Source organism: Selaginella moellendorffii, unplaced genomic scaffold (assembly GCF_000143415.4).
Source record: "Selaginella moellendorffii unplaced genomic scaffold, v1.0 SELMOscaffold_45, whole genome shotgun sequence".
Classification (NCBI taxonomy): domain Eukaryota; kingdom Viridiplantae; phylum Streptophyta; class Lycopodiopsida; order Selaginellales; family Selaginellaceae; genus Selaginella; species Selaginella moellendorffii.
This window is the reverse complement of record NW_003314306.1, coordinates 905,752-971,223: the sequence shown is the minus strand read 5'-3', so window position 1 is coordinate 971,223 and position 65,472 is coordinate 905,752. Positions and strand designations below refer to the sequence as shown.

At 46.6% G+C, this 65,472-nt stretch overlaps 12 protein-coding genes, 1 long non-coding RNA gene and 1 other non-coding gene across 18 annotated transcripts in view; 8 read left to right on the top strand and 6 right to left on the bottom strand.

Annotated features, from left to right (window-relative positions):
* The window catches only part of LOC9655903 (GDSL esterase/lipase At4g10955), a 27,864-nt gene extending 22,668 nt beyond the window's left edge, over positions 1-5,196 (bottom strand). The window contains exons 1-3 of one of the 2 annotated variants that reach the window (XM_024685623.1): positions 5,033-5,196; positions 4,223-4,610; positions 3,419-4,162 (exon numbers count right to left, since the gene is read on the bottom strand). In XM_024685623.1, coding sequence (XP_024541391.1) covers positions 3,596-4,162; positions 4,223-4,610; positions 5,033-5,094 — 1,017 coding nt within the window. In that variant the 5' untranslated portion in view covers positions 5,095-5,196 and the 3' untranslated portion in view covers positions 3,419-3,595. Of the gene's footprint in view, positions 1-3,418; positions 4,611-5,032 lie in introns of those variants that run through there. The other variant, XM_024685622.1, reaches the window with a different exon arrangement.
* Positions 5,197-15,530: 10,334 nt separating this feature from the next.
* LOC9656574 (ethylene-responsive transcription factor-like protein At4g13040) lies at positions 15,531-17,567 on the top strand. 2 transcript variants are annotated; one of them, XM_002980682.2, is made up of 7 exons: positions 15,531-15,851; positions 16,220-16,535; positions 16,599-16,687; positions 16,760-16,808; positions 16,869-17,049; positions 17,112-17,233; positions 17,308-17,567. In XM_002980682.2, exons 2-7 carry the CDS (start codon positions 16,502-16,504, stop codon positions 17,379-17,381), a joined length of 549 nt encoding a protein of 182 aa, XP_002980728.1. In that variant the 5' UTR covers positions 15,531-15,851; positions 16,220-16,501; the 3' UTR covers positions 17,382-17,567. The 2 variants fall into 2 exon arrangements, with proteins under 2 accessions (XP_002980728.1, XP_024541504.1); XM_024685736.1 differs by having other exon boundaries at positions 16,754-16,808.
* Positions 17,568-17,600: 33 nt separating this feature from the next.
* Positions 17,601-18,156, top strand: LOC112350095. The gene is made up of 2 exons (XM_024685737.1): positions 17,601-17,745; positions 17,805-18,156. Exons 1-2 carry the CDS (start codon positions 17,613-17,615, stop codon positions 18,041-18,043), a joined length of 372 nt encoding a protein of 123 aa, XP_024541505.1. The 5' UTR covers positions 17,601-17,612; the 3' UTR covers positions 18,044-18,156.
* A 60-nt stretch (positions 18,157-18,216) lies between these two features.
* On the top strand, positions 18,217-19,731 carry LOC112350054 (pentatricopeptide repeat-containing protein At2g03380, mitochondrial-like). Its single transcript, XM_024685523.1, has 2 exons — positions 18,217-18,769; positions 18,968-19,731. Exons 1-2 carry the CDS (start codon positions 18,217-18,219, stop codon positions 19,729-19,731), a joined length of 1,317 nt encoding a protein of 438 aa, XP_024541291.1.
* A 2,786-nt stretch (positions 19,732-22,517) lies between these two features.
* On the top strand, positions 22,518-23,673 carry LOC112350064 (tropinone reductase homolog At5g06060-like). 2 transcript variants are annotated; one of them, XM_024685566.1, is made up of 5 exons: positions 22,518-22,638; positions 22,717-22,924; positions 23,021-23,240; positions 23,291-23,397; positions 23,451-23,673. In XM_024685566.1, the coding sequence occupies exons 1-5, from the start codon at positions 22,565-22,567 to the stop codon at positions 23,634-23,636; spliced, it is 795 nt and encodes a 264-aa protein (XP_024541334.1). In that variant the 5' UTR covers positions 22,518-22,564; the 3' UTR covers positions 23,637-23,673. The 2 variants fall into 2 exon arrangements, with proteins under 2 accessions (XP_024541334.1, XP_024541335.1); XM_024685567.1 differs by having other exon boundaries at positions 22,717-22,964; positions 23,451-23,567.
* On the top strand, positions 23,669-23,742 carry TRNAV-AAC. The gene has a single exon. It is a non-coding gene; the product is annotated as a tRNA-Val (tRNA).
* Positions 23,743-24,760: 1,018 nt separating this feature from the next.
* LOC9655902 (tropinone reductase homolog At5g06060) lies at positions 24,761-26,096 on the top strand. Of its 2 annotated transcripts, none has more exons than XM_024685568.1 (5): positions 24,761-24,967; positions 25,028-25,235; positions 25,317-25,533; positions 25,584-25,690; positions 25,770-26,096. In XM_024685568.1, exons 1-5 carry the CDS (start codon positions 24,894-24,896, stop codon positions 25,956-25,958), a joined length of 795 nt encoding a protein of 264 aa, XP_024541336.1. In that variant the 5' UTR covers positions 24,761-24,893; the 3' UTR covers positions 25,959-26,096. The 2 variants fall into 2 exon arrangements, with proteins under 2 accessions (XP_024541336.1, XP_024541337.1); XM_024685569.1 differs by having other exon boundaries at positions 24,834-24,967; positions 25,781-26,096.
* Positions 26,097-26,249: 153 nt separating this feature from the next.
* Positions 26,250-27,404, bottom strand: LOC9655901 (NDR1/HIN1-like protein 6). Its single transcript, XM_002980545.2, has one exon. It carries the CDS (start codon positions 27,194-27,196, stop codon positions 26,501-26,503), a length of 696 nt encoding a protein of 231 aa, XP_002980591.2. The 5' UTR covers positions 27,197-27,404; the 3' UTR covers positions 26,250-26,500.
* Positions 27,405-31,359, bottom strand: LOC9655900 (kinesin-like protein KIF3A). Its single transcript, XM_024685564.1, has 13 exons — positions 31,000-31,359; positions 30,729-30,931; positions 30,571-30,621; positions 30,337-30,498; positions 30,141-30,287; positions 29,930-30,079; positions 29,657-29,881; positions 29,557-29,606; positions 29,320-29,500; positions 29,078-29,263; positions 28,118-28,561; positions 27,828-27,988; positions 27,405-27,766 (listed from the first exon to the last, which is right to left on the bottom strand). The coding sequence occupies exons 1-11, from the start codon at positions 31,058-31,060 to the stop codon at positions 28,235-28,237; spliced, it is 1,743 nt and encodes a 580-aa protein (XP_024541332.1). The 5' UTR covers positions 31,061-31,359; the 3' UTR covers positions 27,405-27,766; positions 27,828-27,988; positions 28,118-28,234.
* A 59-nt stretch (positions 31,360-31,418) lies between these two features.
* LOC9655899 (signal peptide peptidase 2) lies at positions 31,419-33,223 on the bottom strand. The gene is made up of 11 exons (XM_002980543.2): positions 33,052-33,223; positions 32,880-32,995; positions 32,672-32,823; positions 32,540-32,625; positions 32,358-32,485; positions 32,257-32,307; positions 32,109-32,195; positions 31,992-32,061; positions 31,806-31,942; positions 31,666-31,743; positions 31,419-31,588 (listed from the first exon to the last, which is right to left on the bottom strand). The coding sequence occupies exons 1-11, from the start codon at positions 33,092-33,094 to the stop codon at positions 31,496-31,498; spliced, it is 1,041 nt and encodes a 346-aa protein (XP_002980589.1). The 5' UTR covers positions 33,095-33,223; the 3' UTR covers positions 31,419-31,495.
* Positions 33,224-33,294: 71 nt separating this feature from the next.
* LOC112350063 (U-box domain-containing protein 63-like) lies at positions 33,295-35,006 on the bottom strand. The gene is made up of 8 exons (XM_024685565.1): positions 34,248-35,006; positions 34,117-34,198; positions 33,999-34,056; positions 33,860-33,948; positions 33,736-33,801; positions 33,606-33,676; positions 33,479-33,549; positions 33,295-33,408 (listed from the first exon to the last, which is right to left on the bottom strand). The coding sequence occupies exons 1-8, from the start codon at positions 34,784-34,786 to the stop codon at positions 33,404-33,406; spliced, it is 981 nt and encodes a 326-aa protein (XP_024541333.1). The 5' UTR covers positions 34,787-35,006; the 3' UTR covers positions 33,295-33,403.
* Positions 35,007-36,755: 1,749 nt separating this feature from the next.
* On the top strand, positions 36,756-39,602 carry LOC9655898. The gene has a single exon (XM_024685732.1). The coding sequence runs from the start codon at positions 36,786-36,788 to the stop codon at positions 39,462-39,464; it is 2,679 nt and encodes an 892-aa protein (XP_024541500.1). The 5' UTR covers positions 36,756-36,785; the 3' UTR covers positions 39,465-39,602.
* Positions 39,603-42,658: 3,056 nt separating this feature from the next.
* Positions 42,659-42,938, top strand: LOC112350092. The gene is made up of 2 exons (XR_002993644.1): positions 42,659-42,717; positions 42,791-42,938. It is a non-coding gene; the product is annotated as an uncharacterized LOC112350092 (long non-coding RNA).
* A 502-nt stretch (positions 42,939-43,440) lies between these two features.
* On the bottom strand, positions 43,441-45,214 carry LOC9656570 (protein SSUH2 homolog). Its single transcript, XM_002980541.2, has 7 exons — positions 45,098-45,214; positions 44,858-45,037; positions 44,772-44,808; positions 44,391-44,719; positions 44,180-44,321; positions 43,997-44,122; positions 43,441-43,919 (listed from the first exon to the last, which is right to left on the bottom strand). Exons 1-7 carry the CDS (start codon positions 45,195-45,197, stop codon positions 43,541-43,543), a joined length of 1,293 nt encoding a protein of 430 aa, XP_002980587.2. The 5' UTR covers positions 45,198-45,214; the 3' UTR covers positions 43,441-43,540.
* Positions 45,215-65,472: the final 20,258 nt, after the last annotated feature.

The window sequence follows — 65,472 nt, the reverse complement described above, 5'->3', positions numbered from 1 at the left end:
CCCTTGCGTTTAACTTTGATTCTCTCAGGATCACCCAGGTGCCAGGAGCTAATGAAGGCCCACACCTACATATCTTTGTACATGAAGGAGTGGTTTTCCTCGTAGTTAATGGCGTTCTCTTCGCAAGGGCAAACACAAACTTTCGTAATTTCTGCTTTGAGCTTTTGAAGTTCTTCTTGTGGTATGTAAGATTTTAGCATGAAAGAAGAGAGAAACAGAAGAGAAGAAGGCTTTGGTTTTAGTTGTCGTCGTCATAATGAATTTCGACAGGCAGATCCACCAGCAGCAAGACGCTCTTGCTTCGCTGCTTTGTGGAGTTCCCCTCGCTCTTGCCTTGTCCTCGGATCTCCAAGAAGAACGCCATTGTAGCGTGACGGCTCCCCTGGCGTCTCCACACAACTTGACGACGCCCAAGTTTCCGGATGGAGTCCTGATGAAAGTATGTATTTGATCTCCAACACGAGTGTCCAGTTTTAAGTTAGAAGAGGAAATGTATGATTCACAAGGAGTTATTTTACCGGTTTGAGAAACTCGTTGAGTCGAACGTTCTTAGATGCTTGTCCGTGACCAACTTCTTGAGGAAACACTCCTGTTCATGAGCTGGAGAAGCTCCTCCTGTTCCTCCTGCTCGGATCCTAAAGAACATCCACACTCTACAAGTTACCTTGCTCCATGATCTATTTTGTAGTCATGTCCACGGGGATAGAGTAGAGATCTATCAAATGAATGGAATAGCAAATTTATGCTAAGGACTTTAGGCTTTGGAATTCGCGTGTTATGATCGTAGCGCGCCCATCCGAGGCGCCGACTCGGAACTTTCAGTGGAGAGTTCAAGGCTTGGTAAGTTAACTTCTAGTCGTCGTTCTTAATTTTTGACAAACTAAAACCTCGTGAGGTATCTCGGTTTCTCAACAACAGCCAAGAGAGTCACCTCTCCATTGGTCTCTTTTTCTCTTTTACAGCTCGATGGTGAATTCTGGTGAACTTTCGATCTGGAAAGTCAAAAGAACGACGCTAGAGTCCGAAATTTCTCAAGTAAGGTCGCTGGCCAATCAAAAGGAACAGGAGTATAGCTTGGACGAAGCTCCTTTCATCAAGTAATGTGAAAGATTCTCTATGAAACATTGTTCTTCCTCCTGGCTACTGCAGCAGCTACTTGCTATGCTTTGGGTTGGAGAAGTTCAATCCACCGGCAACATTTCTCTTCCGCTGCATGTACAAACGCAAACCATATTAGTTATTTTTTCCAGAGTCAACCATTTTGATCCAGAAGTACGTCCTGCATTTCTTATCTAGTGTTATATAGTTGATCTAGGATTCGAGAGTGTTCTCTCAAAGATACTTCGAGCTCCTGGATTACTTTCGGCCCGATATTTCTCGCCCTCTGTAGCCATTTTTAAACTTATGTCGCATCTCTCATTATAGCATTTAGCATCCTTTTTAATCGATTGTTATGCAAACAGTGGCAATCGTTTGGGCATCGTTGAGAAAGCTATCCCTTTCAAAACTTCACTTGCGAGAACCTCAAGTATCTCACAACATAGCATGATTATGCTCTCTTTATTAAGTAGGTAATTATCTAGAGCGTGTTTTCCCGTGATTTTAGCACAGAACTTGACGATAAAGCAAGGAAGCAGACTTTCATCCCCATCATGAATATTTATCTGCTGTCTACCGTACTGTTGAGTAGCAATCCTCTGGGAGGCAAAATCTTCTATGTACATAGAATCTCAAAATCTTATATGTACATAATGTGTATAATTCTTGAATAATAGACAGACTTCGCTAATGCTCCAAACAGGTGTTCCTGCCAGCCCAGAAAGTCTCGTTAACTTACAGACTAGCTCAGGATTAACAATACCTGTTTGTGTGGCGTTCATCCTCCTTTCTGGATCATCTAGGTGCCCTGAGGGACGGGCGAAAAATCACTGCTTTTGAATATTCATCTACGTGCCCCCCTACTCCGCCCCAATCCCCTGTGCTCAAGTCGTAAACAAACATGATCCCTATCTCTGAAAAGATCACCAGATTGGCCTCTGCATGAACAGAACAACGGAAAACCGCTCCGAAAAAGCGCTGCCCAGCGTACACTTGACGAAGGATCGATTTATGGGTCTTTGCAGAGACGGCAACCAAGCCACCCTTGTCGTCAACCTTCCACACGCCATAGCCATCAACTCCGGACTCCCCTGCCTCGCGGTAGCCTCCCGCATACACCCAGCCACTTGCCAAGTATCGCTGGCCATTGTACTCCCACAGCCTCGCGGTGCACAGTCCCGGGAACGGCAAAACGCAGCGCAGGATCTCTCCATCCGGGTCAACCTTGTCTTCCAGGCCTGTTGTAATCCTCAGGCTGCGCACGACTTCCCCGGTGCTCCACCTGGCGCGGCCAAAGTCGTAAAATCCCAGGATGGTGAGATCGTAGAAGTAATCGTCCAAGCCTGGGAATACAGCAGGGGGTGCCACGTCTACGCTGTAATCTGAAAGCCGCTGCGCCTTCATTTTGACGTAGGCTGGCGAGAACGGGAGCTTGGGGAGAGAAGACCAGGAGCGCGTTGCCGAGTCGTAGATGCAGCACCAGTGGCCTGAGAAGTCGACAGCGGTGTAGTGCAGACCGACTTTGAAGCCATTCTTGTCGACGAACATGGCAAAGTCGATCACTCCCGCTAAAGTGCATCTTTCTCTGTCCTCCCAATGGAGCGGTGGTAGTTCGCTCCACTCTTGGGTCACTGGATTCCCCACCACCAGGTGAAACACATCATCAGCAGGATCAACCATGCCCCTGTGCGTCCTGAAGACGCATACCAGGCCACCCGCGGAAGCAACCACTTGAGCGTTAGGAAATTCTTCCGTTTTGTGGGGCAACGGAAACTCCACGCTGCGTTGGGGCCGTGATGGATCCCAGGCGTGGCAACGCTCGCCGTAGCCGAAGGAGCTAGTCATAAGCCGCAACACTGTTTTGGCACCAGCGGCGGCGAAAGGATGGATCGCCGATGATGGCGTTCCATGACTTGCAAACGGCGGAGCATGAGGTCGCTAGTGTGGCCAGGTCCACATAGCTGAGAACCGTCTCCAAAGTGTCGTCTTGCAGCAACACAGGCGCTTCTTTTCTCCGTTTCTTCATCACAAGGGCAATGCCTAGAAGAGTGGCGAGAAGCACCTTATAGTACTGCAAAAAGGATGCCCCAAAAGGAACTGATAATGGAACAAGATTACCTTCCATGTCCTCGAGCAAACCCAGCATGGAAGCAGAGTGACGCTTCATCGATTAAAAAATCTCATTTTCGGGAAGCTCAGCTTCTTCTCACTGGCTTGTGCTTCTCTAGTTGAAATCGCCAACCCTCATTATCCGGCCTCGTTCTCTCTTTAACCATCTGACAAAAACAAACGCGAGCAAACTTACTTTGAAGGCTTTGGCTCGAGCAAGACAATGAAAGTGTTCATTGTAAAGTCATGACGTGGTAAACATCCACCTGTGACGTTCTTCCAGTCAGATTGAACGTCGAAAACACGCCGCGTTCTCTTCTAGCACAGGAAAAAATAAAAAACTTTTTTCTCGGGTTCTTTGAGCACAGAGAAAATATGTAGCCGCGTGCTACACCATAGCTTCGTAGCTTATCCCCCCAAACGGGATTTGCAGCGGATGATCCAAGTGTTCTTGACCTGTCAAGTTGACAAATTGCACCTGAACGACTGCTCCATCCGACCACCACTGTGTAAGAGAATGAGCGTCTCGAGCACTCGCAGCTTTGCCTTCATCCGCTGGGACGTGAAGCCTTGCCGAGGGGATGAGGTGATGCGGCTTCGCTTTGGAGGAGCAGAGCACGCCCCGGATGGATTCGTGAGGCATCGCCAATCTCGCGTACTTCCCCTGTAGCATATACTGATAGTTCTTGAAGTGCTCGAGAAAGCCCGAGCATACCGGATCACTGGGATGAACATACATGTCCGGGTACCAGCTTCCAAGTGCCGCAAACTCTGCCTCGGACTCCCTTCTCTTTGCGGCATCCACCAGTAAGTTGACGAACCCGGCCTTTGCAACGGTGTAAACCTCTTGGAGATTGCTGTAAGTCTCAGCACCGAAGAGTGACTTGTATGGAGCGGTCGAGGACGAGAATGGCGGATTGAAGAGATGAGCCTCGACGAACTGGCCATGCGATGCCATCATCCGAGCGGCGGAGAGCGCCACCGCTGCTCCGAGCGAGTGCCCCGTGATGCAAACGTTGTCCTTGCCATGCCATGCGACGGCGTTTCGGAGAGCGTTGTACGCGGCTGTGAACCTGCCTGTCTTGTAAAGCTCCTGGTTGGCGATCTTGAAGTCGACGATGTAGTCGCTGGTTAGGCTGTCCGTGCCTCTGAGCGCCAGGACCACCATCGGAGCTCTGGCAGGCTTCCAGTGGTTTTTGTAGTTCCACACGAACACTGCGCCGTTGATCCGGAGCTTGTCATTGCCGAGGATCACGTCGAGGAGCTCGTAGTTGAAGGACGTCCACCAGGGAGGAGCGAGAGCTTGCGGAGTTCCTGTGTAGTTTTTCGATCTGTCGTGCTGGAGTGAGTACACGCTTGACACAAGGCATGCCAAGATTGCTCTTTTGACGTCCGGAACATCCCTGGAAAGAATGTATGGTAAGAACTCCCGAAGACTCGAGATAAAAAGCTTTTAAAGGACGAGAACTCTAGCCGGACCAAGTCTTTAGCAGCAATGAAACAAAAAAGTAGACAATGAACTCAAGCCCAAGCAAGCTTTGCGAAACAACAAAAAAAAGAAAAGAATGGAGAAGTGAGGGCCAATCCACTAAAGACTAGCCATCGAAAGAACTCTAGCTACTTATCAATCAGCCCTTAGCACGCAAGTGAACGAAAGAGACACCAAAATGGGACAAATGAAAGGCTAGACAAGCCTAGGGTAGCTGAGAATTCTGTCGGGGGCGATTGGAATCAATCGAAACGGGATTCTACTGCCAAAATCACACACCCAGCCCGCCAAGAATCGCTTCAAACAGAGCAATGCTAGGGCGGCGAGATTCTTTACCAGTTGAAATGCTTGCGCTTTGGCCCCGTAACCTCGAATCGATATGCATCGTCCTCTGGCATTGGCGATCGGCCCCCGCATGGAACACTGGCTAGGGCTTGAACGCGTTCTCTCGCATCGTGGACACCGCCGACACTTCAGCCAAACTTTCAAACCAAAATCCAACAGGAGGTTGGTTCTTATTCCTATTTATTTGGATTTTTTCTTTACCGAGAGTGCAAAATAAGTTTATGTTTGTACATATGTTTTGTTATATTTATCGCTATTTATAAGCTGTTAAACCACTTTTTTTGAAATAGTGCGTAATTAGAAACATACTGATAAATAAAGGTTTACGTTATTTAATGTGGTCTCAAGATCCAGGCGAAAACTTCAAAAGAAAGTAGTAAACATAATTTATTAACACAGTAAAGAGCAAATTGCTTTTTGAACTAGAGTTAAACTGGATACTAATGTCTATGAAAACTTTGTCTCTTGTTAGACTAAAAAAGATAAGTAACCAAATTTATCAAGGAAACATGCAACAACATTGCCATTGGCTCCAAGATACACACAATCCTAGCTCCCGCATACCCAACCCATTATGAACCACTTTACTTTCTTTCTTGGATGCAGTAGCAGTGAAATTTGATATGAGCACCATGCCTTCACTCAGAACTCAATTCTTCTCCTGGAACTTCACCATCGGCAGAGAAATAAGTGTAAATACTCCAAATACTCACAATTCCCAGCACCCAATCCTCCTCAATTGCTTCCAAACAGCTTGTCATTTCTCTCATAAAGTCATAAAGCATTAAGTTTAGCACGGTGTTCTTCCTCTCCTGCATCAGATTCTTATGGCTAGAGTGTGCTCTCTTGAGATCCTGAATGTGGAATGAAGAAATTATGAGAGTTGAGACTTACTATTTGGCTTGGGCATTTGATGGGTTCAAACCTTGCACCATTTTGCATTGCTGAGGAAGTCCCTTTGCTCAGCAATGCCTACTTAGTTAACATATACATCTAGTCTCTCAAACATTGTTTTGTGCTCCTTGAATGCCTTAGTAACTTGCTCTGGGATAGATATGAGAAAAAAGAAATGCCTTAGTCTCTCTTTCTCACCTGGATCACACATATTACATTCAATGAACATGGCAGAAAAAAGATTTGTAAACACCAATTTGTGACATGAGAATTCACTATAAACCCTGAGGCTGATGAAAGCAGTGCCAACACTCTCCCTACAATAGCCACAAACACAAAGTAAACTCTTAACTTAAGTGAGAATTCTTATTCTTTCTTGCCAAGAAGAGGACATACCAATGCCATATCTAGCACAGAGGAGCCATCTCTAACCTTCTCCACTCTTCATAATAAGCTATAGGTGTTGGGTGTTGGGCAAACCCTAGCAAGAAAAAAATGCAAGGAGACTTTGCTCACTAGAAAGCCTTTAACATCTAAAATTTTTCTATCCAAGAGAGGGAGACATAAAAAATATATCTAGATATTCTGGGATATTCTACTATTTAAAAATTGTTATTCATTTATTATATTTATATTTATAAACATGTTTATAAATTTTAAACTTTTCTAAACTTTTTCGAGTATATTCTAGTTTATTCTACCAAATAATGGTGTGCAATAAAAATTAATCTTGTATTTATAAATTATAAAATTTTGATTGATCAATTATATTAATAAATAATACTAAACAAGAAAAACACTATTATTAAGTAAATCAAGTGATGTTGCATACAATATGCAATAAATTCACTTTTTTTATTATTTCCTTTTTCTTCTCTTTTTGTTTTCAAAACTTCTAATTTTTCCTTCTTTATTTCTTCATCTTTTTCGATTACTACTTCTTGTCAAGACCCCCAACAAAATCAAGACTGGAAAATGCTAAAGACAAAGAGAAAAAGCTAGTGAAAACAAAGAAGAGGCCTTAGACTGGTGTTGATTCAGATTGTGGAGAAATGGAACAAGGCTAACCTATATATACTATAGGTTGATGAAGCTCCACCACTCTTGGATCGAGGACAGCCTAAATACAGCTGAGGTCGAGGAGGCGCCACATCATCATCAGGAATGTGGCTCGAGACTCAGAAATCGGGAAGTGTCTCGAGAGTCAGGAATAGGGAAGTGTCTCGAGAGTCAGGAATAGAGAAGTGTCTCGAGAGTCAGGAATGTGGTCTGCAGGTCAGGAATCCGGCGAGAGTCAGGAATGTGGCAAGAATTGGGGGATTCCTGACAGCACCCCCTCCTCAAGAACGAGTGGAACGAGGATGTGAACGAGAACGAAGAGGAGGATGAGATGAGCGGCGAGGGATGGGAGATGGAGAAAAAGAATGAGGACTGGGACGAGAAGGATAGCGGCGGTAGAAGTCCTGAACAAGGTCAGGAGAATGAATCAGGTTGTCCGCAGGTTCCCAAGTGCGTTCCTCAGGTCCGTAACCCTTCCAGTCCACCAGATAGTAGAGTTTAGATCGTGAAATCTTGGAATCAAGGATGTCCTGAACCTCGTACTCAGACCCATCCTCGAGCTGCACTGGTGGAGGCGGAGGAATGACCCGATTTGGAATAGGACTGGGAATATAAGGCTCAAGGAGAGAGCAGTGAAAAACGGGGTGAATTTGATATGAGGAGGGAAGTGCAAGGCGATAAGTGACAGGATTAATGATGGCAGTGATAGGGAAAGGACCAAGGCGTTTGAAATCGAGTTTTGGACAGGGCCTGGTGGTGGAGATATTTTGCCTGAGGAGCCAGACTTTATCCCCGATATTGTAAGGGGGACAATCCTGACGATGGACATTGGCAAATGTTTTATGAGATTCCTGAGCACGATGGAGGTGGAAGGAGATGGAGTTGTGGATTTCCTGAATGTTGGAGAGAAATGATTCAGAGCGGGGATTTAAACGAGAGGATTCAGATGGAGAAGGAAGTGAGAGATTGAATCGGGGATTTCGGCCAGAGTTCGCAAAGAAGGGGGAAACTCGAAGAGAGGAGTGAACAGAGTTGTTATAGGAGAACTCAGCAAAGGGAAGGATATCGAACCAGTTATCCTGATGATAGTTGATGAAGCACCTCAAGAATTGTTCCAATGTCTGAATCGTTCGCTCGGACTGCCCATCAGTTTGAGGATGATATGCCGAAGAGAGGTTGGCCTTCACTCCAAGCAACTGCAAAAACCGTTGCCAGAAATGAGAGATGAACTGAGGCCCCCGATCCGAAACCACATCTGTAGGAATCCCATGAAGTCGGAAAATTTCCCTGAATACCAGTTTTGCCATGTCCTCGCCCGAAAACTCCTTGGTACATGGCAAGAAGTGCGCCATCTTTGTGAAGCGATCCACCACGACTAAAATGCTGTTGAAGCCTCCAGAACTCGGAAGATCACTCAAGAAATCCATGGAGATGGATTCCCAAGGACCTGAAGGGACCGGAAGGGAACGAAGCAAACCTGAAGGAAGGTGGCGAGGTACCTTATTCCGGGCACAAGTGTCACAGGAGGTAACAAAAGCTTTGATGTAGTCGTCCATGTGAGGCCACCAAAAGTCCCGTGCAACTAGCTCATAGGTTTTCGCAATGCCGAAGTGACCAGCAGTCGGGCTATCGTGGCACGCCATCAGGATCAACCTTCGAGCATCACCTTCAGGAACGTAAAGCTGCTCCCCACGGTACAATAAGCCATCTAAGAACTCGAACTCGTCAAATCGCCGGCAGTCGGGAGTCACTGGGTGTCCAGCCTGAAGATGGGGAAAAATGTCGCTAGCGAGATCATCGGATTGAAGATCGTTTCTGATTGCATCCATCAAGGAGGAGTCCTGAGGGGCCAGGGAAATTGCCATAACTTGAAGCCGATCAGGACCGAGGATAACTTGATGTTGATCGAAGGCAGGATTACCAGGCCTGAGACTGAGATAGGAGCGCCTTGAAAGAGCATCAGGAAGGCCTTGAAACTTTCTAGGTCTGTACTTGATAACAAAGTCAAACCGACTCAGGAATTGTGCCCACCTTGCTTGACGACGGCTTAAAACTCGGGAAGTGGTAAAGTACTCGAGATTTTTGTGATCCGTCCAGACTGTTGTTTGATTGCTCGCCCCCTCCAAGAAACGGCGCCACTCTCCAAAGGAATCCACGATGGCAAGAAGCTCCTTGTTGTGGATTTCGTAATTGATCTCCGCAGGCTGGAATTTCCGAGAATGGAAAGCGACCGGATGAAGTTCGTGATCCGCTCCGAGTTGAGATAGCACAGCACCAATGGCAAAGTCGGAGGCGTTAGCCTCGATGAAGAAAGGTTGTGAGGAATCAGCATGGATCAAGACAGGAGCAGAACTGAAGGCCGCCTTGAGTGTGTCGAAAGCCTGCTGGGCAGCAGCAGACCAAGAGAAGGGAACATCCTTGCGAGTGAGATGTGTGAGAGGAAGGACAATGTCAGAGTAGTGATCAATGAATTTGCAGTAGAAGTTGGCGAAGCCAAGGAAAACCTGAACGTCTGACATTGATTGTGGAGGCTCCCATTCGAGAATAGTCTTGACTTTTGCAGGATCCATCGTGATACCCTCAGGAGTGACAATGTACCCAAGGAACTCCACAGACTGCTGATCAAAGGAACATTTCTCAAGCTTCGCGTATAGGTCGTGTTCTCGCAGCTTCGCTAGCACCTTGCGAACATGTTCGTCATGCTCCTCCTGAGTTTTTGAGTAGATGAGGATGTCATCGAGGTAGACGATCACCATCTGATCAAGAAACTCCCGAAAAACGTCGTTCGCCATGTGTTGGAAAACCGCTGGAGCATTTGTCAAGCCAAATGGCATGACAGTGTACTCGAAGTGGCCATAGCGGGTTCGGAACGCAGTCTTCCATTCATCACCAGGCCGGATCCGGATCAGGTTGTATGCTCCACGGAGGTCGATCTTGGTGAAGAAGCGGGCACCGCCGAGGCGTTCCAACAGGTCCGAGATCAGGGGCAGCGGATAACGGTTCCGAACAGTCACCTTGTTCAAACCTCGGTAGTCGATGACTAGCCGCAAGCTCCCATCCTTCTTCTTGACAAAGAAGACAGGCGCTCCAGCCGGGGACTGCGAATGCTGAATGTAGCCCGAGGCAAGGTTCTCATCCACGTACTCTTTGAGGGCCTTAAGCTCGGACGGGGATAACCCATAGATAGGCCCCCACGGAGGTGACGCTCCTTTCTGTAAATCAATGGGACAATCATAAGGCCGATGAACAGGCAGTACACTAGCTTTTTTCTTGTCAAACACATCCCCAAAATCATGATACTTCTCAGGAAGACTGACAGGAGAAACATGCAAAGCAAAAAGAAAAAGAGGTTCTTCATGAAGGAGTTCTTTCATAGTGATTGTGGAGATAGGAGGAGGAGTACGACTAAATGGAATGATGAGACGAGGATACTGTCCAGTGTAAGATGGAAGAGAGAAAAAAGAAGAGGATGAAAACTGCGTAGAGTCAGGAACAGAACCCCGACTTGAGTTTAGGGAACTTTTCCTGATTCGGACTCGATGAACACCAGGGGAAGCCGTGGGAGATGGTGATGTGGGAGAGATGAGCTGTAAGTCCTTCCAACAAATCTGAGGCTGATGTAGTTGGAACCAAGGAAGACCGAGCACCACAGAGGAAGACTTGCTGTTGATGATGTTGAAGGCGATATCGGTGACGGTGGACCCGATGTGTACTCGAACGGGCAACGTTTCCCTAAGTCCAGAAGATGGAGACACAAAATGCCCGCTGATGCCTTCAACCCTCAGATCCCGTATGGTAGGAGAAAGAGGAACGTGATGTCGGGCAGCAAAGTCCGTGTCCATGAAGCAGGAAGTTGCACCCGAGTCCAGTAGCGCCAAAGCCTTGAGTCCTGATTGTCCGGTGAAAGAAAGGAGACATGGGACGCGGAAGTTGCGGGAATTGGTGGTGGCTTTGATGAAAGGTGGTGAGGAGCTTGATAAGGAAGAAAAGTGATTTTTATTTGGGGAGTCCAAACAGACAGCTCCTACTCTGTTTGGACAGGGTCGTTTCCCGACTGCAACAGTGGTGGACTTTGAGGCAGAGTGAACTCGAGCAATCGGGGAGGCTTCCTGGGACACACAGCTGCTTTGTGATTAGGATCAGCACAGTAGAGGCAAAGATTATGAGATATTCGACGTTGCCTCTCAGCAGGACTCAACTTCCCTCTAATGAGTCGGGGAGTACCAGAAATATCCATCGGGACCGGAGCAGTAGGTTCAGGACTATGCCCCGAAGACTCAAGCTGGGATTCCTGAGTCTGGGACGGAAAAACAGCGGCGCGGCGACTTTTCTGACGACGTTCAAAGAGACGATTGTCACATCGAACAGCTTTGTTGATGGCGTCCGACAGGTCCTTGGGATCCTCCATGGTGAGCAACAAATCCTTGACACCGTTGTTGAGGCCGAAACAAAATTGGTCAATCAGGGCCTGCTCATCCCACTGAGTGTCCAAGGCAAGGAGTTGGAACTCTGCAGCGTAGATCGAGGCAGGACGAGACCCCTGAGAGAGACGTCTCATCTTTGTGGTAGCAGCCCGAACCCGATCCGTCTCGCCAAAACATGCTTCGAGCTTCTCTTTGAACAATTGAAGATCCATCAGCTCCGGAACCACGACCCCTTTCATGCTCTTCTCCAGAAGAGGAGAAAACCATGACAAAGCTGCACCCTCGAGCAACGTCCCAATCGCGCTGATTTGAGACTCGGGAGTGGGGTACCGCTGATGTTGAAGTGCAAAGATCAGCTCCATTTGATTCAAAAATCCACGAAGCTCCGAACGCTTGCCTGAAAATTTCGCCGGGAAACTCACCTTCGGTTCAGGAACTTTGCTGGATCCTTGAGCCGAAAGTGAAGCAAGCTCCTGCTGCATGCGAAGAAGGGTCGCCTTCAGCTCGGTATTCTCAGACTGGATTTTTGCAAGGACTTCGGCAAAGAAATCAGGATGGCTTGGAGACTCCATTGGCAAGAAGAAAGAAAAGAAAGGGGGGAAAAGACAAAGGCAATCAAATAATCAAAACAAGCTAAAAGAAAAGCAAAAAACACAATTTGAATCAAACTGTCAAGACCCCCAACAAGATCAAGACTGGAAAATGCTAAAGACAAAGAGAAAAAGCTAGTGAAAACAAAGAAGAGGCCTTAGACTGGTGTTGATTCAGATTGTGGAGAAATGGAACAAGGCTAACCTATATATACTATAGGTTGATGAAGCTCCACCACTCTTGGATCGAGGACAGCCTAAATACAGCTGAGGTCGAGGAGGCGCCACATCATCATCAGGAATGTGGCTCGAGACTCAGGAATCGGGAAGTGTCTCGAGAGTCAGGAATAGGGAAGTGTCTCGAGAGTCAGGAATAGAGAAGTGTCTCGAGAGTCAGGAATGTGGTCTGCAGGTCAGGAATCCGGCGAGAGTCAGGAATGTGGCAAGAATTGGGGGATTCCTGACACTTCTTCCCTCTCTTTTTTCTTGGCAGTTATTGCTTCTTTATTTTTTATTTATTGTTAATTTTTTATCCTTTTTCCTTGTAGCCCTTTTTGTTACTTTTAATTTTTTTGTTTCTCATATGTTTCTTTTGCAACAACAATCACTTCAAATTTTTTTATGATTTTGGACTTGTTAAAAAAAATTTAATACTAATTTACAACATTGGTCCAAGTCAAACAATTTGGTACTCCCACAAATAATTTTAACGGTTTTATAATTATTTTTTTTACCATACAAAAAAGTGGCATGCAATGTACTTTATATATGTATATTGTGTTAGTTGAGCTTTGTAATTGATTGAATGATAAATCTTGTGATAAAATCTAAGAAATATAAGGAAAAAAATGTTTAAATATATATATATTTCTAACTTCTTTACTTTTCTTAGCCACTTTTGAGATATTTTGACCCTATAATGAAATGTAACTTAATAGATAGTTGAACTAAACAAATCATTTACTTATATAGTTTTATTAAGCTCTTTTCTAAACTCAGGAATATAGATAAAATAGAGTAATGGGATGAGTTCCTTTTCCTCCAAAGGACTAGATTTACGATTGAAAATAGTGGTGAACCCTTAAATGATACTTAAATCTAAAATGTCATAAAATCTACCCAAAAAATTATCTCATAATTTTGCATTTATCATATGGATATAATTTGGGGGCTGAATTAAAGACTTGGGGACTTGGGTGAGAAATGCTTTTGTTTAAAATTTCATAAGTTTTATGTTTCATTCTTATGTGGTAAACACCTCAACCTTATGGCACTAGTTTCTCTCTATCTCTATTTGAAAATGCAAAATTAGATAGAGTGAGAATTTTAGTTTTAATATTATGCTTACATGTTTTTAGCTCTAAAATATTTTTTGATATATGACTCATGTATGGCATGGCTATAAAGAAGAGGGTAACAATCATGATATAGTACTAGAGGCTTAGGAAGGGGAAAAACTACTTGGATATCAAGCTAGATTAGTCATGAAACACTTATAAAACACAAATCCCTAAATCCTAAAGTAGAGTCAAAGGTGAGCAATATGGCAATGGCTAAGGCAAAAGGTCAATAATCATAATATATTTAGACTAAAAGCTCTAACCTGAAAAGTTGAGAGTGGGAGTGGAACTTCGAAATAAGTGCACAAAACAATTGATAAGTGAGTTTTTAAAAAGGGACAAAAGAATAACTAATATGTGGCAAGTGTCGTAATACATGGAAGTGTTGAAATAAAGTTTAAGATCAAATTTGAGACTAAGTCTAAAGCAACTCTAAGATCGAGTTCAAAATTAAGTTTGGGATTGAGTCCAAAATTAAATCTAGAATCAAGTCTATGACCAAATCCAAGATTGGATTTAAAACCAAGTCTGAGACCATATATAAGACCAAGTCCAAGGTTTGATATATTTAGAGATAAACATATCATAAAGTGGGTTGAAAGCCCAAAACAATCTTCTCCCAAACTTTAAGGGGTTTAGTAAATCCCTATAGGATAATAGGGGGAGCATTCCAAAGAATTAATATAACTAGAAAATGTTATTTCTATATAGTGGCTAATGATGTAAACATTAAGGAATCCAAGGTTAGAGTGAACATTAATGAACAAGTTAAATGATTTTGTGAAATGTTTAATAGTTAGCTTTAACTCCTCTAAAATATTGAATAGTCAATGCTCTTAATCTAAATGTGGGTGGCATTATTGGATACTTTGCATGGCTTATTAGAACTTTGCTTTAGCTACCGTTTGAAAAATTAATGGGATTTATTAGATAGGTTTTTGAGCCCTATATCAATAGATTTGACAAACATTGTTGTGAATAGAAAGGGACTTAATGGGGATCAAAGAAGGAATACTAAAGAGTGTTCCCTCATATCTTGAGGTATTATAAAGATGCTAAAGAGTGATTATAAAATAAAAATGTAAATTTGAATCAAATTAAATCTTTAGACCATTTTATATTATACCTTTTCTTTGGAACTTCCTAAGGTGTTGATATACTAACTATTAGCTTCTTTTTCTTAGACTTATATATTTTTCTTACAGCAAAAGAGTTTTAATTTTCTCTAAGTTATTATATTAATTTAAGTTATTGTTTTTAAGAGTTCTTAGTTTGTGAAATCGAATTCTGCTTAAGTTATCACATATATGTGATGAGATAAAATTAACTTGGAAAACCATTTGTCTAATTCTTCATATTTAATTTTTGGCATATTTGTTTTGGCTGTAGAATTTACTTTTAAATCTACTTGATGATTAGTGTCATTTGAAATTTCTTCAGAAACAATTTAGTACATAAATATGGTTAAATATCTTAAAGTACTTAATCATTGACCAAAATCAAAATCCAGCATACGGGACAGGTAAGCGCTAAAAGTAACGGTGGCGATTGCACCACCTTTCTCCACTTTATTGCTAGACGAGGCAGCGGCGGCAGGCCGACCCACAAACTCCACGTCCTTGTCAAAATTTTCCCTCATTACAAACCCAAAGGTGGTGGCCCCTAAAAAAACACAACGAGGCTTGAAACATATAAAAGAGAGGCAAGCATTATTTTTTGCTTTTTGCTTCCTGGTCCATGCAGCGTACACGTATACCTGTAAAGCGCCGGCGCCCTCCAATCCTCACCGTTGCTGCCGAGAAATCTGACGCCTGCGGCGCTAATCACCCGCTAATGCTAATAAACCCCACCTCGGTTAGCACAAATCCTATTTGTTTTCCCGAAGGGTGGCGGTGGCACACAGCAGTCGTTGGCCCGCGGCTAATTGTGATTAGCCTTTAATCTCACCTTAAGCCACCATGGATTGGACCGCTGGGGGGAAATAATTTCCACCACCCAAGTCGGTTTTGTACATTTTAACCCTCATTGTTCTTCTTTTTGCCGTTTTTTTTCTCAATCTTTTTTTTTTTGCTTACCTTTTGGGCTCTCTCTCTCCCATTGTTTGCCCTTTTTTTTTTCGTGTTAGAGTTGAAAGTCGTGCATCTCACTCTTACTTAGAGAGTTAGGCTATCAACTCAAAGAGAGAGGAGAGAGTTGGGTTGGGTTTCTTCTTTCTTTCTCTTTCTTTCTATTAAGTGGTGTGCCCCCGTGTGCGTGTGCGTGAGTTTAAGCGTCCACCACCACCACCATCCATGGCGTCGAGGGTGGTGCGCTAGTCCCCTCGCTTCGTTTAGCAAAAGGTGGCAAGCAAAGATTTGGAGGCTTTTGGGGCCGCCGCTCTCGCCGATTCCAGCGATTGGGGAACTGGGCTGTGCTCGCCGCCGCGCCTCGCAAGGTTTAGCGCCGACCCATTTGCTCGGCCGCCTCCATTGAATCCCAGGGAATGCTCCAAAACGCTACACGGGTAAGTCTCTCTTCTTTCTTGCTGCCTGCGCTTGGGCTTTCTTTCTCTGCGTCTATCTGGGGGAGAGGTTTTTTTTTTTCTTCGTGTTCTTGGTTGGAGGAGAAAGAGGAATAGAGGTGCTTGTGTTTGACTAGGAGAGCGAGAAGAAGAGGGGGATTTTTTTTGCGCGGTCCATCTTGTGGAGCTGGAGCTGCAAGGAAGAAGACGAAGAGGAGGCGGCGGTGGTTCTTGTAAGTTGACTTTTTCCGGAGCTCCGTGGGGGCCGGATTGATTGATTGATTGACGGGGGTGGCTGGTTGGCTGGCTGGTTTTTATCGGTGCCACCTTTCTCGATGATTCGTTTCATCCCGGTGTGTGCGTGTTTGCAGCTAGAGCGCTAGGACACATCCAGGGGGGAGCTTTGGATTTGGAGCAAAGGGGAAGAACAGTGGTAGGACAGTAGCTCGGGGACAAACTAGCCGCGGGGAAGGGATCCAGGAAAGCTTGGAGCTTACGGCGTGAACAGGAAGGACGGGTGCGTAGAAATCGAGCTTTTGCTTTGGTGGAGGGCCGGGAAGGAGAAAAGCTGTGCTGCTACAAGTCGATTCGAGGGTGGGACTAGCTTTACTGTCGTTTTGGTGGAGACTTTGAAAGAGCTTTAGCTGGAGGCCATGGTCAGCATTCGAAAACGAAAGCACCTGAGTGGTAAGTGTTTCTATTGCTTCAAAGCTCATATCTTACTTGTTTCCTGTGTGTGTGTTCTATCAGAGAAATGTAGGCTGCAGCAAGCTTCCAACAAGTGTAGTGAAAATGTGGAGCCTCTGGCGCTGGCCATGTATCGGCCGGATGGAACAGACGTAAGTTTCCATCACTTTCTTCTCTTCGTTTCCAGTTTCAAGTTCTAAGAGGCTATGCCTTCGTAGTTGCAGGAGTACATAGGCAAGCCACCACCTCTCGCTTTCAAAACCCCCTTCAAAGGTATCTCTCGCTACTGCTTTTCTAGTTTGCTCGGCTTGAGATATCCTTGGTTTTTGGCAGACAAGGAGCTCAAGAAGCGAAAGCTACACCGGAGGAAGCAAGTGAATAACCAGGAGCCGTGCATGTTGCGGGGAGTTTACTTCAAGAACTTGAAGTGGCAGGCTGCCATCAAAGTTGGGAAGAAACAAGTCCATCTGGGAACCGTCAACACCCAAGAAGAGGCTGCTCATCTCTACGACAGGTAAAGAGTTTTTCATAGCTCTTCGTTTCGTTTCGTCGTTTCTTATCTTTGTCTGGCATTAGAGCTGCTTATATGTGTGGAAGGGAGCCAAACTTCCAACTCACAGACGAAGAGAAACAAGAGCTACAATCGTTCGAGTGGGAAGAGTTTTTGGCACTCACTCGCAAGGCAATTGCTCACAAGAGTAAGCCTTTCTCCCTTCTTCACTTGGTTTTACGCATGAAGAGCAGAGTTTCTAACGTTGTTTTTGTTTCGCAGAGATGCAAAATAAGCTCGAGGCTCAAATGCGTAGAAGGCAAGCCGCCATGGCCGTCAAGACGGAGCAAAGTTGAATGGATGAAAGAGAGAGCACACGTCCATTCTTTGATTCGTTTTCCTTGCCTTGGGTTTGTATACTAGATCCACAGCTAGAGAAGAAGGAAAAGCTGGAGAGAGGAAGGGAAATGGATGGTTTTTGTTGTAGAGCGATAGATGATCCTAGCATTGTGTACTAAAAGGAACTCAAGAGGTTGGATCCACAAAAAATCTAGTCTTTCTTTTCTATGGGTTGATTTCTCTATGGAATGGCATCATGCTGGAGCTCTTCTCGCCAGGATGGAGGAACCATCTTCATATTCCGGCCGGAAAAGAATCCGGGAAGCCTCGACAAAAGAGGGAGTGGCGTTGAGCATTCCAGCTCTCCTCTCGGCGCTCAAGGTATGTGCTCGCTCCAGAGATTTAGAGGGCGGGAGGAGAATCCATGGCGAGGTTTCCAGAGACGCTGCGGCATCGTCGGACACTTACGTTGCAAACTCGCTCGTTTCCATGTATGCCAAGTGTGGGAGCATGGTTGATGCTCGAAAGATTTTCGAAACCAATCCTCGCAAGAGCGTCGTCTCGTGGAACGCTCTCATACTTGGGTACGCCGAGAATGGCGATGCCAAGCAAGCTCTCGATCTCTTCACGCAAATGGAAAGCTCGGGCCTGGAGAGATCCTGTCGCCCAAACCGAGTGACTTATCTCGCAGCTCTCAAGGCCTGTGCCAACCTCGCGTCGAGAGAGCGAGGAAAATCCACCGAGTGTTTGGAGATTGGACGAAGAATCCACTCCCAGCTCGTCGAATCCGGACTGGAGCTCCATACTTTTGTGGCAAGCACGCTCATCGACACGTATGGGAAGTGTGGGAGCATGGTTGACGCGAGGAGCGTCTTCGATCGAATGAAAACGCAGGATGTTGTGTCGTGGAGCTCCATGATTCTGGGATACGCCGAGAGTGGCCGTGGAGACACTGCTCTGGAGCTCCTGGAGAGAATGCGAGACGATGGAGTTCGCCCAAACGCGGTGACTTACCTTGCAGCTCTCAAGGCCTGCGCCAACTTTCCAGGAGATCTTTCGAAAGCTCGAGACGTTCACTCGGGGATTCTAAGGTCCGGCAGCGAGTCCAACGGATTCGTGGCGAACGCTCTGGTCGATCTCTATGGAAAAGTCGGCAGCATGACCCAAGCTCAGCTTGTTTTCGATGGAATCGCGATCGCCCACGACGACGCCGCATCGTGGAACGCGCTGATTCTCGGCTATGCCGAGGGTGGCGACGAAGAACAGGCCTTGGAGACGTTTGAGTCGATTGAAAGGCTCGAGAGAAGCAACGCTGTGACTTACCTCGCAGCGCTCAAGGCCTGTGTAAACTTGGCAGGAAAGAGCCCGAGTTCCAGTCCGAGCTCTTCGAGCCCGAGTTCCACCAGTCCGAGCTCCAAATCTATGAAACTTTCATGCCTGAGAAGGGGACAAGCTATCCATTCACAACTGAAGAACATTGGACAAGACCACCATCTCTTTCTCTCGAGCACTCTCATCGATCTCTATGGAAAGTGTGGGAGCGTGGAGGAAGCCAAGACCGTGTTTGATTCCATGGATCTCCGCGACGTTTTCGCGTGGACAGCCATGATCTCCGCCTACGTCGAGGGTGGCGAGAACGAGCAAGCTCTCGCCCTCTTCGCTCGAATGGAGCTCGCGCAAATCCCAGCCCCTCTGAGCCCAGTGACTTATCTCACAGCGCTCAAGGCCTGCGCGAACCTGGGAGCTCTGGCGGCGGGAAGATCGATCCACGCGAAGATCTGCCGGCGAGGATTCGAGAGCGAGCTGCTAGTGACCACCGCACTGATCGATTTCTACGGGAGATCCGGGAGCTCGCGCGACGCGGAGGCGGTATTTGATGCCGCGGCTGCCGCTAGAGACCTCGCGATGTGGAACGCTCTCGTGGGAGCTCACAGCCACCAAGGCAAGATCGATCGCGTGCTGGATTCCCTCCAGGGGATGGAAGCCGAGCAGGGCCTCCGACCAAACCGAGTGACCTTCGTTTCGATTCTCGCGGCGTGCGGCCACGCCGGGCTCGTCGACCAAGGGCGACAGTTCTTCCGCGAAATGCGGGACGTGTACGGCATTGTCCCCTCCGAGGAGCACATTAGCTGCGTCGTGGATCTCCTTTGTCGGGCGAATCGATTGGACGAGGCGGTGGGGATGTTGGAATGCCAGCGGCCGAGGCCGGGATTTGTGACGCTCATGGGCGCGCTGGGCGGATGCCGCAAGTGGGGAAATGCCCGCGTCGCGAGGGCGGTGTTTGATCTCATTCTGGGGCTTGAAATCCCGGAGGAAGATCGAGCTGCGGCAACTTTGCTCATGGCTAGCGTTTGTGGAGAAGCCTAGATATCCATTACAGCTTCTCGTTTTCAAAGACATCTGGTAAACCATTATAGAGTTTCAGGCAAATGCCCGACCAGGCATTTGTGAAAGAACTCTAGGTGGCAACTTTGTGTTGAATCTCGCAGTGCTGCTACCTCCATACTTCCGGGATAAGCTGCCCATCCAGAGATAAGACAGTCAAGGCTTGAAGGTTTTTGTCTCAACTATGAATGCCGCGAAAACTTCAAGCCGTATGAGATAGTTTAGCGGTCCAAGTTCGACAACTATAAATCAGATGATCGCAATTGCCCTCCCTCAACTTTCCAATGCTATCACCGAAATCTTGTCACGTTCTTCCACTCTTGCTAGTTCTCATGACAGCGGCAGCAGAAGCAAAGACCGTGAAGATCTTTAATCGCTCTGAGTCGGATCTATCGCTCCACTGCCGATCCAAGCAGAACGATTTGGGGGCACAGACGCTCAAGCCCAAGGATTCATTCGGCTGGCCATTCGGTGATCGATGGGTTGGAAACACGCTCTTTTGGTGTGACTTCTCCTTGGATGGTAAGTCATTCCAGTTCCATGCTTACGACCAAAAAAAGAGCTCCAATTACGAGCAGATCGAGTGGTATCTTTTGGACTTTGCTTTGTTTGGCACTGGTTGGCACCAAGAAACCAGGAAATGGTATGTTCCAGTTGTGGAGTTTGAGTGGTAAAAACTAATGTCATGTAATAGTTCTATTATAAAAGATTAAGAACAATGAGCTGGCTGTGGAAGAGAAATCTCGTATAATCGGGTTAAGTTCTTTGATGGGTTACTCGTCGATAAAAACTCATGAATCGAGCTTGCGGGGCTTGGAGCTTCTGTGTAATATATGAGCGGCTCCACAAGTGGCGCCAATCCACTGTGGCCTCTCCAAGCCCAGCGAGAGAGCGCTCATGAATGGGCAACATTTTGGCGGAAAAGCTCGACATCCTTGTAAAGAAGTTTTGAAGTTCTTGCCGCTTGTGTCCCCTTACTTAGGCGGAAAGCTCGACAACGAAGTTTTTGCCTCGAGTAAATCCGCTTTCTTCTCGCGTTAGTTTGTCTCGATTGATGGATTATGATTGAGATGTAAACAACGTAGGAAACAATGTGAGGAAGCGATCCAGGCTTTGTCCCAAGTGTTTCTCCAGGTAAGCAACGTAGGACACAATGTGAGGAAGAAATCCACCGCCCAGGACATGTCCGCCGTCTTCTTCTATTTCACGCCTGTCGTCCAAACCGAGTCCGCAGCTCCAACCTCGTGTCAAGGAAAATTGCTGTTTCTCATCGGCGCGACGGGATTTATGACGCTCATGAGCGCGCTGAGCGGATGCCGCAAGTGGTAAAATGGAGGGCGGTGTTCGGTCTCATTCTGGGGCTTGAAATCTCGGTGAGCTACCGATGGACTTTCTTCTCTCGCTTGTGCTTGATCACTGTCACACCATTGTCCTCAAAAGAAGCCCCGGGTCGCCAGTCGGGAACCAAGCCACGATTGCCGCATCAATCATTTCAGCGATGGTTGTAACATCCTGGTCTGAGAGGTCGAGTTAGGCAAGCCATGAGAAAAGTTGCCGCAGCTTGAAATGGTTAGCTTAGCTAGTTCGTAAAGGGCATTAGGGTTCTGGTTGGTTTTACAGGTGGCAACCGTTCTGGATCTCACGAAGGAAAAGGAGAGGATGAATCGACCTCGCGCTTGGAGGACATGTACGAGAAGAGGGGCGTCTCTCGAGAGGAGGTGTGGAAGCAACTGGACGCGCTGCTCGAGCAATGGAAAGACGACATTGTCCAGTTCCACTTCAACGTAAGTTTCACTCAGCGAGATCGAGTGGGCTTTAGTCTTTTCTTCCAGGGGCTTACAACGCTCTTTAGCCTGGGCGAGCTCAAGTTTGATCTACACAAGCCCCGCTTCCGGAAGATCTACCGAGGAACACAATGCAACTTCTACAACTTGGTGATCGAGGATGGGTTCTTGGTGCATGCCTCGATTCACGTAGCCGAGGGTCACTACTACGGGCCGGAGAAGATCGCCGAGGCCTTCCGTGCGAGCTTGGCTACCCAGAAAACGGCAGTGCTGCTTCCTCCATACCTTGATCCAGATTCCAATCCAATCCTTGAGGACGATATTATCTTCCAGGAGAAGCTGTCCGTCCAGAGATGAGACGATCAAAGCTTGAAGGTTCTTGTGTCTATGGACAAAAGAAAAGATACGAACTTTAAACTACATGAGATAGTTTTGCGGTCCAAGGTTTGATATTTTGGACTAGTATAAATCAAATGATCACGAGTGTCCTCCCTGAACTTTCCAATGCTATCACCGAAATCTTTTTGTTCTTGCCCTCTTGCTAGTTCTCATAGCAGCAGGAGGAGCAAAGACCGTCACGATCTTTAATTGCTCTAAGTTTGATCTATTTCTCCACTGCCGATCCGCGCAAAACGATTTGGGGGCACAGAAGATCAAGCCCAAGGCTTCATTCGGCTGGCCATTCGGCGATCGAGTGTTCGGAAACACGCTCTTTTGGTGCGACGTCTCCTTGAATGGCAAGTCACGCTCGTTCAATGCTTATGACCAAAAAAAGAACTATGATTACGGTCCCCTCGAGTGGTATGTCTTAGACTTTGCTTTGTTTAACACTGGTTGGGACTTGGGCTACAAGTATTGGTATGTTCCAGTTGTGGAATCTGAGTGGTAAAATGTAGCCTTAAAACACATGTAATTAGCTACTATAATAGAAAGATCTTGAGCTTTCAGGTGTCCTTCTTCCATGCGGACACGAGGCAGCACAAATCACTGTGGCCAAAAACAGAGAGAGAAGTTTGGTATTTCGATTTGCAATGGATTCCTCTTCCCAGCGATGGAGCCTGAGCGGCAAGAGCGCCCTCGTCACGGGAGGGACTCGTGGAATCGGGTAAGTTCTTTGATGGGGCTGATTGTCTCAACTCCATCCGAAAAGAAATGGAAAGTCTGGATCACACCCGTGATACAGGCGATCGATTGTGGAGGAGCTTGCCGGGCTTGGAGCTTCCGTGTATACATGCTCGCGCTCCGAGCAGAACTTGAACGAGCGGCTCCAGGAGTGGCGTCAATCCAACCTCGACGTCCATGGCTCCACCTGTGATCTTTCCAACCCCAGCGGGAGAGAAGAACTCGTGAAGCTTGTGGCCCAACACTTCGGCGGAAAGCTTGACATCCTTGTAAGAGTTTTTGCCGCGAAGAAATCCACTTTCTTCTCATGTAGAGCTCTTAATTTGTCTGGTGTTTGATTGATCTTTATCTTGGTATTTCTCCAGGTAAACAACGTAGGGACCAATGTGCGGAAGCAATCCACGCTCGACTACACCACCGAGGACATATCTACAGTTTTCTCCACAAACTTCGAGTCGGCCTTTCACATATCGCAATTGGCTCATCCTTTGCTCAAAGCCGCTGGAAACTCCAGCCTGGTTTTCATCTCCTCGGTGGCCGGAGTGGTGGCCATCGCCACGGGAGCACTCTACGCAGCCACCAAAGGTACGAGCAAAAGATTCCATTCAAAAGCTTTTACGTGATCGAGATCACAGGTGCCATGAATCAAATCACCAAGAACTTGGCGTGCGAGTGGGCTCAAGATGGGATCCGCGTCAATGCAGTGGCGCCGTGGTACATCAAAACGGACCTGGTTGAAGAGGTGATAAAAAAGATCTAGTGTTTTTTGTAAGTTCTTATTGCTTGGTTGTTTAGATTTTGGCAAAGCCCGGCTATGAAGCTGCTGTTTTGGATCGAACGCCCGCAAGACGAGTTGGAGAGCCTCGTGAAGTGGCTGCTGTTGCTGCGTTCCTGGCATTGCCGGCTTCGTCCTATGTTACTGGACAAGTGATTTGTGTTGATGGGGGATTTACTGTCTATGGTTTCTCTCTTCCTCATTAAATTCCCTTTCACATAATGAAGATTTTGTTAATGGTTTCATGGTGTAGTTGGTTATCACGTCAGTCTAACACACTGAAGGTCTCCAGTTCAAACCTGGATGAAGCCACATGTGAAAGCACTCTTTTCCCTTGTGGGTTCAACGGCATATGCCCAAGGAAGGCATTTGTTGATGGTATAGTGTGGTTAGTTATCACTGTCTTGTCTTTGATATTGACAGCCTCAAATTCAAACCTGTATGAAGCTATAAGTTAAAGCTTTGTTTTTACTTGTGAGTTAGGCACAATAGCAAATGCCAAGGAAAGGCAAGGCATGTTTTGATGGTTTCATGGGGTTATCAAAACATTGAAGGTCTTCAAACCTGGATGAAGCCACATGTTAAAGCTTTTTTTTTTCCCTTTGATTTTTACTTGTGATTTAGGACAACAGGAAAGGCATTTGCTGATGGTTTCATGGTGTAGTGACACACTGAAGGTCTCCAGATGAAGCTTGATTTTACTTGTGGGTTATGACAACTACAAATGCCCATAAAAGTTATTTGTTGATGGTTCAATGTTTCATGGAAGACCTCCAGTTCAAACCTGGATGAAGCCAATTGCCAGAAGCACTTTCTTTACTTTCATTTTACTTGTGGGTTAACTACAAATGCCCAAAACAGGTATCTGGTGAAGTTGGTCATCACGACACATTGAAGGTCTGTAACCTGGACGAAGCAACGTAATATCTTTCATTTTGCTTGTCCAAGCGAATACCCAAGAAAGACATTTGGTGATGGTTTTATGGTGTAATTGGTCAGTCTTACACATTGAAGGTCTCTAGCATGAAGCCAATTTAAAAGGCCTTTCTTTTCTTTTATTTTACTTGTGCGTTAGGGACAATAGCAATGCCCAGGAAAGGCAATGCATTTCGTGATCGTTTCATGGTGTAATTGGTCATCACACCAGTCTCATACACTTGAAGGTCTCGGATGAAGCCACATGTTAAAGCATTTTCTTTCCTTTGATTTTACTTGTCAATAACAAATGCCTGGAAGAGGCATTTGCTGATGTTTTCATGGTGTAGTTGGTCATCACGTTATTGAAGGTCTCTAGTTCATACCTCTTTCTTTGCCCTAAATTGAGCGCACAGAAGGCTTCAGAACTGGAATCTTTTCTTTCATTTTACCTGTGGGATTGCTAATGGTTTCATGTTGCAATTGGTCAGTTCATAAAATCTAGCTGTTGTCTTTTACGGAAGGTCTCCAGTTCGATCCTTTTCTGAATGGGATCCCTTTCCCAGCGATGGAGCTTGAGCGGCAAGAGCGCCCTCGTCACGGGAGGAACACGGGGAATCGGGTAGGCTCTTTCATGTAGATGGTCTCAAATCCACCCAAAAAAAATTTGGATGACACCCAGGCGAGCGGTTGTGGAGGAGCTTGCGGGCCTTGGAGCTTCCGTGTATACATGCTCGCGCTCCGGGCAGAGCTTGAGCGAGCGGCTCCAGGAGTGGCGCCAATCCAACCTCGACGTCCATGGCTCCACTTGTGATCTCTCCAACCCCAGCGAGAGAGAAGCACTCATGGGCCTTGTGTCCCAACACTTTGGTGGAAAGCTCGACATTCTTGTAAGCACTATCCATCTTTTCTAGATCTCTTGAGCTTCGTCCTTGGTCCTTCTGTTCTGATCAATCTCCTCTTGTCTCCAGGTAAACAACGTTGGAACCAACGTAAGAAAGCCTACGCTGGAGTACACTGGCGAGGACGTCTCCACGGTTTTCTCCACAAACTTCGACTCCGCCTTTCACACATCGCAATTGGCTCACCCATTGCTCAAAGCCGCTGGAAACTCCAGCCTGGTTTTCATCTCCTCGGTGGCCGGAGTGGTGGCCATCTCCACGGGCGTACTCTACGCAGCCACCAAAGGTAGATACGAGCAAAAGGATAACTTCCATACATCTTCTACCTTCTAACAGGTGCCATGAATCAAATCACCAAGAACTTGGCGTGTGACTGGGCTCAAGATGGGATCCGTGTCAATGCAGTGGCCCCATGGTACATCAAAACTGATCTTGCGCAACAGGTGCCAAGCTCTAGTAGAAAGTTCTTAAAGTTTTTCGTTAGTTCTTCGAAAGTTCTTCTCAAACTGATTCGACTCGTAGGTTCTGGGCAGGCCCGGCTACGAAGCTGCGGTGGTGGATCGAACGCCCGCGGGACGAGTCGGGGAACCCCACGAAGTCTCCGCGGTTGTAGCGTTCCTGGCAATGCCAGCGTCTTCCTACGTTTCCGGGCAAGTGATCAGCGTTGACGGTGGCTTCACTGTCTATGGATTCTCGCCTCCAAAATCGTGATAGAGAATTCCTGGATTAGATCATCAAGGAAGAGCGAAAATGTTAAAGATGGACGAAAGTCCTTTGCTGGGTTGACCGAATGGGTTGACCCGGTCAAACTGCCCAGTCAAGCGTCAGCATCTTGTCACTGCTGGATCACACCCTCTGTGTCTGAGATTGACAGGTAGCTCCACGCCACACGATCCCAAGAAACGAGGCGAAAAAGCAATTTCCATGGTGTAAATCGCACAGTAAAAAAAGAGGAATCGCGCCACAAGGGCGAGCAAATTTCCGTGGCGGACGAACGAAGAATGCATGTTTATAGATCTCTTTAGTATTCACACCACTGTAAAAATGAAACTCGAAAGCAAGGAATAGATCCTTGGCAGCACAAACAAAGCTCAAATCCATGGCCAATTTCCATCGAGAGGGAGGAATTGGATCGATCTATAGAAACAATGCGAGCGAGAAGAGAAAGGGGACCAAAAACGAAAGGATGTATATGAAAATTCGTCCCCCAGCGAGCGAGCGAGGGAGCGAGGAGGGCGATTTCCATTCTTCTTCTACCAGAATTTGCCACCACGCCTCTTGCAGTTCTTGCTCAGCATCCTCGCCCCGCCCGGCGACGCCGGCGAGCTCACCCGGATCGCGCACCTCACTCTCACGCGGAACCAAAACGTGCTCGCGCTCCCGGTCTTGATCTTGGCCCTCACATTCACGTCCACAACCAGTGGAATGCTGCTGCGATCGACCGACGCTCTCAGGCTGGACGCGGTGGGCTGGGACACTACCACGCCCGATCCACGGATGGGCGCGCTCACCACCGTCACGTTCCTCCTGGGCTGCGTGAATGGAGCGATGGATCCCGCCCCAATCTGCGTGCCCAGGAAGAAGACCCGCGCGTGGATGCCGCCATACTTGATCGTGATGCGCTTGTTTGGATTCTCGGCCCGGATGCCCAGCACGATGTCCGTGTCCACGGATCTAGAGCCGGCGGTGACATTGAGCGCGTTGATCCTCACGTCCTGGACCGTGTACTTGGGCGCCTTGGGGCGGAGGACGAGCCAGATGACGAGCGCCGCGATGCCCAGCGCGAAGATGATCGCCAGGAGCGTGGAGCACAGGCAGCGGCAGCAAAATCCAATCCGGCTCCTGCGCCCCGATGGCCGCTTGCGATTGTCGCCGACCGGGTAGGCATTCGGGACGTAGTAGGCGCCGTTGAGCTTCTGCTGCTGGGGAGGCCTGTTTAGCTCCGCCATAGCCACCCAAGAACACTAGCAAAGGCAAAAAACAGAGCACCAGCTCCAACCCAGATCAATCCGCGGCGGAAACGCGAAATTGGACGCTGCCCACTTCAAATCTGGCAGAGAGAGGGCAATTGCGGCCCTGGATTGAGAGAATCGAGCGGGAGAAGCGGAGAATTGGGGGCTAGACGAGACAAAGAGCGCCAAGAGGGAGAGAAGAAAAAGAGAGGGATGCTCTGTTTTTATGCTTTCCGGGAAGAAACAGCAACACGTCTACCTACATCGCAGAGCGATTGTGTCGTACGCGTTGGTGCCGGAGAATATGCCCCGGGATTTGGAAACGGTCGCCACAACGTCGCTTCCGCGATGGCGATTTGGCAACAAGATGGAGGCGAAAAGAGATCCCAGCCGTTGGAAACCTCCGCCGTTGGATGTCGCGCCTTCTTCTTCTTTAAAAAGGAGTTTGCTGGCGTTGGCTTTTCGTCTCGTAAGTTTCGCGCGATCGTCTTCCGCGTGAAACTTGTCGATCGATCGACACGCGCTGCCTGCTTTACTACTGCTGGCAGTTTAATCAATCCAATCTAGCTGAGACATTCCCGTAGAAAAGAATGAAAGAACTCTACGAAGCTAGAGCAAAACACGCTACCTGGATGGATGGACGAGAGAGTAGAGTCCTATTTGAAGCTCCTGTCTCCTTTCGAAACAGGATGATTAGAATGTACATTCCCGACCGACGAGGATGGACCCCCCAAAAAAATATCATCTAGGCCGTGGCCACCAAAAGCAGAAGCACGACCACAAATCTCTCTGCATCGATAGAATATCAAACACGACGTTAGCCACTGTAGAAACATCGCTGTGAAGAAGAAGTAACAAAAAGAGAAAGAAGGCAAACGATGCAAAGCAAAACCAGGCAGTCACAAACTTCCAACTTACAGCTCTTCCTGCGTTTTTGAGCTGGAGTTTTTTCGCCTGCGCAGCCCTGGCTTTCGGATGACCCGACAAACCATCAAACACTTCCACCCCCGTGTGCTGCCCGTCCCGTCACCCACGCTACAAATCCAAGTCCAGTATCCGATAGAACGCGTCGTGGTTGACAATGATACTTCCTTGGAAATCCGGCTCGGACGGACCACACCGGCTGCTCGTCCGCGACAGCACCTTGTTTTTGATCGACGGAGTCAAGTGATCCACACATATCCGCTGCCTCCTGTTTGCTGCCTGCTGTAACCATTTTGCCTTCCCTGTCCCCTTTAGACTCTCCCTACTGTACCGAGTGAAAAACTCTACCACGGACCAATCCTCACTGCCCGGCTGCTTATCCGGACTGCCATTTCTACTTAAGCGTCCCTCAGGCAGCTTTTCTCCGCCTGTGATCTCCTGCACGCAGCACCCATGGTTCCATTCAAAACGAGTTGGCAAAAAGCAAAAGCTAAAAGAGCAAGCAGCGCGGTTCTTTCACAAGGTTCAGCGTTACCCCCTATCTACTACGCCTATCCTCCTGCCTGCTCTTCTCCTGGCCCTGTTTACTACATTCTCACGTCTTTCCTGCCCTGTTCCACTAGCCTTAGCTCGTCGACAATCCAGGCTGTAGCTCAGCTGAAACTTTGTCTTGCCAGAGAAATGCCACAACATGAATAAGAAAGACAAAGAAGCAAGCATGCACAACATGCACAGCACCACCACAGACCCAGGAACCAGGAAGAAAGACTCTCTGATGGAACGTCTAGCCAAAGTATGTAAAGTCCCCCTCCTCCGATGCAGGAAATGCATCTCCCCACCCATTAGTTTCATGATGAAACACCATGAGGCCATGGGATTGGTTTCTCCAAGCCCACATCCACCTGGGTTACCGGTCAATAGATGCAGTCTAAAGGGAAAGAGTAGTGGACGTACCTTGGAAGGGATGTAGTCGTTCGGCCTCGCGTCCGGCTTTGAGCATGGCATGCACATTTTCGAAGCGCAGTTTGACAACGTCGCTATGTCGCAGATTTGTCCAGTTCCCATGATCCCCAGCTTCGACCTCAGCGACTGGTTTTCGTCTTTCAGGCGAGACACTTCTTTCTGGAGTTGTGTTATGACCTGCGAAACATAAACACGTCAGTAAGTTTCCCTGTCGGAAAGGATGTCATACGTACCCTGTCTTTCTCGTCCATCTTCACAGATGGAATGTTGACAATCTGCTTCGCGCAAGTGGCGTAATGCAGGGTGCTCAACGTTTGATCGACAACGGTTGTTGCCGGAGAAACACAAGCAATCATAAGTCCCAGGCTGCTGCCTCCCAAACTCTCCATTATAAGCTTCGTCAACATGCTCTCCCTGCATTGCCAAAATGCGTAAGCTCGAGCTAATTCACATTACAAACACATCCAGACCTGTATGGTACTATCTCCTCCTTCTTACCCTCCGATAAAGCTGAGATAACCTGTACATTGAGCATTAACTCGAATGGCTCGATAAACGCGTCAAGATTACCTTGCCAAGCGTAAAAAGCGACCGGTTTATGCTTCCCGTCTCTTTCAGCATGTCGCCGGAGCTTTTTGTTTTCTTCAACCTTTCACTTCCGGCCAAATCAACAAATAGTAGTCGGCCATGTCTCAGTAGAATTGGCCCATCTCCCATGGAAGATATGGAATCCACGTACAGGGTCATAATACAATGACTCCTGCTGCTATCCTTGTTTTGATTGTGAGAGCCAACCTGTAAAATCCAGAACATTAGAACGATCTAGATTCTTCTTTCAGCTACCTTGCGGTTCTTGGCCCCTTCGTTCACAACAGCAAACACGTCTTCAACAGTCTCGCAATCCACAACAAGAAGGCCTTCAACGTGAAAACCGTCCGACTGGTTCCATCTGACCTCCCTTGGAGAGCACTCCTCCCGCAGTAAATCATGGACCTGTCATTCTTAATTCATTTCGTCACAAAAGGGAGAAACGAGCAAAATGAGAGAAACATACTTGCTCATTGTAGATCTCAAAGTAGGAGGCCCGCAAGGAGTACGTTTTCTGATCATCCAATACGGTTCGTCTTCTGATAGCTTCGAAAATATATCTCACTGAACGAGCAATAACACCACCCTCTGTTATCTTCTCCTTCACGCTACCCTACATTCACATTGAGTGTTAGCTCAACTCCATCGCTCAAAGCTCTTACCTCTTGGCGACCACACATTGTGTAAGTCTTCCCCGAGCCAGTTTGGCCATAAGCCATCACAGTCGACGAGTAACCATCCAGCACCGAGTCCAGCAGCTTCCTCATATTACACTTCTCCATGAGCTTCTCTTGCGTGATGGAGGGACCAAAGCAGCCATCAAACTGCCAAAAATCCCACACACAAGCTTAGCGAATCTTACAAGGTAGAAAGAAAAGAAAAACTTCTTCACACACCTGGAACGTTTTCATGGCCGTATACCCGAAAGATTGCTGGCGATCCACAACCTGACATAGCGTAGCAATTTAGCACAGTGGAGGAGTCCCACTCGTCTCATTCTCCCTTTAACGAAATCTTAGTGAATTTTCCAGTGCCATATAATGTACTCACCAACCTGGATGGTTGTCTCGTCCCTGGACACTTCCACCGCGGACTTTACCCCGGAAGCTATCTCGTCCTTCGCGAGAGGACGAACGCGAACGTATACATGGATATTGCTAGCCTTGTGCTCGGAGTCCGATCCACTCTTTGCCACGCTCGCGGGACTCCTCGGGCTCCTGCTAGTCGGGCTGCGACTAACAGTGGAAGGAGTCACAGCTGCAAAGACCGCAAGAAAAATTCCCATTGATCGAGACCGAAAGGGGGCTAAGAATCGCGAGCTTTACCTTCAATCTCGGGGCGAGAAGGCCGCATGATAATCCGGATTTGCCCCGCGTCGACCTTCATTGCGCTGGTTTTCTGGAGCTCCAGCCGATCCTAGCTGATTCGCCACAGCCGGCGGCGAAGCTCCCACCTGGAACACGGACTAGCGAGGATTCCGCTGCGGAATCCAGCCAAGAACTCACATTGTCAAGACTGCGCTGCCGATTTCTGGGCCGCGCCGAAATCTAGGGCAAAGATCACGAATGGAGCGATCGGACCGGCGAGTGGCGATCGCCGGGACTACTGGCCCCAGTCTTGGAACGAAACCCTCGTTTCCAAGCACCACGGGTCGCGCGCCATGTTGAAGAGACGTTACCTTCGCGTGGCGGCATATTCGTATATTCCTTTCAATCTCGACCTTTCAATCCTGGAAAGCGTCGGATGCCAAAATTTCCAAACTTTTTTTAAATGTTTTGAAAAACAAGACGTTGTTCTTGGCGATACAAAAATTTACCTTTGTTAGTCATCCTTTTTGGTGGATTCAGTGGTTTCTTCCGAGCTCGTTGCTTCTTCGAGAGCTCGTTTTGTGGCAGCCTCATCGAATTCCAGGAGCTAGAATCACAAGGAAAAAAACCATGTAAGATTTCGAGGCAAAACAAGAACTAGATGTAACTAGATGTGTGATTTACCGGTTTGATCTCCCCTTTCGCAAGGCAGTGAACGGCCAAGAAGCCCGTCACGCACGGTACAATGTACAGCAATGCGGGCTGGATAGAACACCAAGGAGAAAGTCAGACAAGCTTTTAAACAGTAGTGCTTGAACTTCTACCTGAGCAGCTTGAAACACGTTCATGACGATTATGGTGGCCACGATTCCAGTTATATAGCCCATAAACGCACTGGTGAAGTAGCGCTTTCCAGTGCCCCGAGACACATCGAATCGCAGAGCCAGTGCAACAAAAATTCCTGAGTTGAAATCCCCCGTCACCAAAGAAGAGGAAAAAGATGGCTTTACCTGGGATTACTATGTCGCCGAGACCCAGCATAGAGAACGGTTTGCTCGAAGAGCCAGTCGGGAAGATTAGCTGCATGGAGGGATTAGAGAAGGATGCATTGCACTGAGAGAGCAAACCTTGATGGGAGCATCAAAGGACTTCGCAACGGTGACCATCACAGGAGTGAAGAATACCCAGAAGATGTCATATACGAATAGCCCGGCCTGGCGAGACAGAGAGAGAAAACAAATCATCAAAGTGTTGTTTTGTAAGTGAACACGGTACCAGAAGAATCGCCCCGATCTTGAATGAGCCCAGAGACAGCATCTCGATTCCCTGAAAGTATGTTCATTGTGTAAATTGAGAAAAGAAGAGCTCTAAAGCACCTGTATCGAGAATGCCAGTCCGAGGGTGTTGTTCGCCAGCCAGTGTTTTCGTAGAGCATACCAAGCACAAAAGCAAATTCCCGGAATGGATACAAACAGCTGGGCAAGAGTAAACTCCACACCAACATCTGCAGCGAATCCTAAGAAAAATCGCACAAAGTGATAAAATGAGATGATCTTACTGGTGAAATACGGAAGATGTAAAGAAATCTCTTTCTCGTCCCAGGCCTTTGGAATGAAGTCTTTGACATCTGGCCAGATGGTAGCACTACAAGAACAATGAGTTAATTTTCCTTGACACACAAGTTACTTACGTTAGAGCAAGAACTCCGAGAACCACGAAGTAGAGCGTGAGTATCCCGTTGATCAGCTCCTTGGGAATAAATTTGAAGAGAAGAAACAAAGAGCATAGGACGGCACTGCCGACGAAAGGGAAGCGTATGGCATGTCCCTTGGAAAGAGTTTCCTGTACAAAGAACGTTTTTTCACATATGAAAAAGCAAGGAGCTCAAGAACACTTACCACGGGCGGAGCCGGCTTGACGGATCGATGACAACCGATGAAAACAGTCAGGCAGGCGGTAAGAATCACGTTAGCGTTGGGATTTACGTTGACGACGAGCGGCGCAATCGTAAGAACTGCATCAATCGGCCGATCAGATCTCTCGCACTCGAATTTTTCAAAGATCAATCACCTGCCAGGCACGCGGAAGCTATCCTCTCAGCTAAAGACGCCATGAATCGTGGCTCTGGCGAGAATCTCTAGCGCCTCTGTAGAAGAGAATTGCCTAAAACCCTAGCGCCATACCTGAAATGTGCCTCGCGAGATTATTATTGCCCTAGCGCGGTGCGAGCGGAGAGCTACTTCCTTCGCGCGAAAGCTCCCACGGCCGTCGGATCAGTGATCCTACGGCAGCCCCTCGCCTTTGACACGTCGATTTGATGGAGAATATGCTACACGTCAATTTGATTTTCAAAGGCTCTCTACAAAACTTTGGTAAAATCTGGGCTGGAAGAATTCACCTTTTAACCTTTGTCTTCGCTCGTTTAGTCTGCCACAAGAATGCCACAAGAATGTCTCGTAAGATCCAAAGTTAAAAAAACGAAACTTCGATTTGCTACCTCCTATTTTTTGGAGAGATCGGTATTGTAACCTGACGCTCTCGCCATTGTCTATTGTCCTCACCAAGTACCTGCGAAAGAACATCGTCAAACGAGACGAAAGAACAGATCAAAGCGAGAGTTTTACCATCCATTCAAGCATTGAGTGGTAATAATCGCTTCGCGGCCAACAAATCTCTCGGGAGTTCGCTTGTTACCCTGTGAGATTTTGCGGAGAATTTATCGCCGGGGATTCTAAAGTTTGTGAAATCACTTACCTTGATAAGAACGCGATCACTGACCGAGTATGGAAATTGCACGCCCTTGACTTTCCCATTATCCTCCTAAAACAACGTAAACAAAACGATAAGAACGTCTCAGGAAATAAGTTCCACACCACACCTGTTCGCGTTTCCTCTTCAGCGTTTTCGAGCAAGTGATTATAGGAAACTCTCTCTCCCGTTTGTAGGCGTGTACCGCTTGCCTTAGAGCTGCCAGAGAAAAAAAGTGAGAGTTTAGGAGAAAATCCGAGCAGCAATACCATGGTTAGGAGCAGCCGACATAGGAGCAGTCGGCATCATACAAACAACGCACGCGTTCTACAAAAGAGAAAGAAAAACATGGTCAGTACAAAGAGCATTCCATCTCTCGTCACATACAGTTTCTTGGACTCGTTGAAAGCCAGAGGTTCCAACCGAGTGTCCGCAGGGAAATATGACAGCGTCCTCCATGAGCGCGCCACTGATAAACCCCGCAAGTTAGCAAGCATAGCGAAACATCTACAACTTACGATACTGGATCCGACAGGAAGTGACGAACCGAGGTAGTATCAGTCGCCGGAGGAACACGTCCAGCCGCGGAGTTAACCATCGAACTGAAGTAAGCGGAGTCTGGAACACCCGCTTCACCACCGTTTCCATCGCCCTCTGGCCTCTCCCTCGCACCGTTCTCGCTGTAGGACGCGGGGTTAAAGAATGGAAACATCCCAAACTTCTGGCTCGCCGTTTTCATGATCCTATCCCTCTCGCTGCTCGTCATCCTCTGGAAGCTATCCTGGCTGGGAATTTGCATCTGCGGGGTTCTATCTCCATCCACCAGACCATCCCTTCCATCAGCTTCCAAGTCGAGCTCTTCGTCTACGTAGTCCTCGGACCCATCACTGTGAGAAACGCTCACCTCACTCCTGCCAACTATTCCATTGAAACCATCGTCGTCCCTCCCGGAGCTATCGTACACAATCCTCCTCCTCTCCACGGCCTCCCGATCGTCGCCCAGCTCGATGTGAAATGCCACAGCTCCACTGCCTGGAAAACCCCTCCCACCGGTCATATCGCGCCCGCGGCTCCCTCCGGCGGCGAAGAATCCGTCACTCGGTGGCGCCGCTCCATCGCCAATCCCCCCGCATTTTCGATCGCTCGCGCTGCCGGCCGAGAGCTCCGAATCTACATTCCACAAGATTGCGAGAGAAATCGCTCTACCTTGCCACGGCGCCGCGCTCGAGCTCCAGACCGGACGAATTAGGGCAGCGCCACAAAACCTAAAGAACCATCTTCGCTATTTTGTGGAAACCAAATTTATTGTAATTGGAACAACGCCTCCCCTAGCGATTTTTTTCCCGCCCTCTCGTTGAATGGCACTATGCATGGCCATGCCCATTCATGCCCATGGCCATGGCGAGGTTTGCTACGTGGCAGTCCATGCAAGCTTTTAAAACGCCTTTCTTCCTCACTAGGCCATAAATCTCAAACATTGTGTTCTTCCCGGAAGATCATCCAATCCACGCTCTAAATCACTCTCTCCTTTTCTTCCTGCGTTTGATCTCTACGCGGGGAGAGCTCCGGCCGATGGTGGTGCCGGGAGAAGCATCATCGGTGAAGCTAGCGCTGGGATCACAAGAAACGAGAGGAAGAACATCAAGAACAAGAATGTGGTGGAGAGATTTCTCGCGCTTACGTTTCTTGCAATGCTTGCCAAACACATCGTTGAGCACATTGGTGGAAGAAAGCGACGACTTTAGCATCTGGACAATCTGTGACAAATCGATCCAGCGATCATCAGCATGAAACCAAAGATCAAAGCTTACCTCCTCGCCCGACACTGGAATCTCCATGCTCTCCAGATCGCTCATCTTCTCGCCCTTTTGCGTCCCCAGTCGCAAGATGGATTGGATGGTGGAGCTCGGGAAAACCTCGAGCGTGTTGGTGATCATGAAACTCGATCCGGTTTTGATATACCCGGGAGGCGGCGCAGCCTCCACTGCCGGGGCCCCGCCTTTCTTCCCTTTCTTTGGAGCCGCTTCCTCCTTCTTGCCACCCCCAGCGGCGGCAGCGGCGGCGGCGATCACATCCTCCTCGCTCGCCAAGACTTTGCACGGGTTCTCCATCACCTTCTTGTGCTTGGGACACTTTAGATCCGGTTTCTTGGTGATGAACTCGCACGCCGCCGGGGCGCCGCAGCAGTAGATCGCCGCTCCCTCGGTCCCGGGGATCCGGATCACTTTGTCTCCAAAGGTCATGGTTGGGCGAGGATCCACCAGCAAGCTCTTGCTGGAACACATCCTCGATTCATCCAGCTTCTCGGTGCACGAGAACAGGCTCGTGATCCCCACCAGCGGCTTCACCTCGCGCTTGCTGGAGATCGGCGGCGGCGGCGCTCCCTCGGGTGGCGGGATCTCGATCGCCTGGAGGAGCTTGACGACGCATCCCAGCGGCAGCGTGAGGAAGCCCACCACCAGGTCCACGAGCTCCTTGCCGGCCTCCAGGCACAGGATGTTCTTGCTCACGCGGCTGTAGAGCAGTGTGGCGGTGAGGGTGGGCGGCGATGGCGGCGGCGGAGGCGGTGGCGGAGCTTGAGCTGCTGCTTGCGCAGCAGGATTGAAAGCCGCTAGCATTAGATTCGATGGCAGAGGCGGGGGCGGGGGACGATGACCGCGGTCACTGGGACTGATTTAGAGAAAACGAGCAAAAGGAAGAGAAACTGTGAAAACCTCTCTAGATCAGGAGATGAGATCGTACGCATTCTCGCTCAGGAGCTCGACGATAAACTGGCACGGGCTCTCGCCGCTGCTACCCATCTCCCGACGATCACAGCTCGCCCTCTCATCGCTCCGCCCTAATCATCCGCGACCAAGAACAGAGCTTTTTCAAATCCAGGAAACGCGCGAAAGCGGAAAAAGCAAACAAAAAAATAAAACCCGAGCAACCAAAGGTCAGCATCCTATCGCTGATGTCAGCCCTAAAATAGATAAATTGACCGGTATATTCCCCTAGGCCTAGGGTTTGATAGGGAGAATATTCGCTCGCCGGCGAGGGCAAAGCTTTTTCCGGGCATGGAGGTGGACTGGGGCGAGACGGGGGATGGCTACTACAGTCAAGGAGAAGAGGAAGAAGAGGAAGACGAGGAAGACGAGGAAGAGGACGACAGTGGAGGAGATGAAGTAGAATTTGTAGCCCCTGGGCCTGGCTATGGTGCTCCTCCTCCCCATCCTCCTCCTCCGCAGGATAACGTTGTGGTGATCGATGGCAGTGACGATGAATCGGGCAAGGAGGCCCGCTCCAAGCTTTGCGAGGTTTGCACGTATCTCAATTTCTCCAGGGCCGCCAAGTGTAGCATGTGTCGATCGGAGTTTGGGGCCTCGAGCGGCGCCGCCGGATCGAAGCCATGCCCAGTTTGCACTTTCGCCAACAAGATGGGAGCGCTGGCGTGTTCTATGTGCAATGCCCGGTTTGAGCCGCGGATCGAGCAGGAGATTCGCAACAACGAGCCCAAGAACAGCGAAGAAGGATCATCGGGATCGAGCGAGAGAGCTTGCCCGGCTTGCACTTTCATCAATGAGATGCCCTCCAGCGCGTGTTCTATGTGCCGAGCCCCGTTTGATCCGATCGATTTGACGATGATCGAGGAGGACCCGGCTCCTCCAGCGGTCAAGCCCCCGGTCAACTGCGTGGTGTGCCGCGTTGACGGCGTTGACGGCTACTCCCTCCAAGGATGTGGGCACGGTTTTTGCCGGGATTGCGCGGTCGGGCTCGTCGGCGACCGTGTGGAGAGGCTCCAGTCCGGCTTTGCGGGATTCGAGTGTCCGATCTGCCAGCTCCCCCTGAGCCGACAGGATCTAAGAGTTGTCGCCGGCAAGGAGGCCGTGGACTTTGTGGACCAGTGGCTGTGCTCGAGGATGCGCGACGCCTCGGCGGCTTTCAACCCCGGTGAGAATTCGGCGAAGCGGCTCAAGGTGGCGGCGGCGGCGGCGACCTTTTCGTGGGACGCGGAGATGGAGACCATCTTTGCGACGGTGGAGGAGCTCCGGGCAGTGTATCACTCGAGCTTGAGCGTCAAGGTGGCGAGGAAGAACCACACGAAGAAGAGCTCGTCGATCCGGCGAGCTTTCAAGGCGAAGAAGTCCGAGACGGCGAGCTCCAAGGAGGTTTGCGCAGTGGCCGTGGATAAGAATGTCGAGGCCTCGGACAAGGCAGTGGTCGAGGTGTTGAGGAAGCTCTCGGACGGGATCAAGCTGGCGTGCCTGGAGAATGGCGGCCGGGTCTCGCTGCCAGCAGCCGCGCTGCTGTGCTGCCGTGACTCTATCGCCCGCGAGGTTCTCAGCTGGCTGCTCCGCAACGATTCAGCGCTGGACATCGTCTCCCGCTCGGAGCTCCACTTCGAGCTCTTTGCTCTGCTGCGGACTGTTGCCGGCCTTCCGGAGCTCCTCCCGCTGGTTTGCGGCAGCGCGTCGGATCCGAGCCACGATTGCTGGAGCGGCAGCGAGGGACTGTTCCATCCGGCGTCGCTCATGGCCAGCTTCGCGAAGCTCCACACGCAGGCCTCGTTCTTCCTGAGCACGCCGATGCTTGGCGGGGTGGACGACGACGAGAACTCCGCGGTGGAGGCGGCGCTGTTTGGCGAGGCAAAGGACACGTTTGAGCGGCTGGAGCGGCGGATCAGTGCGTGGAGGCAGCGCCTCGCGTGGCATGCAGCGTGGATGGAAGACTCGGACCAAGTTTTCAAGCTCCGCCACCCTGGCGCTCTTCCGTCAGGGTCGCCCTCCTCCGGCGCTAGCAGCATCACGATCGAGAAGGAGAGCTCTCCACCGCCGCGACACGACGACAAAGGCAAGCAAGTGATCGCCATGGACGAACCACTCAGCGAGGAGCTCGACTACGTGACGGCGCTCAAGCCACTCCAGTTCGGCCACGCTGCGCTCCTCCAGAATCACTACTTCCGGAGCTCGATCCACTGGGACGCGGACTTGGGCAACGGCAGCCGGTCCCGGCGCATCGCCAAGGAGCTGGCTGGCCTCGCCACGCAGCTCCCGCTCGAGTTCCACTCCTCGATCCACGTCCGGGTGGACGAGTTCCGGATGGACCTCCTCCGCGCGCTCATCATCGGCCCCCACGACACGCCATACGAGAATGGGATCTTCCTCTTCGACATCTTCGTGGGCGATGGCTACCCGAGCTCCCCTCCGTCGGTCCAGTTCCTCACCACCGCCGGCGGCAAGGTGCGATTCAATCCAAACTTGTACCACTGTGGCAAGGTGTGCTTGAGCTTGCTGGGGACTTGGACCGGACCATCGTGGCAGCCGGGATCCTCGACGCTGCTCCAGCTGCTCGTGTCGCTCCAAAGCCTGGTGTTCGTGAGCGAGCCTTACTACAACGAACCCGGGTGGGAGAAGAGCAGGCCCAAGGATGGTAGCCGCCACTACGCGTCCGAGAATTACAACTACGAGCAGTGCTTCAACACGATGATGCATTCCATGGCGCCGGCGCTGCGCAGTCCGGACGAGGTGTTCAAGGATTTGATCGCGGCGCACTTTCGGTTCAAGAGGAGGAGGATCGAGGAGCAGTGTGACAAATGGAGCGCGATGGGGTGGCAGCAAGTGCAGTACCCGAGAGGAGGGCGATTCTTGAAGAGCGAGGACAATATCCAGTGGACGACTACGACTATAAACAATGGCAAGGTGATGGCGGACGCTGCGAATGAGGTAAGAATGGAGCTTGCCAAGTTTCTTGGGTGAAAGAGAGTTCGTTTTATTTTACTCTTCCTTTACATTGTTAACCAACTTCATCAAGTTAAAGCCCGCGCACCTCGCATTATAAATGTTCCATACATTCCAAACAAACAACTAATTCAAGCTGTGCTTAGTAGATCGAAAGTCGGCCACTGTCTTCCATAGCCAGCCCATAAGTATAATTCCCTTCTTTCTTGTTTACTTCTTCACCCCGTTGCCATTTGCCCAGGCTTTTCAACGCCGTCCACCAACTTTTGGGTTGTGTTGCACAACAATGCTCGATCCCAGATCCATGGTGACGCAGTAGCAGCTATAGATCCAAGCAAGGACAATTTGAGAACCCAGGAGAAATTCGCAGTTTCAAACAGCAACAGACCAAGACGACGTCCCGTGAGACCCAGGCGACGTTCCTGTGATACTGTTCCAGGAATACAAAGGTGATGTGTTTTCGCGCTCCAATAAAGTGCTCAAGAGATCAATCTACACCTGAAAGATGGCAGTCTTGCTCAGAAGTTGGACACGAGATTTGTTGTGCGGGCGGACGTGGGCGATTCGCGCTCGAACGCTAGGGAGACCCATTTTCAATCTTTGCAGAGCCTTTTCGTAACACACTTGAGAACCATTTTGTCAACAACTGTAGTAGTATTAGTAGTCGCAGTCGGCCTCCTCGAAACTGACCTGGCTTTCAGACATCTCCCACGAGAGATTGATCACCTCCAACAGATCCATCAGGGCATCCACGAGAACTCCTGGACACAGCCCGACCCGGAAAGCAAGAACTCTCATATGATAAGATCACAAGTCACTCTATAAAGTTAAGCTTCATCATGTTGAGTTCATTTCTTGATTCTTGCCTTTGCGCTTTTTGTCTTCTCTCTTGAATTGCGAGCATGGCTCCTGAAAAGAAGGGCAAGAGATCTTTATTTTGATTGTTCCAATGATGCTCTTCTAAACAAAGAAATCTTAATTGTCAATTGATATGCCTTTAAAGGGAAATGTGTGACGGCGATAATACAATTGCGCAGATCACTTAATCATGCTATGCACCATACACAAGCAGATACATTGCTTCGTAAACTGCAAGAAAGCTTCGGATACAGTCCCAAGACAAAGCTTATGGGATTGGTAGAAGGCACATGGGACACCCCAGATATAATCTAGGCATTATATAGCGTTATCCTTCGATCACCAACATCATTGGGGTAAAGCAAGGCTGCCTGCTTCCCCAGCCCTCTTTAGCCTTTGACGTGATTGAGCCACTCTTTGTTGATTGCCATCTATCAGAGATCTAAATGGTAGGACTGTACCAAAACTTTGACAACTTGTCCACTCAAAAGACATTTTTTCTTGCTGAAGAGCATTGGAAGCTGGTGAAGTGCTCGCGAAAGCTTGCAAGCCTCTGGCAAGGGAGATTGACCATGATCCATGTTATCGTTCACATTATTTTCCTTTGTCCTAACATTGTGTTTCTAACGTTCTAAGAGTAAAGGTTTTGCAAAATTATTCCTTCGGCTGGCTTATTCTCTGCTGAATGCTCGGCCTGGATGAGATTTATAGTAATCCAAAAAGCTGTTGGACAGAAAATTATTTAGAAAATGTTTATGATTTTATTTTCATAACAACCTTTCACCTTAAAATATATCTCACAGGACAAGGTGTGGAGGATCAAGAGCAAAACCAACTAAGTGAAAACGAAAATCAATAAGAACTACACAAGTCTAACCCAAATGGTAAGTTTAAACTGAACTTCATAATATTTAAGATTCCAATGCACGCAGGCAATGGTTCTGGAAGTGGTACCACCTGCCACGAACCATGTTTGCTGAGGTTGTAAGTTACTAGCATTGCTAGCTTCACTTGAAAAATGCAGTAGATAATATTGTTGTAGATGCTTGCCGACCTTACAAAGGGAAATTTTGTAGAAATGCTTTCGGGCGCCCAGCTTATCAGAACTAGTGCCACTTTGTTTTTGGACCCAATGGAATGGATGATGTTGCCACAAACAATAGAAGAGGATGTGACAAAATCCGCAAAATCCTCCATTTTGATATCCTCCTTACATTGCTCTGTGACGAGCCACTCTGACTTCCAAGAGTAGAGGACTGCTGTTTGCATAAACCTACGCACCCGAAATACTACTCGGTAGCCCTGCTCATCATCCGCTAGAGTCGCAAGCTCATGATCAAATTTCGCAAATGGCAAGTCTAAGTTATACCGTTTCCACTTATTAACCCTTATACCTTTATATAAATATAAAGGTATAAGAGTAAAGATATATAAGGGTATATATATATATATATATACCTTTATAAGGGTATAGGATTTACTTTATACCGTTTCCCTTTTAACTCTATGTTTTTAATATTTTGGAAATATATTCCATGCAACGTTGGGCGGCTGCAAAACAGTAATCGTGCTGGCAGTCCGGGAGGCTTTGGGAATTACCAGCAGCAGCACCGCCTCTACTTGTCCCTCCAGTGATTCACCCAGGCTCGTTGTCACGGTAAATCGATGGCTACCGCGTTTCCATTTTCTTTGATCATGAAGATTCCAGGTGTTGGCAATTGCACATTGCCCCTGGTCAAGGAGGACATGTTACCGGATCACAAACTCTGGCCGCTGCGCATTTCAGGTGATTTGATTTGGAGACGTTTGGGGGAACTTGCTCTGATGGTTTGATCATGTAGTCTCCTCATGCCTCTGGTTTCTCTGACACGAACGTCGATCGGCCTGCTTCTCTTACGATGTCCTGCTCGTGTCATATGCTGCCAGAAGTTTTGCCCCAGCTCAATTCCCTCAACAATGTCCACGGGTGGTGTCTCCAAGTGGATATGAGCGAGACACAAGGATACACATCTCAAGCGAGTAGCGGTTCTTCTCTTTTCTTGTGGTAACGCAGCTCTTATCTTGTAAGTTTGAGCTGACTAACGAGCACGGCTTGACCTTGATACAGGAGTACAGCGCTTGCGTGCTCGATATGCTGGGGCGAGCGGTCCGAGCGAGTCGCACAGGACAGTTTGTGGTCTGTGGAGTAACTTCTTCACGCTGGCGCAGTTCCGGGAGGATCTGTATAACGGTGGAGGATTTGCAGGACCAGCTGCTGGCAGAGCGTCAGGTATTCGTCAAACATTTTCTTTCGCTGGATCTTTTTGGATTCAATGCCGGAAGCTGCTGTCCGGGATTCTCAAGGATGGGGGCGGCTTTGCAGGCAGGATGAAAACGCTACGGGGAACGATGTCCTCTGCCAGGAAGACTTGAGGTATTCTCTCTGGCCAGAGTCTGAGCGACTTTGTTTTTCTTCTTCATCTCCTTGTCCCTTCTTCTTTGGACAGGATACTCTGGTAAAGATGTGAATCTCGCGGCTCGCCTTGCCATCGAGCTACTATAATGAAAGCAACCAGAGGTATGTGTCGATTTGCTCTCTGCTCAGCTAGGACTAGAGAACCAAATGGAATAAGAGAAAGCTTTGCTTGGTGTGCACTCCTACTAGAAGACTTACCTGTTTCAGATATGATTCATACGCATGTCCCTTCCTCAAAACTCTGTGGCTCCTTCTTACTATCAAATCACACTGGGCGTTCATGGATGAGCTAAAGCTGTTCTTCTGGATCCCTGGATGCCAATAAGGGAGATGTGCTACGTGCCAAAGATTCAGCAGTTCTCTGTCATACTCACTGCCGCAAATGTTAATGGCATAAACAAGCTGAACCTCGAGTCGCCGATCCATCTCTTCCTCGGAGATGGACCAACATGGGTAAGAGTTAGAAATCAACGAGCTAATTTCACATCCAACGAGTGCTCGAGTGAAAGAAGCTGGTTGTTTGTCTGTGACTACAGCCAGCCACGAGTGAGCAAAGATCTCGTGAGTTCGAAAATCCATGCCTTCGATCGAGCCCACTATCAGACGGGAAAATTCTCCCTGCTCTGAACTGGAAGCTTATGAAAAATCTCTTTTCTTGTTCCATGCGAAAGAACAAGGAAAAGAAGAAAATCCCTGATAACATACTCTTTTCTTAGGATGGCATCGGTCATTGCCAAGTTCTATAGCATAACGACAATGAGTTTATCAAGAGACAAATTACTTACATGATTGTGCAGCTATGGCAACACTGGCAGCAGCACTTTTGTGGATAGTTCTTGAGATAGACCTCCTTCTTGAGCCCGACGATATAGAACTTAAACCACCTTCTCTTGCCGTCGCTCATCAACACTCTGGTCACGGGAACCACCGTGATGCGGTGCCTCTCGCTCACGACTCGCGCCGCCGGGGGGACTGTAGCTCGCTCCCGGATGATCTCCTGCGAGAAGCGGCTGAGCAGTGCCGAGTCCTGGAAATCTGCTGCCTGGCATTGCTGTGATTCGTGGCAGTAGAGCTCCACGCCTTTGGCTCGCTGGAAAACGTCGTCCGGGACGGAGGCGGCGTGGCTGGACGCGATCACTTTCCTGCTCAGCAGTGTCCTCCTGGAAGTAAAAGGAAAGATGGACTCTTAAGATCAATCGGCACTGGCAGCTTGTAAAAGCTTGGGAGAAGCACCAACCATTTAACGCGAACGCTCATGGATGAGACGAATGATCCGGCTGACTTGCAGTGCTCGCATGCCAGCAAACCGCGAGAGTGGCATCTCGGGCAGTAAACTTTGCCGCTTCCCTTGCATTCCTTGCAGCTGAAAAGAGAGCTCTAGCAGGATAAGTGAAAGACTCGAAGATCAATCTAGAAAAACCTGCTGTCGGAGCCATCCAAGTGAGCAATGAGGCCCCGGCCATTGCATCTCGAGCACGTAAACTTTTTCCTTTGCTGGAGATTTCCGGAATCATCGTATATGGTGCAAACATGACAAGCGATATCTCCCTGTCCCAAGCAACCTGGCCAAAGAAACTCAGCAAAAATCTCTCGAAAAGAAAAAAAAGAAAAGTTTTGAGCTCCAAGAGAACCTGTGCATTGCTCCACACTTTCCGAGTGTGGCACCTTGATCAAAGCCTCTTTGGAGCTCACGAAGAGTGGTGGAAAGTGTGAACGAGTGTCGAGTTCCCAAGGTCCGGGAGCTCGGCCACCCTCGTCTATGATTCGACCATCGTATGGAACACACTCCTCCACTAGGTCTCTCTCCTCGATGAAAGTTTCCAGAGTTCCAACGTAGGCATTACAGTCTTCCACCTTGCTGATCTTCCACGACCACGCTGGCCGCTTCCCCCAGCAGCAATGGTGGTGGACGTGATCGATGAGTAAGTCGCGAATCTCATCCTCTTGCAAGCTCTGGACACTGGAGATCGAGGGGAAGAGTTAGAAACCAACAAGCTAATTCCACATCCAACCTCGAGTTCTCGTGGGTAGAAGAAGCTGCTTGTTCGTCTGCAACTAGAAGTGAGCAAAAAATCTCATGGAGTAAGAGTCCACTTGCCTCCATAGCCAGGATCGTGAGCGCCTTGGATGGAGCTATCCGGAGTGACCACACAAGCATTGATCCAAGCCGGATAAGGATCGTGCGCAGCGGCGGCTCGTATCTCAGATCCGGTGACTTGGGCTTCCAATTCCGAGCATGGGAATTCTCCCGTCCACACTGGAACTCGCGGCTCGTGGCCTGCTCGATCGAAGAAAACGATCGCTTGGAAATACAGGACGGAGTGGAGCCATTCCATACCTGGAGCGAAGGACGCCGCGAGCAATGGCCGCTTGTTCTCCTCCTGTTCCATGCGAAAGAAAAACCCTGATAACTTGCAAAGTCGTACTCTAGGTAGCATTTAAGAAGAGAGGGTGTGTTAATAGGATCGCATCGCTCATGCTCGCGATCGGTTGCCTAGAGAAAATGGTCGATTGTCGCGAAGCACTCTCGGCCATTTGCAACCCGACTCGAGCTCGATTCCAACCTGGATGACACTAGGATATATGAGCTTGACCATATGCATGCTCGAAGCCACTGTCTTCCATAGCCAGCCAAACCTTCCGGTGCGTCTATCACACAGTTACTCTCCATGATAAGCACGACACCTTGTTTGGAGACTCAAATCTGTTCCTCCGGCAGCGTCGAGCTCCTTGCCAAAGATCCAGCAGTGGCGCTAGTCTGGTGCGGGCGAACGACCATCTCACCCGGGTCAGCGACTCGATCATTCAAGATTATAGACTGCAAGGTCGAGAAGTTTAAGATCAAGGCACCTGGCTCGTCCTTGAAAGGAGTGTCATACTCGATTCCAAAGAAGCGGAGAACGTCCCGGTAGACCCTCGAGCTCCTCACGGATCTCCTCCAACATCGTCCTGACGCCCTGGATGAGCCCGCTACCCCTGGAGCTGCGCAACCGAGCAGATGCTACTGCTCGGTTCTCACAAGTGTAAGCCCATGGGTTCGTAAGCAAAAGCATCCGAGCTTAGAAGAATCACAAGTCGCTGGAAAGAGAAGGAGATCAACGCCGATAGGGAAGGGAAAATGCAAACAACTCGAAGTTTAGGGAACAGAGCAGTGGTTTAATGATGAGGTAAAAGTGAACAGTGCGTAGACACGAGTACAGTTTTCAATCTCACAATTCTTTTTGCTTCAGCCGTTGAGTGCAAATCTGGCCTAGACACAACACTGCAACACCATGGGAGGAGGATCCATGTTGGCTTTTTGCTGAAGGGTCGAAACAAGTAGTATTTAGATGTTTGTTTTTACATGTTTATGTATTCTTGTTTCCTTGTATTTTCTAACCATATGTCTCTTATAAAATTCTTAATATTATTTAATTTTTAAATGCATCTTTGTGGATATAATTTATATCTTCACAAATTAACCTGTAAAAAAATTAGGTAAATCTTTCTAGTATTTCGGTTTTTTTATATATATATATATATGTATGTATGTATTACCCTGGCTAAATAATACACTATCTATTTAAGACTGAATTTAATCCATCCATTCTTGTATATAAGCAAAAGTCTAAACCCCAATTAATACTTATTTCTATATCCCAAGCACTCATATTAGTAGGCATTGCAATTTATCCCAAAAGAGGGCAAAACTTTTTAGTAGTGTTTGAGATCTTGCTTTTTATTCTTATTTCTTTATTTTCTTTTAAATTTAGATTTATATTATCTTTTTATAAATTCTAAAATTCTAGCTATTGCTATGCTTAGATCTTCTCTTTCTTCTGATCATCATTGCATTCTCTTCTTTTATCATGACACATCGTTATTGATCAAGGAATGCGCCATTTAAGGCTATTGTTGCTACACTATTAGAGCTGTGTGATCATATTAGTGCTCCACCCATCCTTCATCTCCAATTTTTGTGGGATGTGATTATGTAATTTGTTTTATTCTCAATGTTCTGCAATTTCCTATTGATGTGGAGCATGATTATGACATCAATTAGTGAATTATGGATGATGTAGTTTGATTCTTGGAGAATGTTTAAATATCAAATTTATGAGAAAACAATGTTTATAAGCTCAAATAGATTCTAGATTGTGATGAGGAACTTAATTATTATGGAGATAGCTTTAGAAATGAGTTGGAAATTTTGTAAGGTAAGTGTTAATCTTTTAATCTGACATCTAAGCCATCTTCTCATGTTTCTAGTGTTCCTTTTTCATCTACAATATTTTCTTCTCTTAACACTTTAATCATTTTTTACTATTATGATTCCCATTCTTAATTTGGTGTTGAGTTGAGTGTTTTCTATCTTTCTCATGCTAATCTAGATATTAAGCATGTATATAAAGTTAAGAATTTTACTTTTGTTTCTTTGGTAGAACCTTGATCAATTCTAATATTGACTATTCCTTTATTCCAATGGTTGAAGTCATTTTGGCCAGAGTTTTGAATTGAACATATATCTTTAATAATGAGTGCCATTGATAGCTTTTGTTTTATCATTATTGCTTAAAGGTTTATGTTTTCCTTTGAGAGTGTAGATTTTTCTATCTCAAGTGTTAAATTATGTGTTGAGAAGGTTAAATGGTGTGAATCTTTTGTTTATTTCATGCTAGCCAAAATATTTTATCATAGCAAATCTTTTGTTTTCCAAGCTTTAAATATACCTTCTTTTCCCCTCTATCTACTTTGACAATTATTGAATTTTTTCTTTTTTCACAATGTTTCTTCCTCTTTTTTCTGGCTTTTTTTTCCGTGACACTTCCAAAAAAAGTTCATTTGAGGAGGGGGTAGAGGGGATAAATAAGGTCCAACCCTAATAATGAAGTAAGGGCAAATACAATAGTGGAATAAGGATAAACAACATAAATTGTGGAGTGGGGATGAGCATAACAAGTTCAAACAAAACATCCACCCCTTATATAATGAGGCCGAATGGATACAATAATGAAGTGAGGCCAAATATAAATGGTAGAATGAAAAAAAAATGTAGCAAGTCTGAACTAAACTAATGCTTTAGAACATAGGATAAAGAAGATTTGAAGGACAAATGGAGTGAGTTTTATTTTTTATATATAGTTCTTGACAAGGACTATAAATTAACATAGGTTTAAGGAAAATGCAAAGGTAAGTATTTATTCCTATATCCTAAACACTTATTGTGAGTTCTTGGAATATGGAAAGGGAATACAGAAAATGTGCATATCAATTAGCCCAAAAACCCTAGCTTATATATAGGAGCGAGTGGTCCGGATTGAAACCAATCCAACGACTACACTACATTAATATTAGTATACGGCATCGTAGCCATACACTTGGCCCTCACATCATCCCCTCCTCTTAGAATAATGGAAGACCATCATGGTTCTCTTGTAGACGGGCCGGGATCTAGAGGAATGTCAATGTAAGGAACCAACTCCCCGAGATGTCGTAGGCTAAAGGATCCCCGAAAGCTTGACTGAAATGACAAAGAGTTCATCGGATGGGACCGAGTCGAAGATCGAGTCCAAGACCGACTCTGAGACCGAGTGCGAGATAGAGTCCAAGATTGAGCCGAGGCCGAATCGGAGACCGAGTTCGAGATCGAGTTCGAGACGAAGTCCGAGATCCAAATTGGGTCCGAGACCGAGTCCGAGGTCGAGTCTGAAGTCGAGTCCGAGATCGAGTCCGAGATCGAGTCCAAAGTCGGGTCCGAGATCGAGTTTGAGATCGAATCTGAGACTAAGTCCAAATACTAATATGGGTCAAGGGGTGAAAGCCCAAAGCTGTGTCTCCCAGGGAGGGGGGGAGGGGGAGGGGGGCTGCAAGGGGTTCCAAAAGTATAGTAGGGATAGTGAGGTCCAAGAACCAGTCTTGAAGGAACTCTTCAGTGGTGCTTCCAAACTGACTTGAGGTTGAGACTAGGGCCAAAGGGCCTTGGGTGGGAGTGAGCATAGGCTTGGGTGGTGCCGGAAGGGCCACCCAAGGAAGTGCTCAAGAGTAGCTCCCACTCTCGAAAGGGAAACCGACTGCGGTGCTCCCGGCTCATGTGGAGTGGTGCCCCATTTGAGTACCTTGTGGCTCATTAGTCCTTGCCCTTCCTAGGGGCTTGGGCCTTCCCTTTGAGATGGAAGTGGGGGGTAGAGGTACCCATACCGGGCCGTTAGGCCACGGTGTTTCGCCCTGATGTCCCGAAGCAAGTGTTGCACCCAAGGCTTGGGATTTAGAGGGTCCCATGATCAAGTCTTGTTGTACCAAGGGGTGTTAAGAACCTGGAGGCTTGGTGTACTTGGCTGCTTGTGCCTATGGGGAGTGTAGCCGAACCTTAAGTCCAGTCTAACCCGGGAAGGGGGATTGGGAGAGATTTGAGAATCTATGGATGGAAGGCTAACTCTCTATTGCTCGTGCAGTGAGTAGTTGAAACCAAGTAGGACCAAGTAGGAGCTGGTACAATAGGCGAGAACCTTGGTGAGGGAACTTAGCACAAGCCAAGGCAGTGTTGGTCAGATAGACGAGGTAAGCTGGCAAATTGGAAAGGAAAAATTTGTGGCTTACAGTCAGGAGGAGGCATTGATGGATCTGTAGGTGGTATTAACTGCTCCTGATCCCTTTGTATGAAGCGTTTCAACCGCTGCACATGCATAATCTCTGGAGGATTGGCCTGCTGGACATCATGCCAAACCTCATAAACTTGTGGTCCAACTTGCCGCAACACCCGATATGGTCCTTTCCGCTGTGCAAGGAGCCCCTTAGATAAACCACGTACTGTAAGATGGGGAAAACGAACTAACACCAAATCATCCACTTTGTACTCCACAGATGGATGATGATGAGGTGGACATTGTAATGCCATTGTTGTCCCAGTTGTACGCGGCTTAAGTGTTCAATAGACTCAGCTTAGACAAATGGAAGAATGCTTGTTAAATACTGATCCCATGACCTAGCATCGGCAACTCATGGAAATCGCGAAGGTAAACCTAGCACTATTGGTAAAATTGGATCATGACCATATAGTAGTTTATATGGTGAAGCACTAATAGAACTTTACATCCCTATGACATATGCATACCAAAAAGACAGCAAATAACTATCTCAATCCGAATGCTGAAAGTTCACATATTTCACAATCATCCCTTTGAATATCCGAACAAGCTGTTCCACCAGACCGTTTGATTATGGATGATAAGCACTTGTGAAAGTGTGGCATATCCCCAACTGAGATGTCAAAACATGAAATGCCTCAGCCATAAATGCGGGACTATTATCCAAAAGAATCCGCTCTAGACAAGAATGCTGAAACACCACTCGATTGAGGAGGAAGTATTCAACAGCAGTTGCAGAGGCACTAGCAAGAGCATTAACTTCCACCTAACGAGTCAAGTAGTCAGAAGCAATAATAACATACTCATTGCCAACAGTCAACCGTGAAAAAGGTCCCATAAGATCAAACACCACTAACTCAAAAGGATGGGAAATTGCAATTGACTCCAACCATCCTTCCGCAACACAAGGTATTACGAGCTTGGCACCAAATGCAGCTACGCACATACCAGATAATATCACGTCACATCTCTGGCCAATAGAAAAACCTGTGCAACGTCTCAGTTACACGATAATGTCCCATATGCCCACCTAAAATAGGAGAATCATGGTAGGCATGGAGAAACTGCAGAATAAAGACAAAAGGCACCACCAACCATAAATGATTATCAGGATCCATCCCTACAAAATAAATAAGGTTGTCTTCAAGGCGATATTAAGAATGTAAATGCCGGAAAGGCAAGTCATCAGCAAGTGATGTAGGATTCTCAAACCTATGTCGAAGCCTTCGAATCCATGGCTCAATCTTTTGAGCCTCGCGAACCTCATCAAGAGAAGGTAGGTCTTGCTCTATGCTGTAAATGACTAATTTTTCCATTCTACTTTAGTCATTTAACCACACCTCCGACCACTTGGAGGAGTTTCATTCACAACCTCCTTAAGTCCAATTCAAGACTTAGGACTTGCTAGCCCCGAGAATGGCATCCATGCCACTCATCTCTTGCACTTAGTCCAAGTGCTCCATGTGTCTGGTCCCAAGACCGACACCCCAAGTTACCGCTGACATACTAGCCCGTTATGCTAAGGCCATGCCCCTTCACCTTGGTCACACCGGTGGTCCAACACCACCTACATTGTAGTCTCGTCTCTCAAGGACTGGGCCATCTGTCCAGGAGTGACCATCCAAGATCCACTCCTTAGCATCCTTAAGATGCCTATAGGCATGGGGAACATCCTTCCCCAATATCCCTTTTACAATCCCCACCAAATCCCTTTTCTATCCATAGCTGTGTTTGCCAACACTACCATTGGGATAGGGCCCGTAGGCCCAACCATTAAATCCCACTGTCCTCTAGGACTTCCTCACCACATGACCGTACCATTGGTCACTACACCAGAGGGCCACTCCTCTTCCTTTCCATAGTCTGGGACTTTGGGACAACATTTTGGAACACCGTGGCCTTACGTAAGCCTTATGGGTACTCTCCCCACCTTCTGCCTTTTGGTGCTCTAGCCATGGGCTTAGAGCGAGGTTCCATTGAGCCACGCCAGGTATCCAAGTAGGTAGTGCCACCCACAATTGGATTGGGAGCATCAACCATTCGATCTCCCGGGGGAGCTAGAGCCGGCTCTTGAACACTTCACCAAGCTACCCCACTTGACAGTCTGTATTCACTCTAGCCTTGGACCTCCCAATGGTTATCCCGTCACCCAACACCTAGGTGTGGCCTTCCTGGGCCAAACTGGCCTTTCCTGGCCAAACTGGCTCCACTGAAGTCCCCCCCTACTATACTTTTGGAGTTCACCAAACCCCCCAGGGTTTGGGAGATGAATGCTTTGGGCTTCCACCCTCTCAAACTCGAACTCGAACTCGAACTCGGACTCGGACTCAGACTTGGACTCGGACTCAGGCTTGGGCTTGGTCTCGGCCTCGGCCTCGGCCTCGATCTCGGTCTCGGTCTCGGTCCCAATCTCGATCTTGGTCTCGGTCTTGACTTCAGACTCCATCTCGGTTCCTTTTCGGACTCCATCTCGGATTCCATTTCGGGTCTATCTTGGACTCCATCTCGGGTTCATCTCGGACTCCATCTCAGGTCCATCTCGGACTCCATCTCGAGTCCATCTCGGACTCAAGCTCGGGTCCATCTTGGGTCCATCTTGGGTCCACCTCAGACTCCACCTCGGACTCCATCTCGAACTCCAGCTTGGTCTCCATCTCGGACTCCACCTCGGATTCCATCTCGGACTCCACCTCGGACTCCATCTCGGACACTTCCACATGTCATGTTTTGGTCCTCTTGTATCCCCTTTTCTAGAGACTCACTTATGGCTCGCCTCGTGCTTGTTCCTCGAGCACTTTGTTGGGAGTTCCACTCCCACTCTCGACCTTTTCAAGTCAAAGCTTTTAGTCCAAACGTGTTACGCTCATTTGGCTTTTGCTTCGGCCACTACCACGTGGCGCCCTTTCGGCTCCACATTGGGGCCTAAGGATTTTGTGTCTCACATATACCTTGTGGACACTGAACATCAAGTACAACAACTGCTAATGGCATAGAATCCTCATTTAGAAAATCCATAGATGTAGGAACAATAGGCTCGTCAGAAACATGAGAAGAGAATGGAGAAGGAAGAGGTGCTCGAGAAAGGGCATCAGCATCAGCCATAGAACTCCCTGGGCGATGAACAACATCAAAATCATATATCTGAAGTTTCAAAGCCCATCGAACAGTACGACCAACCAAGTTCTTCCGCTTCAATAATGAAGTAACAGCAGCATGGTCACCTTCAAGTAACGTCCGAGAACCATGTAGATATGCATGAAGTTTCTCGAAACCCCAGACTATTGCTAAACACTCTTTCTTTGTCGTGGAGTACTTCATCTCCACTAGTTGTAATTTACGGCTTATATACGTAATGGGATGGTACTGACCAAACACACTCGAACTCTCTTGCATCAAGACACCTCCAAGACTAATGTCAAAAGCATCCACATGCAAAATAAAAGGTTGAGTATAGTCAAGATATGCCAAAACCGGAGTTTTCAAATTGAGATCCATGAATGCCCGCTCACAATCTGGAAACTAGATGAAAGATGACATTGATGACTTCAACAACGCTCGCAACGGTGCAGTGCAATCAAAAAAATGATCCACAAAATGATTGAGATACTGCACCTTGCCTAAGAAGCGCTGCATATCATTTACACACTTTGGAATAGGGAACTTTAAAATAACCACAAGTTTATCAGGATCAACTTGCAAACCTTTACGAGAAATACAGTACCCAAGATAAGTTATGTCCTTGGACCTAAACACACACTTCGATTGTTTCAACTTTAAACCAATGTCACGTAGCCGATCCAACACTTTACAAACATTATGAACATACTCCTCCCACGTCCCCTCCGAGTGGATCACGACATCATCAATGAAATCAGCGGTCACCTTCGGTATATCGCAAAGAACCTTGTCCATCATCCGTTGGAAAGTTGTTGGAACATTGTTCAAACCAAATGGCATCACTAAGAACTCGTACAAACCAAATGGTGTACAAAAAGTAGTCTTAGGAATATCTTCTTCGGCCATCGATACTTGCCAGTACCCAGAAGCAAGATCCAACTTGGTGAACTAACGACTTCGCCCCAGACAATCCAAGAGATCAGCAGTGTGAGGAAGAGGGTACACATCCGGGATTGTAATTTCATTTAACGGACGATAGTTGATGCAAAAACAAATACTCTCATTAAGCTTTGTCACAAGATAAGGTTCACATGCCCAAAGACTCCACGACTTCCAAATAACACCCTTCTCCAACATCTTTTTGACATTTGCACGTAAAATTTTAATCTCCTTAGGTGACTAATGATGAACAAGAACTTTCAAGACCTTTACTTTCCGGTTTAGAATAAGCCCTTACTCTCAAGCGCTGGCAATCAAGAGACAGAAATACAAGTAAGTTCTACCTCAAATTCTTTTTATGAATCTCTATTGACTTCTACATGTGGCAGAGGCATGACTAATTAGTACAAAATCCTCTGCCAAGAGAAAGGAAGACATGCCACGAGGATGGAAGATTGGATAAGCATCCCCAATTGGAATCGGATGATATGTGGCAATCTTGGCCCCAGACAATAGGTCAAATTCAAAGAGATCAAAATACTCCTTCATGAGCCGGTCAACCATTGCAACACAAAGATTGTCGAAGGGATCAGAAAAGGGAAGAGCAAAATAAGACGGAAACATAGGAGGAAATAGGGGAGGAACAAAAGTAATGGAAGCAAAGGTAGAAGTAGAGGGACGAAAAAGTACGAAGTGAGAGGAATGGATGAAACATAAAGAAGTATGAGACAAAGGGGAGAAGCTTCAAAATCACACTTGGTATGATTGCGTTACAACTAATCCATACCAAGAATGAGGTCAAAAGCTTGACTCGGCACCACCCGTAATGACTGCAACTCAAGCTCAAGCTCATCCCGTGCACATGCATGTGTACGGCCGTTGCCATAAAGAATGAAAACTGGTTCCACTGCACAATGCAAGTGTAGATGACAACGTATGGCAACAAGTTGAGCAATAGAAGATAAACTCGAACCTGTATCAACCAACACAGAGAGAATAATAGGAGACCTCTTGTTATAAAAACGAGCTTGGAAAGTAAACACTGGATGAACCGGTGCCAAATGAACCCCTTGATGATACTCCCGAAAGAAAGATGGAGGGGTCACTGACTTATTCGCACAAGGTCCCTTTGTTACTTGTGCGACTCCTCATTTCCCGGATGCATCTTGGTGTCCAAACCTTCCACTGCAACAGCACCAACGGGACATTGCTGACGCTAAGGTCTCCACCCAGGAAATAAAGGTTGCCAATCCGGAAAACGCCGACAACGTAGATAAGTATGACCAACTTCATCATACACCCAATAATGGACATCATGGCCATAACCATGTCTTTGTTTTAGTTCTTGAACTCGAGCAGTAGCAACATCAACCTCCATTAGAATAGGACCATCTCCCACAGGAAGTGGAGTTGAAGGACGTACAACAAAAAGTGGAAGAGGCAACAACTCATAATGTTGTGCCAAGTGAAGGGTATCATTAAGGGTGGCTAGAGCAAGTGCATGCACAAGTTCTACCAAATCTTGATGAAATGTTAGCCATAATATTCTTAGCTTGATCCACTCCGACATATTTGGCTCCGCATCACCAACTCAGATGGCCCTTGGCGAAGATGATGCAATTGTTGGAAGGCATCATCACAGTCATTGTGTAGCGCACGTGGTTTTGACCCTTTATCCTATGGTGATTTACCATAGGATAACACCACGAAGCGGAACCTAAACCCTCTTTGTGCCACGTGACAGATGCCACGTGTCCACAGGAACCCGAGGTTCAGGGCCTTGGGCCACTGAACGAAGGAACGGTGCCAAACTCCCAAGCGTGATGCCAAGGAGTGATGGAACCGGACCACGGAGCAACTCCCGAGCATATAGCCCAAGGAGCGAAGGGACAGGGGCCCGGAGCGACTTGGAACAGTCCTAGAGCAACCAGCATCCCAATGCCAGGACCAGCACGCAAAATGGAGCCAAACGGAGTCTGGCGCTATTTCGGCATACCGGTGGCCTAACGTGAGAATATGGGTACTCCACCAGCTAGCATGGAATGGAACTTGGGCTTAGACCCAAGCCGGACGCAGAACAAGGACAAGCACGCAAGCGGGAGCTAGACTATGCCTCAGGTTGGTCGGCCATGCCCGACCTACCCACTATCCCTACTATACATTTGGAACCCCCCATAGCCCCCCCCCCCTTGAGGAACACACGCTTTGGGCTTTCACCCCAAGCCTCCCTTAGTATCAGGAGTTAGTCTCTGGGACAAACTCGAAACTTACTAAATATGGAATGTCCTTAGATTGTGAATTTGGACACGGGACGAACACCATTGTGTTCAGGCCGATCTCTACATTCCGTAGATATGCCAAATGAGCAAATCTGGACACTTTCCATAAATAGCATTTGGGACCGAAATGAGACTAACACAAAGGGCATGATAGCGAGGGTGTTTGGCAGACACGGTAAGCTATCATCCAACGATATTGAGGGACCAATCTCAATACGCGAGGGTTCTTGTCAAGCCAGTGCAAGACAGAGCAAAAGAGAACTAAAAAGCCGGGCCAAGTATGCTTGGCCAAATAGACACTTAGGAATTCCGTCCTTATGCTCATCCGGCCAAGTACAGATGCTAAGTCCAGTTTACTAACACTTGAACAAGAGGGGCTAATAAAGGGAACCAGCAGTACCGACCTCCTGCCATCGTGGCAGTAAGGTAAGAGTGTCCGAAAGGACTAGCCGACAGGTAACTTTCGATACCCGAAGTCACATTCGCGACACTCTCCCCCCCTTGGGAAAATCGACGTCCTCGTCGATGCATACTCCAGTCTAGAATACCGCCAAGGAAACAACTCCATAAAAAGTTCACGGTTCGCACACTATGTGAGAAATGCACCAACTTAAATGAGTTAGGGGGCAACCTCTTTGTCTAACGCGGATGCGCTACCAGCTCAGACACCTTCCGGCCGTCACCGACAAGGAAATGACCAACGGAGTCAGCCACCCTTGCTGCTCTGGGAGTCACCCAGCTACAAAAGTGTGATATGCCCTGCCCGCAGAGACATAGAGAGAGAAGCCAGAGGCCCCAACCCTCCTGAGCAAAGAAACCAAACCCGTCGGTAAGGTTTAGATAGACTACTGTCAACAGGCAGTTTAGAGTTGTTTACACGGTCACGCCCTTTCACGGAACAAGGAACATCGACAGAGAGGCGGGTTATGTGACCAGTCGACAGTAGCTACCCCATGACTAGAGATTTCACCATGCACACGAAGTGCCGAAGCCAGTCTACCCATTACTGGCCCAAACTCAAAGATCAATAGTTGGACAATATCAAAGTCATAGACAATGATATTTTAGAGATTTAATTATCAGTGAATAAAGCTTAGATTAGAACACAAAAGTAGTCCAAGTAAGTTATCATCCGATAAACTAGTATTACAGTAGATAGGAACCACCAAGATCATCATAATTTGGCAAACACAAGAATGACCATCCAACAAAATTCAATAGCTAGTATATCATCAAGGAAACTCAATGATGAAACTTAACTATCGAAGATAGTAGACAGTAAGCCAACAACTTATTAGAGAGAACTCAAAGAACACAAAGTATCATTGACTAACAAGCACAATGCTCGCGAATGTATCACCCAAAGGAAATAACATTCAAATCTATCAAAACTAACTCGAGCAACAACCAACAGAAGAGAATGAATGTGGTAAGACCAACAAACACTCATGCCTGCCAACTATCACAAAAGCCAATCTGAATAGATCCCAGCCAACAATACCAAGGAACTCAAGTTGCCTAAGCAAGTGTCAGCAACATCCTACTGACGTCTCAAACCCAAGAGACCAATCCAGAGCAAACCACAAAAAACATGTGGTATTGCGAAAAGCCACAAGCTATCAAAGAGAACAACTAACCATCATGAAAGATTATCAATTATCCCATCAATAAAGAGATGCATAATCATTGTCGAAGAAGGAATCCACCATCTTGAAGAATGGCAAATCATTCTATACCAACAATAATCAAGCAAAATCTTCAACAAGGATAACTCATTATTTTAGATGATAGTTAATCATCACCAATGATTACTAGATGCAAAAGCCAACTTCAACATCGAAGCTAATGAGCCAAAATGCTTTCCCTAACAACTTCTAACAAATGGAACAATGAGCATAAAACTCAAGGAACCAAAAGTTTGAAGAAGCCTATAACTAAGTCTTGCCTAATAATGATCACAAGTTTTGCATAAACTAACTTCAATGCTAAAGAAGAAATCATGATGCAACTCACAATATCTTCCTCAACACATCCATAAGCCAAACTTCATAATGCCAAAGCTAATAAAGAGCATTTCTGCATCAATCCAAAAGCTAAACATAGCAAAGTTATGCTCAACAAGTGATCACCAAACGATCCTCCATGAATCCATCTATAGCAAGACGTAACTCACTTCATAACAAGCACGAGAAGAATCATCAATGATCAATATATTTCAACTAAAATCCCATAAGGATTCAACATTCTAATATCGATCACTAACTCTTCCTCTTGTAGAGTTAGCATAGTCCACGACTGAATCACTTTTCAAGGAAAAGCTAAAGCTCAACCCCTACTAAACAATCTCATCTAGAACACAACTAACTTAACTTGCCACTCAGTTCATTTGAACGTCAACACAGTTGCTAACTAGCAAATGCACGAATGCCAACAACACAAAGCTATAGCCAAATCATCAACACTATATTCATCAAGACTAATGAAACTCAATATCAATCCTTGGAAGGATATCTCATTTCACTCAGATCTCAATATCAACAATGTCAACGACAAGGTATCACTTCAATGCTATCAACACTAGAACAAAGCTAGAAGAAAGCATAAGTGAATCACCACCCAAAACTTCCTAGCAACCAAGCTAACCACAGTCGAAGATACCTTAGTGTGTATCCAAGACCAATCCTTCAGCAATACTCAGTTTCAGATACACATCATCAAGGAGTGATTCACTACGTCCAAGACTCAATGAAATCCAACACTACGGACTAGACGTAACCAAATGATATCAATAGAGGTAGAGTCGACAAGCTAACATGAAAAACTCATGTAAGTCTAACGACACGATCCTCCGCAACACCACCTGGTAAAGCAAGCCCATCACTGCTAAATCATCATCGAGCAAAGCAAGTGTCAACAGTCCTTGATGAAGTCTACAAGTAATCACTAGTCGCAAAGCAACTAACAATCACTCCTCAACTTACGTTTACAAGACCCAAACACCAACTCTTTGTCATCAAGTTATATACTTGTCCAACATGAACGTATACCCCAGGTACGAGATAAAAGTTCATAGACAAGCACAAACTAAATGACCACTCGAATCCAACTCAACCGCAATAAGCCCACTAATGCATTTAGTCAATAGCTCTGAGCATGCCTTGAAGAGGCTAGCTATGTGATCAACACTCAGTCGAAACTAAAGTGAAGACCATGAGATGGACTCATATCGGTACACAACCTCCTCATAGACAAAGCTATAGTATGGGTACCAACATCTCAACCTCAAACAACTAAGTTGGACATCACCATCCTCAGCCAAGGTGCAGGGCCACCAAAACCAAGTCAAGATCAGTGAGAGCTCACTACTCTCATAGAGTCTAACGTAATGCAAGGTGCAAATTGCCACCAAGCACAACGCTACAAAAGAAAGGCACAAGGGTCACCCTTCTTAGAAAAGTGCAACGGCCACTTTTCTACATCAACTCCAGACTCTATCCAACTCAATTGCTTTAGCCCTAAAAGTTAGCATCCCTTTCGGGTCGCATCATACAAACTACCTACTAAGATCTAAGCCAACCAAAGTCAACTCCAACCCCTTCACTAGTTTGTACTGGCTTTCGAAAATGGAATGGTTTTCGAGCAAAGTGACCAACAGATTAGCCATTGGAAAAATCTAAGAAAATTTGTGGAAAATTTCCCATCCTAGAGAAAGAATGACTCTCAGTCCAGGAATGCAAACTTTCAAGACTCAACCAACTTCCTCCTACTAACAACTTCACATAGATTCACCTCAACACAAATTCTCATGACCCATAATATGCTTAAGCATTGAACATCTTTGCCCATTTTTCCAATATCCAACACTGACATCCGCAAAGTGCAAAATGAGCATCCAAGGCTTGATCACAAAGACCACATCATCGGATATCCACATTGCACTAACACTCTTCTTCAACCACCTTCAAGATCCAATGTGAAGCCAAAACACTAACAAGAAAAATGACATGGAAAATCAAGCTCTAAGGAAAATTCCTCATCACTCGAATCAACAATGCCACTTCCACTAACACAAGTGCTAGCGATGTCAATGCATCAACTTCACACCTTCTCCATCCAATAATCTACTCCAAGTGCTAACGGATCAACAGATGAGCTATAGCAAATGAATGCTACAACCCATTCCCAACACCTTATGGGCAAACCCTCAAGGAAACAAGGTACCAACATAAGCTTAGCATAATGGACCACCATTGAGAATCCAGTCAAAGCTACTATAATGCTACTTCGTGCAAGTAGACTAGCTTCTCCATCAACCACTTTGGGGTTGATCATCATTTACTCAAACAACTTCGTAAACGCATTACTCTTTATCACATGGATATGATATAAGCATCACAATGACTTGATCATCAATTGAGTAACGCAATGAGCAATGCCTATGTCATTACTTCAAATGTTTATGTGAGTATCAAATGCCAACTCGATTCGACAAAATGCAACATAAATGCCACACTCCCCCAATAGAGGTTTACGACACCCAACACCACTAACTTTCGTTCACAACACAGACAAGCTCATGCCACTCTCTTTCCGACCAAACTCAACACTAATCCAACACCAAGCTACTCAAGGAGCAATAGCAAGGTTCCCCGGAAAAGAATTGAGCATTGCAACCCAAGTCTTCCAATAGCGAGCCTAGATAAAATGGTTTAGTGTTTCACCACTATCCATCCCATAACTCACTATTGTAAAACCACCATCTCCAACATGCATCAAGGTAGGGACTCTTGATTGCATTATGTGAACACAAGCAATGAGTTAACACCTCGTTGCAAATCATCTCTCCAAGAAGAGAAAATGATTTACGTATTTGATCCTCCGTCCCCGATGACTCTCTTTTCGGTCTCATCTTTTGACCAAACCTCAAGCTTGCTTTCGCACAGCCTTCAGTCCAATCCAAGAAAAGTTTATGAGAGAGCACGGCAATGACTACTTGAACCAATAGACTAATCCCTATAGTCTTAATTGTTCCACTTATAATCATGCCTAGGAAAGATCCACTAGTGCCGTGCTAAACAGCTACGGACCAGCCTATTTGCCCCTCATAGCAAACTCAGGGAAAGTTTACTTTCACCCGCGGTACATGGAACAACTCATGGAACCACTGATAGGCTAACATTAATCCTGCCAACTCAAAGTGTATTCTTGAGTTGCTAATGTGCCTCTCTCACGAGCCCAAGCTTAAACTCGTGCTACCGGAACAACTCAAATCCATCCTATGAGCCCAAGCGCAAGCTCACATCATAAGGTACAATAAGGTAACAATATCCATACCCAAGGAACCAATGCGAAGTCTTTGCACCAAAACGTGTACCCACTCGGATCATCGTTTTCATCTCTGCGTATGCAACGAGACTAGTTCCCCAATCTCATTGAATAGTACTCGCTGAGACTCATTCTCTAATACCAAATGTAGCGCACGTGGTTTTGACCCTTTATCCTATGGTGATTTACCATAGGATAACACCACGAAGCGGAACCTAAACCCTCTTTGTGCCACGTGACAGATGCCACGTGTCCATGCCACGTGTCCACAGGAACCCGAGGTTCAGGGCCTTGGGCCACTGAACGAAGGAACGGTGCCAAACTCCCAAGCGTGATGCCAAGGAGTGATGGAACCGGACCACGGAGCAACTCCCGAGCATATAGCCCAAGGAGCGAAGGGACAGGGGCCCGGAGCGACTTGGAACAGTCCTAGAGCAACCAGCATCCCAATGCCAGGACCAGCACGCAAAATGGAGCCAAACGGAGTCTGGCGCTATTTCGGCATACCGGTGGCCTAACGTGAGAATATGGGTACTCCACCAGCTAGCATGGAATGGAACTTGGGCTTAGACCCAAGCCGGACGCAGAACAAGGACAAGCACGCAAGCGGGAGCTAGACTATGCCTCAGGTTGGTCGGCCATGCCCGACCTACCCACTATCCCTACTATACATTTGGAACCCCCCATAGCCCCCCCCCCTTGAGGAACACACGCTTTGGGCTTTCACCCCAAGCCTCCCTTAGTATCAGGAGTTAGTCTCTGGGACAAACTCGAAACTTACTAAATATGGAATGTCCTTAGATTGTGAATTTGGACACGGGACGAACACCATTGTGTTCAGGCCGATCTCTACATTCCGTAGATATGCCAAATGAGCAAATCTGGACACTTTCCATAAATAGCATTTGGGACCGAAATGAGACTAACACAAAGGGCATGATAGCGAGGGTGTTTGGCAGACACGGTAAGCTATCATCCAACGATATTGAGGGACCAATCTCAATACGCGAGGGTTCTTGTCAAGCCAGTGCAAGACAGAGCAAAAGAGAACTAAAAAGCCGGGCCAAGTATGCTTGGCCAAATAGACACTTAGGAATTCCGTCCTTATGCTCATCCGGCCAAGTACAGATGCTAAGTCCAGTTTACTAACACTTGAACAAGAGGGGCTAATAAAGGGAACCAGCAGTACCGACCTCCTGCCATCGTGGCAGTAAGGTAAGAGTGTCCGAAAGGACTAGCCGACAGGTAGCTTTCGATACCCGAAGTCACATTCGCGACACATTGGCACGTTTGAAGACGTATTTGAAGACGTTCCAATCCTCACGAGTGGATGTGCTCAAACCATTGTACCATTGCAACGTTGTCCCTTGGAGACACGTGAGAAACTCACACAAACATCAAGTATTATCCCAAGAATGATATATGGCAATCATTGTGAAGTGATCAAACAAATGGTACACATCATCCCTAAGATTTCTGCAAAAGAACTCTAGCCGAACGCGAGGATTGGCACTAAGAGCAAGAAGAGTTGTACCACGTGCCATGAACACCGCCATCAATTGAGTTTGGTTGTTCAATTGCAAGCGCATAACATCAAGCAATTGTACCAACTACTACTCTAGAGTTAAAGGAGGAGATTGCTAATCTACCATGAAGATGAACGAAAAAGAAAGAGCAAAAGAATAGAAATGACAAAAAGTTATAAGGAAATGGTAGATCTAGACAATACAAAAAGTTAAATCTAAACCAAAATCCTGAAAGGAAAAAACAAAAGAAAGGAAATGGAAAAAACTAGATTTAAACTAAAATCCCAAATCAAAGCACTCCTCAGGGACAATCAAAGATGCCTCTCACCTCCACCAATGTGAGTGCTTTGAATATGGAAAGGGAATACAGAAAATGTGCATATCAATTAGCCCAAAAACCCTAGTTTATATATAGGAGCACAATCCAACAGCTACCAAAATCCCACTACACTAATATTAGTATACGGCATTATAGCTGTACACTTTGCCCTCACATCATAATTTTTATTTTATTTTATTCTTGATTTTTAAATTTATTCTGCATATATATTATCTTTTTCTGATAATTTAGAATTATTGTACCTTCTTATTATTTAAAACTTCTATAACTGTTTTACCTTATTTTTCTAAATCTAAATTTTTCCTATTATTCATTTCTTATTTCTTTAAATGTCTCTTATTTTAATATCCATTAGTTAATTCAAATGCATTTGTAATTTTTCTTGCTAATATTATAAATAAATAAAATATTTTCTATTGATCATATCATTGTTTTATTGTTGAACATTAGTATGCTCAAAGAGAACCTATCAGGTTTTATTGAGCAATTTCATTTATTGATAAATAATCATTTTTAAAAACTTAATTAGTATAACTAAGTATGCTCCTAAATTGTGGAGAATAGTTAATGAGACAAAATATTTGAGCTAGTTCCAATAAATGGCTAAGGAATATTTTTGATATAAAAAGGCTAAATAAACTATTTTGAGTTTAGGGTTTAGGGGCTATATGCTTTTTTAGGATATAGCCACGTACCTTTTGAGGATATAAAATTTAAACCCTACTAAATGTTGTAAAGAGTGGTGAGGTTCTTCACAAAATGCCAAAGAATTAAAAAGTTCATCAAATGAATATAAAGATGTCAACAGGTTGGCAAAAGAGATTTTTAATGCATTTCAATTAGATTTCCTAGTTATAGCAATTGTAGTAAAACTTGGAGGCTTCACTAAATGTTGTATTTGAAGAAATTTTCACATTTATGGTAACAAAAGTTTAACAAGGCATTGGGATTTTACCGTATTGTTGTTGATTCAAATGTTTACATGAAAAGATAAGGGATCATTGAATCAAAGCATGTGGATTAATTTCTTTTAAAACATTTAACCAAAATTATTTGTATCTCATTTCACCACTAGAGAAGAGGTCTTATTTTAGTCTATGCCTCCCACAAGATGGAGTCCCTTTTCAAGAATAAAATATTTTAAATGTGTAATACATCAAATTTGTAAATTTTAAATAGGTGTTCAAGAGGACCCACAACTATGCAATAAATTAATCTAGTTATAAAGGTTATCTTGTTGCCAAAAATTTCATGTAATGCCTTTCCCAAAGCTATAAGTTTGAATTATATACAACTTCTTCAAATGTTAAAAGAATATTTTTATTAAATAAAAGATAAAGATTTAACATCTTTCAACACTTTTCAGGATGGCTTCTATTGTAAAGCCTATTGAGGATCTTCATAAGATCAAGCAGCCCTTCTCAAGGATCAAATTTTTTTAAGTGTGCAATACACTAAATAATCACAAGCTTGTGAACTTCAAATGGGTGTTTAAGAGGATTTATAACCATGCAATAAATCAATCTAGCTACAAAGGTTGTTTTGTTGCCAAAGGTTTTATACAAGGCCTGGATCTTCTGCATGGATTCAGGGACTTCATGCTCGTTTCCCAAGATCTGAAAAGAGCTTGCTCAACATTTGTGTGTGTGCTTAAACAATAATTTAGTTATTTAAAAAGATGCAGGTTATTTAGAATAGAGTATAATAATAGATTTTGAACTTTCATTGAATTTTGTTTCCCTTGTTATATGTCTAAAAATGAATTCTCAATCACCTCCATGTCCAAATGTTTGTTGTATTCATCAACAAACCACTTCCAAAGCTTTGTAGTGTCACTTGTGCCAGCTTTGAGCAAGATTTCATGGCTCCTGGTACCTCATATGAGTCTAGCTTCTTCCATAGAACAAAGTCACAGATATAGGGCTTGTCTCTAATCTATTGTTAGGCCCTTTCCCTTTAATTTGTTTCCCTTACAAATTTAAACTCATTAATCTTATGAGATCTTATGAAAACCAAATAAAAGAAAATAACTGTTTCTTTAGAGCTCTCATTTCCATAGCCCATCTTTCTTCACCCAGGCACACTCTATCAGCACTTTCTGCCAAGAATGCAAACCCTTTGTAAATCTTTTCTCTATTCACCCCAGGAGCAGTGAGTTAATTGACAATACACTGTTCCTTGAACTTCACTTGCGCTCAAGTTCCGGCACAGAGCATGGGACAAGGGAAATGCCTTGTAAGGATCCCAGGGCGCTCACAACGATGGGCATGCCTTTACATATAGTCCGGATGGTAGACTATAATTAGTGAAGGAATATTCTCAGAATGTTGCCAAAAACCACTGCTTTGTTTCTGGCTTTGTTAAGCGCGCAAAATTCCTGGCATAGTTGTTGAGCGTTCAAGCATATGCGCTAGAGGTCAACACACATACATAGATGGATATGAAATAATTAAAACATATAAAAACAATTATTTGTGCTCAATTAAGTTGATGTGGAAAATTGTTGAGGCCAATCATGAGAACCAGCCTTGTGTCACTTGCTCTACTCATGTCACTTGCGTGTC

What these genes read in the sequence shown, in the direction of transcription:
- LOC9656574 (XM_024685736.1), top strand. Translation starts at nt 16,502, where the DNA reads ATGGTCAGCATTCGAAAACGAAAGCACCTGAGTG. An exon ending in ATCGGCCGGATGGAACAGAC is followed by an intron (nt 16,688 to 16,753) that starts GTAAGTTTCCAT and finishes ATGCCTTCGTAG; the next exon opens with TTGCAGGAGTACATAGGCAA. An exon ending in TTTCAAAACCCCCTTCAAAG is followed by an intron (nt 16,809 to 16,868) that starts GTATCTCTCGCT and finishes GGTTTTTGGCAG; the next exon opens with ACAAGGAGCTCAAGAAGCGA.
- LOC112350095 (XM_024685737.1), top strand. Translation starts at nt 17,613, where the DNA reads ATGGCATCATGCTGGAGCTCTTCTCGCCAGGATGGAGGAACCATCTTC. An exon ending in CTCTCCTCTCGGCGCTCAAG is followed by an intron (nt 17,746 to 17,804) that starts GTATGTGCTCGC and finishes CGAGGTTTCCAG; the next exon opens with AGACGCTGCGGCATCGTCGG.
- LOC112350054 (XM_024685523.1), top strand. Translation starts at nt 18,217, where the DNA reads ATGGTTGACGCGAGGAGCGTCTTCGATCGAATGAAAACGCAGGATGTT. An exon ending in TTCGAGCCCGAGTTCCACCA is followed by an intron (nt 18,770 to 18,967) that starts GTCCGAGCTCCA and finishes TCGCGTGGACAG; the next exon opens with CCATGATCTCCGCCTACGTC.
- LOC112350064 (XM_024685566.1), top strand. Translation starts at nt 22,565, where the DNA reads ATGGATTCCTCTTCCCAGCGATGGAGCCTGAGCGGCAAGAGCGCCCTC. An exon ending in GCGGAAAGCTTGACATCCTT is followed by an intron (nt 22,925 to 23,020) that starts GTAAGAGTTTTT and finishes GTATTTCTCCAG; the next exon opens with GTAAACAACGTAGGGACCAA. An exon ending in ACTCTACGCAGCCACCAAAG is followed by an intron (nt 23,241 to 23,290) that starts GTACGAGCAAAA and finishes TCGAGATCACAG; the next exon opens with GTGCCATGAATCAAATCACC.
- LOC9655902 (XM_024685568.1), top strand. Translation starts at nt 24,894, where the DNA reads ATGGGATCCCTTTCCCAGCGATGGAGCTTGAGCGGCAAGAGCGCCCTC. An exon ending in GGAGGAACACGGGGAATCGG is followed by an intron (nt 24,968 to 25,027) that starts GTAGGCTCTTTC and finishes GATGACACCCAG; the next exon opens with GCGAGCGGTTGTGGAGGAGC. An exon ending in ACTCTACGCAGCCACCAAAG is followed by an intron (nt 25,534 to 25,583) that starts GTAGATACGAGC and finishes ACCTTCTAACAG; the next exon opens with GTGCCATGAATCAAATCACC.
- LOC9655901 (XM_002980545.2), bottom strand. Translation starts at nt 27,196, where the DNA reads ATGGCGGAGCTAAACAGGCCTCCCCAGCAGCAGAAGCTCAACGGCGCC.
- LOC9655900 (XM_024685564.1), bottom strand. Translation starts at nt 31,060, where the DNA reads ATGAAGGTCGACGCGGGGCAAATCCGGATTATCATGCGGCCTTCTCGC. An exon ending in CGGCCATGAAAACGTTCCAG is followed by an intron (nt 30,499 to 30,570) that starts GTGTGTGAAGAA and finishes GATTTTTGGCAG; the next exon opens with TTTGATGGCTGCTTTGGTCC. An exon ending in ACGACTACATCCCTTCCAAG is followed by an intron (nt 28,562 to 29,077) that starts GTACGTCCACTA and finishes TGCTGCGTGCAG; the next exon opens with GAGATCACAGGCGGAGAAAA.
- LOC9655899 (XM_002980543.2), bottom strand. Translation starts at nt 33,094, where the DNA reads ATGGCGTCTTTAGCTGAGAGGATAGCTTCCGCGTGCCTGGCAG. An exon ending in ACATCTTCCGTATTTCACCA is followed by an intron (nt 32,486 to 32,539) that starts GTAAGATCATCT and finishes GATTCGCTGCAG; the next exon opens with ATGTTGGTGTGGAGTTTACT. An exon ending in CCTTTGATGCTCCCATCAAG is followed by an intron (nt 32,062 to 32,108) that starts GTTTGCTCTCTC and finishes CCCTCCATGCAG; the next exon opens with CTAATCTTCCCGACTGGCTC.
- LOC112350063 (XM_024685565.1), bottom strand. Translation starts at nt 34,786, where the DNA reads ATGACCGGTGGGAGGGGTTTTCCAGGCAGTGGAGCTGTGGCATTTCAC. An exon ending in TTCAACGAGTCCAAGAAACT is followed by an intron (nt 34,057 to 34,116) that starts GTATGTGACGAG and finishes TCTCTTTTGTAG; the next exon opens with AACGCGTGCGTTGTTTGTAT. An exon ending in ACTCAATGCTTGAATGGATG is followed by an intron (nt 33,550 to 33,605) that starts GTAAAACTCTCG and finishes GTTCTTTCGCAG; the next exon opens with GTACTTGGTGAGGACAATAG.
- LOC9655898 (XM_024685732.1), top strand. Translation starts at nt 36,786, where the DNA reads ATGGAGGTGGACTGGGGCGAGACGGGGGATGGCTACTACAGTCAAGGA.
- LOC9656570 (XM_002980541.2), bottom strand. Translation starts at nt 45,197, where the DNA reads ATGCTACCTAGAGTACGACTTTGCAAGTTATCAGGGTTTTTCTTTCGC. An exon ending in CGCGGCGTCCTTCGCTCCAG is followed by an intron (nt 45,038 to 45,097) that starts GTATGGAATGGC and finishes TCGATCGAGCAG; the next exon opens with GCCACGAGCCGCGAGTTCCA. An exon ending in TCACGATCCTGGCTATGGAG is followed by an intron (nt 44,809 to 44,857) that starts GCAAGTGGACTC and finishes TTCTAGTTGCAG; the next exon opens with ACGAACAAGCAGCTTCTTCT.